At 41.3% G+C, this 72,089-nt stretch overlaps 4 pseudogenes; 3 read left to right on the top strand and 1 right to left on the bottom strand.

Annotated features, from left to right (window-relative positions):
* The first annotated feature begins 27,670 nt into the window (after positions 1-27,670).
* On the top strand, positions 27,671-44,598 carry LOC137235323 (T-complex protein 1 subunit eta-like; annotated as a pseudogene).
* On the top strand, positions 33,875-36,955 carry LOC137234744 (T-complex protein 1 subunit eta-like; annotated as a pseudogene).
* A 465-nt stretch (positions 44,599-45,063) lies between the features above and the next one.
* Positions 45,064-49,661, bottom strand: LOC137235322 (mediator of RNA polymerase II transcription subunit 29-like; annotated as a pseudogene).
* Positions 49,662-60,097: 10,436 nt separating this feature from the next.
* On the top strand, positions 60,098-61,259 carry LOC137235321 (trans-1,2-dihydrobenzene-1,2-diol dehydrogenase-like; annotated as a pseudogene).
* Positions 61,260-72,089: the final 10,830 nt, after the last annotated feature.

Below are 72,089 nucleotides of genomic sequence, written 5' to 3'. Positions count from 1 at the left end.
GTTTCTACTGCTTTGGTTACGGCTAAAATTTCCGCTTGGAAAACGCTACAGTAATCCGGCAGCCTGTAGGATCTGCTTATTTCCGGATCAGCGCAGTATACTGCAGACCCTACTCCTTCCACTACTTTGGAACCATCGGTGTACACATGTATCGCCTCGTCCGCCATTTGCGCACCCTTCCGCCAACCGTCCACCTCTATTGTGGCCTTAAGATCTCCCTCGAAGCGCAGATAAGGAATCATGTAGTCTGTTCGTCTTGTGATTGATGACGCTATACTACTATGGCCATATGATCCGCGCTCAAGCTGCCCCGATGCACCGAGCCTGGTTGCGGTCGTTAACGCCTTGTTCTTTGCTACCAGGTCTACAGGTGGGATGTGTAGAATGGCATACAGTGCAGCCGTCGGGGTTGTTTTCAGGGCTCCCGTAATGCTAAGCATCGATATTCTTCATACCCCCTCTAATTTTTTGAGGTATGTTGTTTTTTGTGTGGTTTTCCACCAAACAAGAACTCCATAGTATAGAATAGGGCTTACAATCGCTGTAAAAACCCAATGAGAAAGAGAGGGCGATAGGCCCCACGTACACCCCAGCATTCTTTTACATGCATAGAGTACCGTTGAGGCTTCTTGACCCTCTCCTCCACGTTGAGCTTCCATGACAGCTTACTGTATAGGATGATTCCTAGAAATTTTGTGCAAGGTCTCTCCTGTAAGGTCACCCCTCCTAACTTAGGCCTGGTCCATTTTGGGACCTTGTACTTCTTTGTAAATAAGACCATATCCATCTTCTCCGCATTGACTTTCAGCCCGACATTAGATGCCCAGGTATGAATATCCCGAAGCGCCCGATCCATTAAAGAACTAATCGTTGAAAGGCACTTTGCACTTATGACAATGGCAATGTCATCTGCGTAAGCCGTAAATTTTACGGGTCCCTCATCGAATTGCCTGAGCAGTTGGTTGATGACCAGCGTCCACAGCAGAGGTGATAGCACCCCTCCCTGCGGCGTGCCCCTGTACACTGATTTCGTGGCCTCGTACAATCCCCATGGTGATGTAATCTTTCTGCAATTTAACATGCAGCCGATCTATCTGATTAAGGCAGGATGTACTTTGATGTAATTAAGACCATCCATAATCGCCCATTATGCAACATTCTTGAAAGCCCCGGCAATGTCCAAGAAGACTCCTAGAGCATACTCCTTATATTCTAGGAATTTCTCTATGCTTATTACCCCCCTATGCAATGCGGTGTCTACCGACTTGCCTCTGGTTTACACGTGCTGTGTTGTGGAGAGCAGCCTTTGATCCACGTTGGAATTTATGTACACATCTATCAGCCTCTCAAAGGTTTTAAGCAGAAATGATGTTAAGCTAAAGAGGTCTATAGTCTTTGGGATACACGTGACCGCCTTTGGTAGAAAAGCTACACGAGCAGTTCTCCAAGAGAGCGGTACATGATTCAGTCTTATGCACCTATCGGATATTATTTTAAGCCATTCCACGACCGCCCTACTTGAGACTTGTAGCATGGCCGGGAATATACCATCTGGGCCGGCGATTTAAACTTAGAAAACGTCTTCACTGCCCACTCGATCTTGGTATCGGTCAACAAACCTGGCACTACTAGCTCCGTGATCGAAATGTGAGTGATGTCTGCTGGCTCTTTTAAACCGCCACCCGATGGGGAATGTGTATCGAGAAGCACCTCAAGGGATTCCTCACTATTACGTGACCATTCCCCGTTCTCTTTCTTTATTAGTCCCTGGACTTTGTTTCCCTTTGCTAGGACTTTTTTCAACCGTGTTGTTTCGCTGGAGCACTCTATGTCCGTACAGAAACTTTTCCATGAGTTTCTCTTCGGCCTGGTACATTCACGCTTGTAGCTCCTCAGTAGACACGCTTCGCTTTCCACGGTCTTTGCGAGCTTAAACATTTCTTTTACCTGTCTTCTTAGAAGACTCAGCTAATTGCTCCACCATGGCGGCTTTGCTTTTCCTCTGAATCCTCTTAGAGGGCAAGCTTTGTTATACGCAGTCATAAGCGTCCTTGTTAGGAATTTATTCGACTCCTCCAGTTCCTCTACATTAGCAACCTCTTTGGGTTGTCCCAGTTTTGTTTCTACATTTTCTTGGAATTTAGTCCAGTTCGTTGACCTAGGGTTTCTAAAGGTTCCTCCCTTCTTTACCCTCTTTAGGGGGATGCTGAAGCTGATTTACGCATAGTCGGAGAAGGATGGTCTATCAAGAACCATCCAATCATACCTTGATATATCACGCTCGGAGCTCAATGTAATATCCAGAACATTGCTGGATGTTGGACCAATGTATGTAGGGACATTTCCCCTGTTGGCTATCTGCAAATTGGTTTGCAGGATGTAACAAAACAGAGATTCACCTCTCTCGTTCGTATCTGCTCCTCCCCACGCATTGTGGTGCGCATTTGCATCTGCGCCTATGACCAACAGCCCTTTGCGCCCTTCCTCCTGTACTAGCCTTTTGCACTCCATCGGTGGAAGCTCCGCAGCATGGGCCATGTAGCAGGACGCCAGGATAAATGCCTGATTATTCTTTTGCTCAACGGCCACCGATACGAGATCCTCAGTGGTGTATTTAGGCAGCATATATGAATGCAGCTGTTTCCTTACCATTACTACATCTCGCACCCGTCCTTCCGTTTGCGCGTAGTAAACGCCAAACCCGCGCGCGCTAAGTCCAGAAACCTTTCCTCCCGATGAGAGCCACGGCTCCTGGATCAGCGCCACGTCAAACGATCCCTCCTCAAGGATTAGCAGGAGTTCGCTCGACGCCACTTTACTGTGTTGGAGGTTTATCTGTAGGACTCGCAGCACCATTGGGCTGTTTGTCTCCCTCCAGCACCTTCGTCTTGACTTCGACGTCCTCCCCTTGCCCTTTTGGTTTACAATAATAAGCCATAACTAAAAACGGTTTGGAATCAATGATGTTTCGCTTATCAAGTTTTATTGTAAGAGGAAATGGGGAGACATTTTCTAAACGGGCGGTGCCACGTGTTATGCAGAAAAGTTGTTTATCTGAGGCGTAGCTTCGTAGACGCGTACAAAATATGGCATGCAGCTAAGATCTCTCTACGATTTCTTATGCTGTGCCTAATACGTGTCTATGAAGCTACGCCTCGTGTCCATCTTCTCTTAGATTATATTTCAAAGAAAATTTTTTTAGTTTCAAGCTTCGTTCATAATATTTATATACATGTGTAGTGCACTTTTATTGTATTGTTCTTAATATTTTAACTTAACTCATGTTTCACTTTGAACTGTTCTAATGCAGCCTTTCTACTTGGCCATTCACCTCACTTCTCTGGGATGGCGTACGATAAAGGCTGATTCCCAACGGTTCTAGCAAATTTTGTATTATCGGGCTTATCAATCCTCGTTCGTTGTCGGTTACCAAAATTCTAGTGGTCGTAAAATAGTGTAGTAGTTCCACCATTTTCTCTTTAAGGTGCAGAGTGGATTTGTTTCTAATGTGGAAAAGTTTAGCAAATTTTGAGAATTTGTCTATGCAGCTTAAAAACTTTCCCCTTGAATTTCGAATATGTCTATGGGAATGATTTCAAAAGGACGTGATGAAATTGGTTCCCTCTGTAGTTCTGGCGTATTTGGGTGCCTATCATACTTGCTAAGTCTATATGTTTCGCACTATAAAACACATGTCCTAATCATATTGCTCATTCCCGGAAAGTAGTATCGTTATAGGATTTGCTTCCTATTCTCAGTGGGGTTTCGATGCGCTTTTTAATGCTCCTCCCATATGAGTTCAAGACCTCTATCTGGGTTTCGCAGGTCTTCTACAAGAATTTGAGCTACCAGTGTTTTGTAGTGTAAAAAGTTTTCTAGTTGATTATATTCAGTCTAAGCTTTTCTTTACGCATATTAACGAGCTCCTGTTCGCCTATAACGTCTATTCCTACATAGTGTCGCAAGTAACCAGGATGAGGTTCTTCGCATATTTGTAACCTACTCCCAAACACAGTTTGATTCCTGAATACCTTCAAAGGTACCTCGATGAATGGAATTAAACCCGATCTATCCCGGTCGGCGCTATGAACGGTGTCGCAGGTTGAACTGCCGTCGTTTGCCGAGTACGATGTTGAGCCCATGGATGCGTTTTGGCTGACATTTTCGGATTCGGACATCGTTGTCAGTGGGTTTACCTGAGTTTTTAGCCGAGAGAGAGCATCAGCTACGACGTTCGATTTTCCTGGCTTATAGATGAGTTCGTAATTATACTACTCTATCCTAGATTTCTACGGCTTGAGTTTAGCGTTATAATGCGGTTCCTCAGAAAACAATTCGAATTTTCCTAGCACCGTACAAATAATTTCGAAGGTTGTCTAAGGCCCAGACGATGGCTAGCATTTCTTTTTCGTTTATTGCATACCCCTCCTCTGTGGTGGTTAAACTTCGTGATTTAAACGCTATAGGTTTGTCTTTGCCATAGTGGTCTTGTGAGAGCAACCCACCGATCGCAAAATCAGACGCATCAGTCGTTAGATTGAAGACTTTCTCAAAGTTGGGGAATGTCAGGACTTCCGCGGTCGTCAATATTTCTTTAAGATTCTCGAATGCCTTTCGTGCTTCTTCATACATTACTATTGCTACTTTTTTTGATTGTGTTGCTTTTACTTGTGCGTGTTCGCCCCGTGTTAGGTTGGTTAGTGGTTTGGCGATTTTTTCGTAATCCCGGATGAATTTCCTGTAATAGGAAGTTAATCCTAAAAAACTTTTGAGTTCTTTTAAATTAGAGGGAGGGAGCATATTTCTTATTGAGACTACTTTTTTTGGATCTGGTAGTATACCTTCGGAAGTCACAATATATCCCAGAAACTCCACGCTTGTGCTTAAGGATTGCGTTTTTTCTAAATTGACTTAGAGACCAGCTGTCAAGAGTCTAGCAAGAATCGCTTCGATATCTTTTAAATGAGTGGCTTCATCTTTGCTAAAGTTGATGATATCATCAAAGTATACGAAGCAAATGCGGCCTATAAATTCTATCATGCGTTGGAAGATAGAGGGTGCATTTTTGAGACGGCAAGGGAGCCGCAAAAATTCGCTTTTTTCCATTCATGGTGGAAAATGCAGTTTTTGGGATGTCGCTGTCCTTCATAGGAATATGGTGGAACCCGGAGGTTAAGTCTAAGATAGTAAAGTATTTTGCATTTCCCAGGCTTGCAATGGTGCCATTAATGTCTGATATAGGGTATGAGTCAGGAATGGTTACGGCATTAAGACGTTTAAAATCTATAACCATTATGTATTTTTTCTCGCCATCAGGCTGCGGTTTTTTTGGCGCAATCCATATGGGTGAGTTGTAGGGGCTTTTTGAAGGACAAATGATGCCTTTTGAACGCATATTGTCTGGATAGGAGTAGATTTTAGTGTAGATGGGGTTCTCTGTTTCAGTTTTTATCTCTGCCCGGACCGGTATTTTGTGCTATGCGCTCAATATAGTATTTGTTTGCCCCATATCCACTAAAAACTTGAGCGTTCCCTGGCCTTCCTTGGTGTATTCTAAATACGGTACGCCGGACACGAAGCCCCTACCGTAAAATTTACATGATCCCCGGTGAGTTGTTCCTTATTCCTTCTATAGTGGCTTCCATGCCCTCTTCTTCATCTATTGGCATCAAATGGAACAATTTTTGTTGTTTGTTTGCTGAAAAGCCTTAAGAACTAGGTCCCCTTTTTAGACTATCGTTTCTTCGAAAATTAGAGCTATTGGATTGCCGGCTTTGGGAAGATGGATCAGCATCCATTCCTGTGACGCCTGAGAAGCTGTTATTGTTGCTCCAGCTCTGCAAAGATTAATTAATAACACGAGATTGTCCTGACCCTGGGTTATATTAATTTGATCCTACCTTGACCCTATTTATAAAACTTTTGCTTGTTGGCGCTGTAAGCCTATATCTAGATTGGTACTGAGGTGGGTAATCCCTGTTGCCTTGTGGCAAATGTCGCGGTTGATATACATCAGTGAACATTCTGTTATTTCTGTTGAATGTTTGTGGGGCTCAATAAATGGCATTTCTTCTATCCACGTTCATAAAAGCGAGGCATGATGAGTATGCCGCTGCACAGTGTTTCGTGTAGAACAAGCTAGCTGGACAAAAACAAAGTTCTTATTCCAAGAAAAGTGTAATGAGAAATGAAAGAAAACAAACAAAATAACGGGAGTTTTGCTTTTTTTGATATTTCTGCTCATATATATTGAGTAATTGAAGTAAGAAGGCAGGAGTGGCCGTAAAATGCATTGATTAATTTGCAAAATTCTTGTTGAATATTAAGCTTCATATTTCTTTTAAGTGAACACTTTTATATAATTTTTTTGATGGATTCTAAGCTCGAAGGTAAGTAAAATTTTTTAATAGTAATTCTTTCGCAATTAGAGTATTTTCAATATATTTAGCATTCCGTTATTAAGAAGAAAAGGTATTTTTTCTTTATATTTTGAATTTTAGGGACAAAAAAGTTACATACATCCGCGGACATCCGGGCTAAATTATACATATGTTATAGTCGCAAGTATTCTCTAATAGTCGAAAGAAAAAAACATTGCGAATTCTTTGCACATCTATTTTTAATTTTTTTTTTGTAGATTTAGTTATCTCTACATATAAAATAGGATGTATGTACGTATCAGCTCCGACGAGATATTTGAACCTTTAAAGCTGATCTACAAACGGAAAAACCAATTCCCAGGTACAGGGAACAAACACGTAGCCATAAAACACACAAGAAAATGCGCATGGTCAACAAGAGCACACCAAAACAAAAAGGCGAAGATCACTGACTTCAACCTGCCACAACCTAACGCACCAGTCACCAAGGCATAAAAACAGGTACATACAAAGCAATCCTAATGCAGGTAAAACCACACAGGAACACTACACAAAACAACCCCATTTGGTAGCATCTACGCCAATACCTGAATGTAATATAAATACTGCACAACTGATCACAAATGAGAACGATCAACGACACTTAAGATGGCAGCACAACAATCATCAACTATTCACCCTGTCGGAAAATCAACAACACAAAGCAGTTTAGTTATAACCGTACCAAGAACGGAGTTTTTTGACATTTGGGTTCAACATTCGAAGGAAACCAGATATAAAGAATTATTGAGTTTTGTTGTACTTAAGTACGATTTAAGCGAAGCAGCCGAGTATTCGATAAAAAGTTTAAGCTTTTGGGTCCAGATTTCACATTTACAATAACGGTGGATTCAAAGTTGCCATCAGACCAACCAACCACTCCTTCAGGTAACCCCGGCCCCGGAAGACGAAAGAAGAACTTTGTTAGCTGCAGTGAAAAAACCAGACGGCGTCGACTTGATGACCTCTTGCAATCTAGAAGTCCTGGTGAGTTACTTTATGTGGCAGAAGTATCAACGCGTATGTCCGGCAACAGAAATATTGCTAACATTATAAAAAAACCACAGGAAACCACTCAAATATCCGGCAAAAAGATGACATGTGAGCCAGATGTAAGATGCTTGAGCAATGTAGAAGCTTTAGCATACTACGTAGATAGCAAGTCGACGACTCATGGGTACAAAACGACTCGGAAGTGGAGCATCAAGGCAGGCCATAAGGTTTATCCATCATTTTATGGTCTAAGAAAAGCTAAGGCAGAATGCTACCCAAATCAGATTGATGTGGGTAAAACACGTGCGGAAATTAAAGTCCAGTCCGTATTAGATAAAACTGTTGAGCGTTTAGTTTCAGCAAATCAAGAAGTTTTTGTTAGTTTGTTACCTACAAACTTGACGTATACTTTAATCAGCAAGTGGGGTTGCGATGGAAGCTCTGGCCATAGCACATATAAGCAAAAGTTTACATGCAGCTCTGACACTGATGAATTTTTGTTTATATTTTCTTTCGTTCCTCTTCAATTACAGGATGAAAAAGGTAACATTGTTTGGAAGAATCCTCGATCTTCTTCTACCATGTATTGTCGTCCAATTAAATTTATTTTTTTTAAAGAAACAAACGATTTTATTGCTTTGAAACGAACAAAGTTTTAGAGGAGATAAATGCGTTGTTGCCAACAAAGTACATGCTCGAAGAATACGAAGTTTCCGTAAATCACAATATGCTTCTAACAATGATTGACGGAAAAGTTTGCAATGCTTTGACTGAAACTTCTTCCGCACACAAGTATTATATTTGTGGTGCCACTCCAATAGATATGAATAATGAGTTACGGGACTTTACGCCTAACCGAGATAATCTTGGTTTTGGTTTGTCTACTCTCCATGCATGGATAAGATGTTTTGAATGCTTGCTTCACATAAGTTATCGCCTCGAAGTAAAAAAATGGCAGCTTAGGAATGAGGCAGATAAAGAGAGTGTAAAGCTACGTTCCAACGAAATCCAGAATAAATTTAAAAGTGTACTTGGATTTATAGTAGATAAACCAAAACCAGGTTTCGGCAATACCAATGACGGCAACACTGCTCGTAGTGCTGAGATTACGGGATTGGATGTAACGCTCATCAAAAGGTTCGACAATCTCCTTCGCGCATTAGCATCTGGGTACAATATAAATATCCAAAGATTTGAAAAATGTGCGGTCGAGACTAAAAAACTAATCATAGATCTCTATCCATGGTTTAATATGCCTGTTGCAGTTCATAAAATCTTAGTGCATAGTACTGATATTATAAAATCAGCAATTTTACCTATTGGTCAACTTTCTGAGGAAGCACAAGAAGCCTGTAACAAAGATTTGAGACGATTCAGGGATGTTAACACACAAAAGCAGTCGCGTGAAGCCACGAATAGAGATCTTATGAATATGTTGCTTATAACATCGGATCCTTTAGTTAACAGTTTTAGGGAGATACATAAGAAAACATTTAAAAGTCTGACTTCAGAAGTCTTAAATTTACTGTCCCCCGATAATGTTGAGGAGTCAATAAATACCCCAGTTGTTTCAAGCTTTCACAGTAATGTTGCTGATGCTCATGACTATTCCACAAGTGACTCATCGAATGAAAGTGATGATACCGAATAATAACATAATTATAAAACATAACCTACCCTACAACTTTTTGTTGGATCAGGTTTTATTTAGTTTAAATCTGTTGTCTTTTCTACTTTGTATGATACTTTACTTTAAAGTTTTTGTAATAAGTAATTTTCACATAATTAATTTAATTATTTACATTGTTATTATTATTATTGTAATTCACTTTTACATTCCTGACTGGTACTATAAAATAATTTTGTAAAATTTGTATACCAGGATAAATACTCAAATAAATACAAAATATGTATGTACATATGTACAGCCACTCACATAAATAAGTAGACACCCCTTTTTGGACAATTCTTACAATTTTCGCTTTCGCAAATTTATTTTAACTAATTTCACATAAGAAGATTTGTCACGATCTATAACAAAAAATAAATTATATTTAAAAAATGTTTGAAAAATTCGACGAATTTTCATAAAACATTTTAATATTTTTTCGGAATTTTTAGAATTCTTTAGAGTATTGAGATTTGTAGTCCATTCAATTTAAGTACAATAAAGTAATATTCTTAAGTCCTTTAAATTTTTTTGGATCTATGTCACTTATTCACATGAGTTACTGTATATGAAATAAGCAAATGTATGTATGCAGTTGAAGTAAAATTTTGGAAAAAAATAAAAAAAAGAACATATGGCTGAAAAAAATGACGTAGTTGTAATAAATGACTGCATATGAAACGGAAAATCTCATAAAATAATTTTGTCCAGCTAGCTTGTTCTACACGAAACACTGTGCGCTGGTAAGGATTTTAGTTTATGTATGAGGAGCAGAGTCGGCAAGTCCCCATTTAAACCTCTTATAAAGACGTCGAGTGCCCTTCTTAGGTGCTCGTATTTTTCCGTATTGATAGTGTTTATCATTAGAGACAATTGCTTGTTGATTTGAACATAAATTCAGAGACTTCTTGCCGTCCTTGAGTCATGTGGGTTAGTTGTTGGTCGAGCGTTTCAATGTCTCTAGCGCCAGCTAAGTGCAGGGAAAGGATCTCTTTAATACTAGGATATTGTGGGATACCAGTGCAGTGTCTGCTGCCCCCTAACCTTATACAGAATATGCCTTAATATGGCCCTATAAATTGGCTTGTGCCGAACAACCTGATAATCCCCAACAATTTGCTCTGTGCTGTGGGTCCTAGAGGAATAGTGCTCTCGTGATCCGTCAAATTTTTGGAGTTCTTTGACAGAATCTGGAAGTTTGGAAATTTCATTCAGTTGCCCTCAGTCCAAGGACTTACACTCGTAATGGTCCTCCTCTACTGGTTGCGGGTCTGCGCACATCCTCCAGCTGCTCTTCTAGTCTTATCAAGTTTTGGCTGAGTCCTTGTATGGACTCTACGTTGCTCTTTATTTCGACACTTTTTAGGCGCTCCTCGAAGTGTTTTAGTTGCGTGAGGATGGCATTTACCGCGCCATTCATCTCCATAAGGGATTTTTTCATTTCTTCAGTGTTCATGTTTCTAGGAATATATAGAAAACGAAAGTAAATTAACAGTTGCGCTACCTACTCACAAATGACAAAATTTCATTCGGCCGCCGTTGGTGTTTTGGTTCTTGACATTCTGGTAGGTACTTGTTTTTTATACTTTAACTCTCACTTTGTTTTTTCTGAGTGTTCGATTTAAGTGCTAATTAATATTTTCCTTAGTTCTTATTATTTTGTTTCACTTTACTTTCACTATATTTAGTTTTTTTTTGTTTTTGTGTTCGATTTAAATACTTTTTTCACTAATTATTCTTTTCTCTAGAGCTCGTTTTTTCCTTTGTTTTCAAATTTTTATACACTCTGTACCAAGAACTGCTTGGGCGCCAGTTGAGCCTCACGGCGGTTGGTTGGTTGGTTGGAGTGGCGAGTCCCAATTGACTCCAATTAGCGCTCATGCGCTAAGTTGAATTAACAAATGAAAGGGTGTTGTAAGAAGACTAGTTCACAGTTTCAAGCGCCTCAGGGAAACCCGTCCCCCTATATCCATCCTGTGGAGTTTATAAATTTGAGAAGCTTTCCCGACCTAACATCCTTGAATTCTGGGTGGCTTTCGAAACAGGGCTTTATTCTGCTTCGACAGTGTGCTGGGTATTCGCACAGCAGATGCTCAACCGTTTCCCCAGCCTCCGTACGTTTGCTGCTGCAACAGGCGGTATTGTTTTCCAGTCCCATCCGTGCCGCATGTACCCCAATTGTCCAATGGCCCGTGAGCACCGCCTACTTTGAATATATCCCTTCTGTTCATCATGAGGACAACTATAGATCGTTTTTCGTTATATAATGGCCACATGCTCTTGGAAACTCTACAGGTCCGCAACCGATTCTACCTATTGTTGGCCTCACTCAACCAGTGCTGGTAGATGCGACCCTTGATAAGTCCCAGAGGTGCAAGGACCTCCTTCGCTTCTGAGACATCAAGAGCCGCTTCACGCCGTGCCAGCTCATGGCGGGTGAGGTGATAAAAAATTAAATTAATTAAATTAATCAAAATTACAATAAACACGAGAAATATGTTATCAGTCGTTATAAAATTTATTCAGTGTCCAAACTGAACTAAACTGAATAATGTATTTCACCTAGCAGCTAAGTTCTTAGTTAAGGTAATTATGCTATGCTAATCATTTATTATATAAAAAGTAGTTTACTTAACTTAAATTAGATTATGCGGTTTAATCACTATTTCTGCAACTCTACCAATCGTTGTCCCAATTAATTTCCGCTTATTCTGCAACATGTTGTTTATTGCATTTCCACACGTGTGTCGGGAATGAATTAGTACATATTTTACATTTTAGATTTAGATTATTTACACACTAATATAATAATATAATTTTCGGTAGCACAGCACTGTGCACTTTATCAAAGAAAAAAGGAGGGCACTAATTTAAATGGAATATAATGTGTTTATTATTGATTTTCACTTTGAAATTACAAAATTTGTAGAAAAGTAAAGAAAAGTAATTAAAATATGTGATTTGCGCGTCGGCGGGCGGGCGGTAATATAAATAAACGATTGCGGCTCGGGCGATACGTGTAGGCGGATAGTTTTGGATAAACTGATTTTTCTTATTGAGAGCGCGGTGAGTATTGCAGGCACAGCTGAGCCGCACTGCTTGCGCTTGGCCACGCTGGCCGGCGTTGCCAGATGGAGGGGGGCGGATTTAGTCCAAAAATTGGATCATGTCTTCAACATGCTCCCCCGTCCGACGCGTTGATGGGTTAAGGGCGGCATCAACCCTGTCCAAGGCCGTCCGTGCCTCGACTACTAATTGTCGTAATTTGTCGTCCTTTTGCCGAGCCGATCGGCTCTGCACCGCCCTCTGGCTGGTTTGCGCGCGGGCTCGTGGGGTTTCCCTGTCTCGGAGTAGGCTGTCGTTGTCCTGGCGTCCAGCATTGTTGTTCGGACGAGCCCGATGGAGCAAAGTATGGTGGCCGAGGGAGCATTTTCGGCAGCTGCTCGGAGAGTCGCACGCCCCGGTGGAGTGTGAAGTTGCGAGGCAGTTGAGGCAGTGCCGGTGGGTTTTCGCACACTGATATCGTTCCTCCGGTTGAATCGCTAAAAAAGCCCGGCACTGTCTTAACACATGCCGTTGACCACAGAGGCGACACTTTGGTCCCTCGGTTGTTCTGCGGGTCCTGTAAAGACAAGAAAAGAAAAAAGACGTATTTCTCAAAAAATGGGTTAGAAAAATGCGTTGGGGAGGGTAGCTTATGTGTAGATTGCTAGGGGCATGAAGCAGAGGGTAGCAGAGGTAGGGTTAGCACTGCTAGGCAGTTGGTAGCACGCACAGTTTGGCAATATTTCGGGTTATTAGTACGTTTTGAGTTTTGAGTTCCACAACTCGAACATGGTTATCCGATCCAGGGTGTAAAGTGATTACAAACTATCAGCAGTAGGAAAAAGGATGACAGTACATTGACACGAAATTCAAATAAAGGAAATTATATGCTAAGTTCTTATGATCTATAAAATATTTCAAAGTATAAGTACATTTGACAAAGTATCTCATCAACAACAGCGCTCTTTAAATTGTTTGCCCCTTTTTGGCTCCAAATCTATTTTGGCAATACGTATTGTGAAATTTGTAATGTGTTTCCTGTGTGTCGAAGTTTTATTTTATTTGTTTCGTTATGTATGATGTGGCAACTTGATACTCCACTGATAACAAAAACTTTAATCGATAAACTGTGTCATGAGGTTGTACATTTGCTTTCCAAACGCCATTCGTTCGGGGGTAGTAAATCATCCTTTACCACGACTAAATCTCCAACTTGAATACTGCGTTGAGGGCATTTCCATTTGTACCGCTTATGCAGCTCCTTGAGATACTCGCTCTTCCATCGTGTGCTGAATTGGTGGTGAAGCACTTTCAGTTTCTGCCATTTGTTGACCAAGGTGAGATGCTCTGCAGTTGGCTCCGGTAACGACAAGAGCGGCGCGCCACGTAGGAAATGCCCTGGGGTTAGGACTAGGGGATCCATTACATCTTCGGACATAGGGGAGAGCGGTCGGGAGTTGAGGACCGCCTCTATGCGTACTAAGAGGGTAGTAAGCTCTTCGAAGGAGAACTTCTGGTTTCCTGCTACTTTCGTAAAGTGTATCTTGAAACTTTTCACGGCCGCTTCCCATAGACCACCCATGTGGGCAGCGTATGGTGGGATGAATTTCCATGAGAATCCGTGAGTTGCATACTTTTCGGCGACGTCTGTAACGACTTCCTTGAGGAATGTGGTGAATTCTCTTTGTAATCCGCGTTGTGCGCCGACGAACGTCTTTCCGTTGTCAGAATATATCTGGTGGGGTAGGCCACGGCGGCCAGTAAATCGGGCAAAGGCTGCGTTGGAGGCATTCGTGGTGAGATCAGAGCACACTTCTAAATGAACAGCATTTGTGGAAAAACAGACGAACACACAAACGTAAGCTTTGACATACGAAGCTCGGCGAAGGGGAGAAGTTTTGACCATAAATGGTCCAGCCAAGTCGACTCCTGTTGTATGAAATGCAGAGAATACGTTGACCTCTCGGGTGGCAAAGCTGCCATTATCTGCGTTTTCATCTGCTGTTTGTAGATGGTGCAGCTTTTGCAGCGAAAGATGAGCTTTTTGGCCTTTTGCTTCAAACGTGGAATGTAGTACTGTTGCTGTAACATTCGGATCATCAGCTGTTTGTCGGCGTGCAGCAGGTTCGAATGGAGGAAGTCCAACAGGAGAGAACAAAATCGAAAGTTTTCGGGTATGATAATTGGATGCCGCTCATTAAAGCTATAGGTGGCATATGCTAATCTTCCAGAAACTCTCATGATTCCTGAGTCATCTAGCATGGGGTTTAATGTCAGAAGGGTGTTCTTTTTATGTAAGGGTCCTGACGTTTGAAGCAGCTCTATCGTGTCTCCGTAATGAATCCGTTGGGTATGAATGATGATTTTGATTTTGGCATCATTCACCTCGGCGTGGGTGAGGTTGAGCGTGGCTGGAACTTTCAGTTTCCTTGCTTTCTTGATAAACCGCAACATATAGGCCACGACCCTAAGCGGTCGAGAAAACGGCGAAAACCGCTCGAGTATGTCTATATTTTCTTCCTGAAGGGTGTGGAATACTTCCACATGTCGTTGTTCCGGTGGAGTTGGGTGGTGAGATGTATCCTTTGGCCACGAAGTTGGTGGATTGATTAGCCAATTAGGTCCTTCCCACCATAATGGACATTGGACTAAATCTTGAGGCTTGCAACCTCGAGTGCCCAAATCCGCTGGGTTATCCTTACTGGAAACGTGCCTCCAAGTGGCGTTGTCGACGTTCTTAAGAATTTTGAATGTCCTGTTGGCGACATACGTTTTCCAGGTATGGGGTGGTTTTTCTAACCATGCCAGTACGATTGTAGAATCGCACCAGAGAATGAGGGGAATACTGTACCCACCTAAGGATTAATATTTCTCTTATATGAGGTAAATTTTCGTATATTGAGGTCCATTTTTGGAGAGCCCGGGCTGCACGTCTTCGTCCCAATCCGTTCCTTCCATCCAGAGTTGTTGCAGCAACATTTTGGCAAGAATCATTATTGGCGATAGCCATCCTGCGGGGTCAAACAGTTTTGCAACTGCTGATAAAATCTGCCTTTTCGTATTCGTGTTTGCTGCTGATGGTGGATCGTACGTATAGGTGAAGGTGTCGGTTAGCGCGTTCCACTGAATTCCAAGGGTTTTTGTGGAACTCGTATCGTGGAATTTAAGAAAGTCGACGTCTAGTAAATCAGGGTCGGGAACGGGTTTTAAAATTTCAGGGTGATTTGCTGACATCTTTCTCAAAGGGAACCCTGCCGATTTTAAAGCTTCGATAACTTGAGTCATGGAGTTCAAAGTGGACTGTATATTATGACCGCCTGACAAAATATCGTCAACATATGTTTCGTTTAATAAAATGTTTTTAGCGAGCGGACTTATAAAGTCGCCATTTAAGTATGACGAGCATTAAGTCATTTGGTAGTATTGGGCCTGTATGGAGGACGTCGTTCAACGAGTTGCCAGAATGTGGCATTTTTGATGCGTTGAAAACGACTCGCACTTTTGTGGTTTTGCTGTCGGATTTAATGACATCATGATGGGGTAGATAAAATGACAGATATTTACCATCTCTAATTATCTCTTGTTGGGAGGCGGGTTCTATGTGATCCATGGTTAAATATTCATTAAGGACCTCAAAATATTTGTCTCTTAATTCGAGTTTTCTATCGAGGGTGCGTTCGACGCTGATGTACTGCAGTTGTGCTGCGGGTCGTGAATGAGCGAGTGCCAGATTGGCTGCAAATTCCGATTTGAATGGTAGTTTGACTCTGTAGCGTCCATCTTCCTAACGAATTGTGGTTTTCCGGTAGAGTGCTTCACAGTATTCGTCCTTAGCTGATCGTTGTTGGGTTTGGTGAACTTCTTCCTGTTCCCAAAATTGTCTCAAAAGTTGATTGGTGGGGTCATCGGTGCATTTCGTGACATGAGTGCTGAAGGTTGATAACTTTTCAGCTACAGGGCCGCTTAATATCCATCCGAATACTGTGTTTTGGGCAAGTAACGTTCCACTCACATTTTGTAGGAGCCCTTCGGTGAGGATTTGCGGTGTGATATCGCTGCCGATTCCCACATCGATTTTCGATGGTATCGAATACTGTGGATCGGCTAACGGTAAATGGGACAGTTCTTCGAAATCGATGCTTGAAACTCTGACTGTGGGCAAGAACTTCGTTAGTTTCGGCAAAATTATTGCTTGTGCGTCTATCATTTGGGTTAAGTCTGCTGAACAGAATGTTATCTGGCAGAATTTATTGGCGTTTTTCACAACAGTTCCACCCATTCCAGATATCTGGTGGAGAGACTCTTTTGTGGGTAGACCAAGAAGCTTTTGTAAACGGGATGATACAAAAGTTTTTTGTGAACCTTGGTCTATTAGGGCACGAATTTTATGAAATTCGCCAGCACAGTATATTGATACTACTGCTGTTGGTAGTAGGGTGGTTCCATGATTACTCGAGAAGAGTGTAGAAAGCGGTTTTTTGTCTTGAGACTGTTGGGAGGAGGTGGCTCTTGCGGCGGCTTTCGATGTTGAGGCTCGCTCGTCGTCCGTTCTCCTAGGGGTGCCGTCGTTCTCCTAGGGGTTTATGCACAAATATATATGAAAATAAAAAAATTTTAAGCATTTCCTTTATATAGATGGGCAAAAATCAGCGAAAAATTTGTCCTTATAAAAGACATATTCTTGATGAACTTTGATTTAAAAATTTTGACATAGAAATTGTAAAAATATTTATGAGAAATAACATAGAGAGACACATTTCAGTTGAGGCTGAGTATAATGCATACTGGAATTGAGCAGAATGTCATAAGTTATGCACTTTGCAGTCCATAAAGTCTAAGTTCATATGTATGTATATACATGCAAAAAACAAAAATACATCTATTATTACAGAAAAATTAAAAAAAATCACGATTTTAAATTACAGTAATCGTTGCCCAGGCACTTAAATAAACGATTACAGTAATCGTAACTTTAAAAAAGTCGAAACTAACATTACAGAAATCTTAGTCGTAGTTGCAATCGACTACACATGTAATCCTTATCGAACCTTATAAAAAGCTAACAGGTTGATGACTGTACAATGAAGATATTTCAGATAATAATACACGAGAGGTCCTTATTTGGCCCCCTGAACCCAAACCATCAGTTTTTTTTTCTGCATGTCTGTATTCTTCAAATGTATGTGCAAAGTATGGATATCAATTAAAAGCCAATTCGGATAGCTTAATACGTTTTTAACATTTTTGAAACATTGTAACGCGTTTCAAAGATATAAGCCAAAATGTGGTTCAGAGATATTATAATAATTAAAAGTATAACTCATACATATAATAAATTTCCAGAAGGCCGATGTCTGTTCTTTAAAGATATTTCAGAAAAATTCAAAGCAGTCGTCCTTAACAACTCCCTGAACCCAAATCATCAGTTTAAAAACGTGTGTATGTCTTTCTATATGTTTGTACTCGCATCCCTCACAAACCCTTGCACAGAATTCAGAGTAACTTTCACTGTTGCATTAGTCGAGGGCTAAGATAGATTTAAGGATAATTTTCAAACCCTTACACCTCTGGGGTCTTGAAGCCCAAAATATGGACATTGGGAATTTTTCAAATATATTTGTATAAAACGATTCGGGGTATTATCTATACGAAAAGGATTACAACTCAGAAAAGGATTCAGCTTTTTATACTCAGTTGAGAAGAGCTCACAGAGTATATTAACTTTGATTGGATAACGGTTGGTTGTACAGGTATAAAGGAATCGAGATAGATATAGACTTTTATATATCAAAATCATCAGTATCGAAAAAAATTTGATTCAGCCATGTCCGTCCGTCCGTCCGTTTGTCCGTTAACACGATAACTTGAGTAAATTTGAGATATCTTGATGAAATTTGGTATGTAGGTTCCTGGGCGCTCTTCTCAGATCGATATTTTAAAATGAACGATATCGGACTATAACCACGCCCACTTTTCCGACATCGAAAATCGAAAAAGCGCGATAATTCATTACCAAAGTCGCATAAAGCGATGAAACTTGGTAGGTGGGTTGAACTTATGACGCAGAATCGAAAATTAGTAAAAAATTTTACAATGGGCGTGGCACCGCCCACTTTTAAAAGAAGATAATTTCAAAGTTATGCAAGCTGTAATTTGGCAGTCGTTGAAGATATCATGATGAAATTTGGCAGGAACATTACTCCTATTACTATATATGTGCTTAATAATAATTAGCACAATCGGATGAAGAGTACGCCCACTCTTTAAAAAAAAAAAATTTAAAAGTCAAATTGTAAAAAAAATTCAATATCTTTACAGTATATAAGTAAATTATGTCAACATTCAACTCCAATAATAATATAGTGCAACAAAATACAAAAATAAAAGATAATTTCAAAATGGGCGCGGCTCCGCCCTTTTTCATTTAATTTGACTACATTACTTTTAATGCCACAAGTCGAACAAAAATTTACCAATTCTTATGAAATTTGGTAAGGGCAAAGCTTCGATAACTATAACAGTTGTCTGTGAAAATGGGCGAAATCGGTTGAAGCCACGCCCAGTTTTTACACACAGTCGACCGTCTGACCTTCCGCTCGGCCGTTAACAAGATAAATTGAGCAAAAATCGATATATCTTTACTAAACTTAGTTCACGTACTTATATGAACTCACTTTATCTTGGTGTTAAAAATGGGCAAAATCCGACTATGACCACGCCCACTTTTTCGATATCGAAAATTTCGAAAAATGAAAAAATGTCATAATTCTATACCAAATACCAAAAAAGGGATGAAATATGTTGATTTGACTGGTTTATTGACGCCTTCACATATACAACTAAGGGCTACTCCCTTTCAAAACCTACATTAATACCTTTAGTTTGATACCCACATCGTACAAACACATTATAGAGTCACCCCTGGTCCACCTTTATGGCGATATCTCGAAAAGGCGTCCACCTATAGAACCAAGACCCATTCCCTTTTAAATAATCATTAACACCTTTCATTTGATACCCATATCGTACAAACGCATTCTAGAGTTACCCCTGTTCCACCTTTATGGCTATATCTCGAAAAGGTGTCCACCTATAGAACTAAGGGCCACTCCCTTTTAAAATACTAATAAACACCTTTCATTTGATACCCATATCGTACAAACGCATTCTAGAGACACTTCTGGTCCACCTTTATGGCGATATCTCCAAAAGGCGTCCACCTATAGAACTATGGGCCACTCCCTTTTAAATAATTATTAACCCCTTTCTTTTGATACCCATATCGTACAAACGCATTCTAGAGTCACCCCTGGTCCACCTTTATTGCGATATCCCGACAAAGCGTCCACTTATAGAACTAAGGCCCACTTGTAATGTTTATGGGGAATTAGAATTGGAAATTATCCAAAAAGGACTTAAGGTTTTCTTACCTGCTCATGCCGTGAGGAGTAGGTCCATCGGGACCCGTCTATTGGCTAGCAAAACAGTGGTGGGGGGTTCGCGACCTTTCCTCATAGCACTAGGCCCCATTACATTTTATTTCAGAGGCCCTGTTTATTTATCACAAAAAAAATTTTTTTGGTGCACTGGTCTCTCTAACTAACAAAAAAAAACCGCTGCTAAGGGAAAAATGGGGCATAACTAAGACCAGAACTCCTCCTTCTCCAAGTTATGAGCTGCCCAGGTGACATGGCGCTCGTGCTTCTTACATCCCTCCCTGCCTTGACATCTAATTTAGCACTGATAGTTGTAGATGTCCCTAAGTAAACACCACTTACCACCTCACTTCGTTGCCACCATTAATCAATTTACTCACTCATCATTTTTTTTTGTTTCAATTCATTCACATATAAATTTTTATTTAATTAGAAATTACGCTTAAATTGTAAATAACAACTAAGCTCTAGATTTTACTTATCGTATACAAACACAAGTACGTATCTAATTATCCACAATAAAAAATAGAAATTTTAAAGCCAATTCGCCTATGTATACTTTCAATGTTTTATTATTTAAGATTGGAGAAGAGTTGCCAAAAAATAATTAATTTTTACACCCATGTTATCGCAAAAAGGTTTACCTTTGTGGTACGAAAGTTCCCTATTTTAAATTGTATGTATAAGATAAAATATATGAAAAGTTTTAACTTGCAACGTTGTCAGACGTGCACAATTTAATATATGTATGTAAGTGTTTATGTTATTCAAAATCAATACAACACGACTGTTATAAATATTCTTACAAAGTCAGTTTACATACGATATTGATGTAAACCTTCTTTAACATCAGTGTTTGATGTGGTTTAGTTGTAGTTGTCCCTAAGTAAACACCACTTACCAACTCACTTCGTTGCCACCATTAATCAATTTACTCACTCATCATTTTTTTTTGTTTCAATTCATTCACATATAAATTTTTATTTAATTAGAAATTACGCTTAAATTGTAAATAACAACTAAGCTCTAGATTTTACTTATCGTATACAAACACAAGTACGTATCTAATTATCCACAATAAAAAATAGAAATTTTAAAGCCAATTCGCCTATGCATACTTTCAATGTTTTATTATTTAAGATTGGAGAAGAGTTGTCAAAAAATAATTAATTTTTACACCCATGTTATCGCAAAAAGGTTTACCTTTGTGGTACGAAAGTTCCCTATTTTAAATTGTATGTATAAGATAAAATATATGAAAAGTTTTAACTTGCAACGTTGTCAGACGTGCACAATTTAATATATGTATGTAAGTGTTTATGTTATTCAAAATCAATACAACACGACTGTTATAAATATTCTTACAAAGTCAGTTTACATACGATATTGTTGTAAACCTTCTTTAACATCAGTGTTTGATGTGGTTTAAATGTAATATGTTTGATATGTGCAAATCCCCAGGGAGCAATTATGAATTGTTAGTTTTTGACACAACATTCGGTATTAGAACATTGAACATTTTATACTCAATGAAACATAATCAGCCCAATCCAACAAAATGTTCGCATCGAACTTTATCATACGAAAGAGTTTGCATGAAACCCTTTAATACAATTTTTTTAGCATCATACAATGTGACTGTATATGATGTGCTCTCTGAGTAGTGATACAAATTATATGAGTTGAAGCGATGGATGTTAACTTACATGAATGGAGATACAGCCCATGATGAAAGCGCTTCGTGTATATGTGTTATGACCGCGAGAAACAATTAGGGTGACCAGAATATTTTAATTATTTTTTTTTTTTTTTTGTTTATATATATTTTGTTTCGAATTTTTCAATTATGCAATTTGTTTAAGCTTTTTAAACTCAGCTCCGCACTTTTACAAATTTTGACCTAACCAAAGGCTTAATATTTCGCTTTCATGAACAACTTTGTGTATATTGTATAACTTTTCTAGCTCTTAGAATCGCTTATGCATATTTTGTGTTTTCTATATGTTACGTTTAAACGTAACTTTTCGAACAATTTTATGTAGCCACCGTGCGGACAGATTTCGATCAAATCCGAATATTAAATGGGCCGCAGTAGTCCACACCGGATATCGAAAAGGGTGGCGCGGAGATAACGCGTTGCTTTGGCAAAGACGCCATTCGTTGATTAACCATTTTTTGCTTATGGCGCCTGCAAACTGTGCATGCATGAACACATTGCTTAACCAAACTTCGCCCGCTTAGAATCCAATATTTTTGACGAAGAGTGTGTAGCATGAGTTGGATACCTCCATGCAACGTGTCCCGATGAACTTGCTGTACGATAAGTTTAGTTAAGGAGCTTTCCCTTGGAAGTATGATAGGATGTCGTTTTCCCTGCTCAACAGTTGCATTGTCTAATCGGCCAGCCACCCGAAGAATGTTGAATGTAGAAATATCAATAAATGGAGCCAAAGTGAGAAGCCCATTTGATGAAGGAATATTTCGGCACTTTAGGAGCGATGCAATTTCCGGTTGGAAGAACCTGTGTTGCTCTGCGTATATATGCCAGTAGAGCGCAGAGTCAATCTCGGATGCTGATACGTTGGAGGTGGACCGATAGCTCTAATTACCTTTCTTCATTCTCCTGATGTATGCTGTTGTGCGTAGTAGCTTTCCAAGATAACTGAATCGGTCTAGCAAGTCTATGACTATTGTGTCCTCCCCCTTGGTATATTGAGTTTGCAATGTAAAACCCATAGTAGTATGCACTATAGTTGATTTGACCGGTCTGAATTCAGCTTCCACTTGGACAATCTCCTCCGGTGCCAAATAATGTATTCTATGGATTGGGTAAGCATCTAATGCGGTACCCTGCCACCATAGTTGATGCTTAATCAAGGCCGACGCAGTAATACATCGGCTTACCACATCGGCTGGATTTAATGTAGAGGGAATGTGCTGCCAATTTTCTACCCTTCTGATTCGCTGAATCAGGCCAATTCGATTTGCCACATACTGTTGCAACTGTGACATATTTTTATGCAGCCAATGTAGGACAATATTCGAATCGGACCATAACTTATCTGGTAGATGCTGTAATCGTAAACTTGCCTTGATCTCATTAAGTAGCGTAGCCAATAGGTGTGCGGCACACAACTCCAGTCGTGGAATAGTGATGTGATGTAAGGGTGCCACTCGTGTTTTCGCTGCAATCATCCGGTTCACGGCCTTCCCGTCAGCGGTTTTCGTTCCCAAGTATAGAACGGCCACATATGCCTTTAAACTCGCATCACAAAATCCATACAGATATGACGTTTCAGGGAGCTACATGCCAAGCCATCGGGGTATTTGTAACTCTTGCAGTTGCTTCAGATGGTTACGGAAGGTTAGCCAATCATGTAGTAACTCCGATGAAAGGGGTGAATCCCACTCTAATCCCGCTTGACCTAATTTGTGTACAAACAGTTTTTCGAGAAGAAGTACGGGACACAACATTCCAGTTGGATCATATAATCTTGCCGCATCACTAAGCGCCTGTTGTTTCGTTATGAGGACGGATTCGCTCAAGGCAACATAATAAAAAAGCTCACCCGTGGAGGGATCCCACTGCGGACCAAGTATAGATATCTCCGCCAACTGCAAGTCTGGTTGAATTGTATCTAAGATGCCAATCAGTTTACCTAAGACTTCAACGCAATTTGATCTCCACTTTCGTAGGTGGAAATGGCCCTCCCTTAAAACTGTGGTGACATCATTAGCCAATTCTATCGCCTCTTCTGGTGTAGCTACACTAAAAAGGTAATCATCTATATAAAAGTTATGTAGAATGGTGTCAAGAGCCCGTGTGGCTCTTTCTGCAGTTAAAATTTTGGAGCTGTTGTCTCTTCCACATTGCTGCATAGCGCGAACTGCTAAGAAGGGACCACTCCGTGTGCCATATGTCACAGTAGCCAGTTGGTAAGTATGAATAGGTTGGGTAGGGTTCTCGCGCCAGAATATCTGTTGCCATTGTCTGTGCCGCGCGTCCATCCTTACCTGCAGGAACATCTTTTCGACATCTGCAGTCAATACGATGCGATATAACCTAAATCGATGTATCAAGTCGGTGAGAGAATCTTGTATGGTTGGGCCCGCCAGCTGCGTAACATTCAGCGACACACAATTCGATAATTTGGCAGACGCATTGAACATAACTCGACATTTCGACAAAACCGCGTGATGCGGAATGTAATAGGCCTGTGATGGGTCACCTGATAGTTCGGAAATAGGGACCATATGCCCCAGCTCTTCATATTCTCGCATAAATTCCACATACTTTGTCCTCAATTCCGGATTTAAAGCCAGTTTGCGTTCCAGTTGATGGAATTGTCGAAGAGCCATTGTGGCGGAATTTCCTAGGGTAGGTGCATCGTGACGGAAGGGTATTTGTACCACATAGTGGCCATCACGGGAGCGCGGCAAGTCTTACTGAATATTTCTTCGCAGGTGCCAAGGCCAGCCAAGTTCATGCCATTACCGTTGTTCCCCAGCTCAGTCTCGAATAGTGTACGTAGCAGCGAATCGAGACTCACATCTTCCTCAGTCGTTCGAAGTGGCATAGCTTGAAGTGGGGTACTGGGAGTAGTTGTCCCCTCAGCTAGTCCGAAGACAACCCAGCCTAGTTGGGTTTGTTGTGCAACGGGATCATTAATGCCAGCACGGCAAATGCCATCTTCTATTAATCGGCCCCAAATATCGGAACCGAGTAATGCGTCGATGCGACTAGTAGATCCGAATTCCGGATCAGCCAGAGCCAGGTCGCGTAAGTGTTGCCAGCAATGGTCAGTTATGGGAGCGACAGGGGTATGTGTTGTGATAGAATCGATAATATAGAAGTTAGCAGGGACAGTAACGCCAGGGTTGGTACAGGAGACGATGCGGATAACTGCCATGCCTCTTATCTGCGAGTATACTGTGCCACCTATACCTTCGACTCGTAATGTGCACTTCTGCCTCGGAAGAGACAAACTATTAAAGAGCCGTGACGTTATAAAACTAACCTGTGATCCAGGGTCACAGAGCAACCGACAAGAATGTGAGCCACCAAAGCTATCTGTGATATGTACGCGCGCAGTCGCCAAGAGAAAAATGCGGTTGCTGAGAAGGGTGAATGTCTTGACGTCACCATGTAGTCATTGATGAATTCGGGGAGGTGAAGGAGTAGTCCTTCCCGCTGCCATGGAAGTAGTTGGTGCCTTACTAGAAGTGACGGACCCGTTAGCTGATTGTGGATTGCGACACAGTAGTGTGTGATGGCGTCTGTTGCATATTCGACAGTTCGTGGAAGTGCAAGCCTTAGTTGCATGGCCAGGTCTCAAGCAGTTGAAGCACAGATTGGATCCTTTCAATTTGTGGAATCTCTCCTGCACCGTTAGAGCCAAGAGTTGTGGACAATGCCCGATCCGATGTGTATGTAAATTGCAATATTCACAGTTTCCTGGAGTCGTTGCGGCAAAATTCGATTTCACCAAACGTGATGAACGTGCTGCTTGTTCGCCTTGTGAATGTCGTTGAGGGCAAGATGTACCTTTATGCCAGGAATGGAATGCTTCATGGGCCATTGTCGAATATCAGCTGTTAGACTATGGGCTCGTTTCTCTATGAACTTGAGTAATTCATCCAGCCGAGGTATATCCTGTGTCGTGCGGCTCATACCCCAAGCCTGCTGTGTGCGAGTTGGAAGTTTTGAAACCACTATGGGAACCGCCAATGCATCCCATTGCTCGACTGGAACTTTCATCACCATAAGTGCCCGCAGCGATTCGCGCACAGTGTCGACCACAGATAGCAGTGCTGATGTGGACTCGGTTGAGATGGGTTCCAATCCGATAAGTTGCGCAACGTGAATATCAGCCAGTTGTCTTGGACTATCATAACGGTTCTTGACTGCCTGCCAGACGTCTTCATATTCACCACTGTACATGCCACCTACCAACAAAACAGCATCCCCTTGCACAGCTTCTCGCAATTTTCCCAGCTTGTATGCCTCTGGAAATTCCTGTGAGTGAACCAATGTCTCGAACGCGTCCTTAAAAGCTAGCGAGTTGCGTAGTGTGCCATAAAATTTCGGAACGGATAACCGCTCCAACTTAAGATTCATAGCTGTTGTGTTAGGAAAAGCGACCGGGACGTGACTACCAGCCCCCGGCGAGGTGCTGTGTATTGGCGGATTGTGGGTTGCCTGCAATCTATGAGCTTTAGCCATAGCCCGATTATATAAATCTTCCATTTGATCCCATAGTGCTAGGTGAGCGTCGAGCTCCTCTTTTTTAGCATATGTAATTAAGGTATCATGACTCGTACCAAATCGTTCGAAATGAGATTGCAATGCAGTCTCTTCTTGAGGAATTTCGAAAGCATCACCACAATAATCCTCTGCGAGTATTTTATTTGCTATGCGATTTATTGCGGTAACTGCAGCAGTTCGTTTATTTAATGAACCCATTTTGGCGCAAGTAGTAATAAAAAAACCAAGTAAACTTATGTCAGCGCAAATGTGTATTAAAGAAAAAAAAATGGGACACCTAATGGGGCTTCCGTTAACTTTCACTCTTCGTATAACGGTGGCTTGTATTGATTGTTGTTGGTTATATATGCCGCTCACGCCACGCTAACCAAGGTTGTTCCGCCAGATTCCCGGGTTTCGGCACCAGAAAAATGTTTGAGAACTTACTTGATGGTTGTCCACTCCTGTGAGGAAATAACTTACTTGAAGGTTGTCCTCGAGTTAAAGAAAAATGATGATTTCCAGCTAGTGTGGTTCACTACCACTTTCAATGAACAAACTTTATTAATAACAAAAATTTGTGATAAGCCAAAATGAGATCTCATTCGATATCTCTACAATAAAAATCGATAAAATATCAGCACCAATCAGGTGCAGACCCAGTCGGACAGTTGGTGTCACAATCTGCGGATCCTGTCGGACGATCGGTTGACTTTGGTGTGCAATCTGCAAACATAGTTAACAATCTCAAACAAGTAGTATTTAGGCTTGGCGACCATATCGGGGACGCGTAGCATGCAATCGGCTGCCCAATTGCTTTGTAAGTGGTAATGAGCGTTTCTTTATCTTTACCCCAACTACTGCCAGCAAGAGATTTGCGGATTTTATTGCGGCTCTGGATTTTCGGTACAACTGCGGCTGCATGCTCACCAAAATGTAGATCCTGATCAAACGTCACACCCAAGATTTTGGGGTGTAGGACAGTCGGTAGCGTAGTGGCATCGACGTGGATGTTCGAAATGGTCGACATTTGGGACGTCCATGTTGTAAATAAAGTCGCGGAGGATTTAGTCGGTGATAATGCCAGGTTTCGCGAGGCGAAAAAACTGGAGGGATCAGGGAAGTAGCCTTTTATTCTGTTGCAAAGCTCATCGATCTGTGGGCCTGGGCCTGTGGCAATTATTGTACAGTCATCGGCGTAGGAAACCATAGTGACTCCTTCTGGTGGCGAAGGTAGCTTTGATATGTAGAAGTTAAACAAAAGTGGGGATAGGACACCACCCTGTGGTACCCCTTGTTTAATTCTTCTTGGTTTAAATGATTCGTTTCTAAATTGCAACGATGCCTGTCGACCACCCAGATAATTTGCGGTCCACCTTTTAAGACATGGGGGAAGGGTAGACCCTTCCAGGTCTTGCAGTAACGTGCCATGGTTGACCGTATCAAAAGCTTTTGATAGGTCTAGCGCAACGAGTACTGTTCTATGGTGGGGGTTTTGATTTAAACCGCAATTTATCTGGGTGCTAATGGCATTAAGCGCGGTGGTGGTGCTATGGAGTTTTCTGAAGCCATGCTGATGACAGGCTAGCTGCAAATTTGCTTTGAAGTAGGGGAGTAAAATGGCTCCAAGCGTCTTGGCTACTGGCGATAGGAGAGATATCGGGTGATATGACTCTCATATGTTATCTGGTTTCCCAGGCTTTAGTAGCGGGACCACCTTGGCCATTTTCTATTTTTCGGGAATGACAAAGGTGGAAAGAGACAGGTTGAAGACATGTGCTAAATATTTGAAACTCTCTTTCCCTAGGCTTTTAAGCATCGACATGGCTATGCCGTCTGGACCCACTGCTTTGGATGGTTTAGCATGACCGATGGCGTCCTCAACCTCTTTGGCGGTGATGGTAATTGGAGACGCGCTGAATATATGTATATGTGCACGTCTGTTGGTCTATCTGTGTCGACCGTAGAATGCATTATATATTGTCGCCAAAAGGTGCTCATGCATTTTTTCGCATCCGACAGCACTTTATCGCCAAATGCGATGGAAATTTTGTCATTGTGCTTAGACGGATTCGATAGGGACTTTACGGTGGACCAAAGTTTACCTACACCGCTTAGGTGATCCTTCCATTTCGCCCGCTTGTGTTCCTCCACAAGCAATCTGATGCTTTGGTTTATATCCCTTATTTGGGGGTCGCCGGGATCGAGCTGTCTTATAAGGTCACGCTCTCTCGCTAAGTTTGCGGCCTCTGCCGGAAAATGAGGCCTAATTTCGGGAATTCTACCGGCGGAAATGAAGCGAGCCAAGGCGGATTCAATTAGCTTTCGGAAAGCATGCTCCCCTTGGCGAGCATCAGTCGGGATAGGGAGGGCAGCAAAGCGGTTGTCTGTAAAGCATTTGTATTCGTCCCACTTTCCTTTTTGAAGTTTATGAAAGTGCGTTTTTATGTGACGATGAATTCGGCGGTACGCTCGAGCGAAATAAGTATAGGCAGGTGGTCGGATGCCAATGTTATCATTGGCTGCCAGTTGACGCAGTTTACGAGTCTTGCGCTCACGATTGATATATCCGGCGAACTGTGACAGCTTCCTACCATACGTGTGGGGGCGTCTCCGTTTATTGTGCAGAACGTATGACAGCTGCCTACCATACGTGTGGGGGCGTCTCCGTTTATTGTGCAGAACGTATGACAGCTGCCTACCATACGTGTGGGGGTGTCTCCGTTTATTGTGCAGAACGTCGTTTCTTCTATTTGATCCGCCAACATCTCACCCCTACTGTCTGCCTGCAAATTTGAATGCCATAGATCGTGATGGGCATTGAAATCGCCCAAGATAATGCGATTATGCCAGTGATAAAGGCGCTGATATTAGGGCGGTATCCACTGGGGCAACAGGTGGCAGGAGGGATGTAGATGTTGATGATTTCTAGGTTTGCATCGCCTAACGGGTCAGATAAGCCTTGACTTTCTAAGACACTGTCCCTGCGGCCGATGTCCGGATCAAATATATGATATTGCACAGAGTGGTGTATGATAAACGCGAGGCCGCCTCTATTTCCGCTCTCGCGATCTTTTCTGTGGACATTATACCCAGAACAGGTCTGCAGAGCAGATCTTGCTGTAAGTTTAGTATCTTGAATCGCAGCAATGGGGATGTTGTGCCGCTTCATTAAATCGACAATCTCCGTGATCTTCCCAGTTAATCCATTAAAGTTTAACTGCAGAATTCTGAAGTTCAACTTGGGAGATGTCGTCACTCTGGGAGTAAGTGATGGGTGACTAGGCCTGCGTTGTGAAAGGTTAGAACGCAACTGCTGTTGTGGCCCTGGGGCTGGACGTCCTTGGGTAAGCATTGGGATACCCGGTGTATTTGGGTATGCGGCCTGGCAACATGGCGCAATGAAACCCGTCGGGGGTTGCCGTCGCGGAGACCAGAACATCAAGGAAAGTGGCACCGTCCAAGGCAGGAGCTGCATTGGCTGGATGTCGCAAACATATATATTCTGGTCTGACAAACGGTACAAAAGGAGGTAGGGACTAAAAGTCTGTTTGCCTGACCTACACGATTGCTGCCAGAAAGGAGGGGAGAGAAGACGGGGGCAGGAGCTGCTGCTCGGCATCGCTTCTGACTCTACAACGGAGATTTTAGGTGTGAGTGGGAGCAGCCGTATGAGTTGGTGGCGCCGTGGGGCGCGAGCAGCAGCGGGTACTTTTTGTGGCTTGCTGAGCATCGGTGCTGTTGGAAGGTAGTGGGGGCGCACTAAGGCTTAGACTACGGGACGCCCTTGGGCGTGAACAGCAAGGAGCCACAAAAGATGTATAGAAGTTACGTGGACGTCTGGTTTTGGGATCTAGCCCAGAACAACCTGTCCGATGCAACCATCCCTTACACGAGGCACACTGACAAGAGTATGACCGTCCTAAAAAGATTCTTTTCCGACAGACGCAGCAAAACCATTTCTCAGGACCGTGGTCAGGATATGGTTTCGGAGTGGATTCGATACCTTCCCGGAGCAAGAGAATATGGAGCAGTCCCGCTGCGAGGAGCTGCTGGGAGGATGACAACTTGTGGGCGGGACGCAACAAATTAAATGGAGTTACACTGAAACGACAGTCCTTGGTCGGGAAAAATCCCGAGTCCCTCCGGTACATAGAACCGACTGCCTTGGGACGCGTGTAGATGCTGGTCGTCGTTTCCAATGTCTTATGTGTAAAGTAACAACAGATGGTAAAAAAAAATCTTTCACTTTTATTTGTGTTCATTGATCCATATATTTTCTCAACAGTGCCAACTGAATATTTCCAACATTTGGGCCACACCGGACAGCGTGTCGGTAAATATGAACGTCCTGAACTTTTATTGGGTACATTTGAGTTTTTGTGTAAGTTTTTGGGTACCGATAGCTCTCAAGGTAAACCTCAACTCATATCCAACATCAATGCCTCGCAATCAATTGTGGACGCTATACGCACTACATTGGGTCCACGCAGTATGGACAAGCATATTGCTGATTCCATTGGTAAGGTCACAATTTCAAATGATGGTGTAACCAGTATGAAACTATTGGATATTGAGCATCCAGCCGTAAAACTCTAGACGACATCGCCAAATCTTAAGATGCTGAGGTAAGTTTTTTGTTATATTCGAATGTGTAGAATAAAAATGTTTCTCTTATCAGGTCGGCGATGGCACCACTTCAGTAGTACTTTAAGCAGGTGAAATCTTAAAACAAATTAAGCCATATGTTGAGGAAGGCGTGCATGCACGTATCATCATTAATGCTATACGTAAAGCATTACAATTATGCATGAGCAAAATGGCTGTACATGTCGAAGCGCCAATCAAAGGAACTACTGGAAAAATGCGCTGCCACAACAATGTCCTCCAAACTTATTCATCAACAAAAAGATTTCTTTTCTAAAATGGTTGTGGACGCTGTACTTTCCTTTGATGGACCCAAAGTCATACAAAAAATATAAAATCGTATCCAGGGTCACAGAGCAACCGACAAGAATGTGAGCCACCAAAGCTATCTGTGATATGTACGCGCGCAGTCGCCAAGAGAAAAATGCGGTTGCTGAGAAGGGTGAATGTCTTGACGTCACCATGTAGTCATTGATGAATTCGGGGAGGTGAAGGAGTAGTCCTTCCCGCTGCCATGGATGTAGTTGGTGCCTTACTAGAAGTGACGGACCCGTTAGCTGATTGTGGATTGCGACACAGTAGTGTGTGATGGCGTCTGTTGCATATTCGACAGTTCGTGGAAGTGCAAGCCTTCGTTGCATGGCCAGGTCTCAAGCAGTTGAAGCACAGATTGGATCCTTTCAATTTGTGGAATCTCTCCTGCACCGTTAGAGCCAAGAGTTGTGGACAATGCCGATGTGTATGTAAATTGCAATATTCACAGTTTCCTGGAGTCGTTGCGGCAAAATTCGATTTCACCAAACGTGATGAACGTGCTGCTTGTTCGCCTTGTGAATGTCGTTGAGGGCAAGATGTACCTTTATGCCAGGAATTGAATGCTTCATGGGCCATTGTCGAATATCAGCTGTTAGACTATGGGCTCGTTTCTCTATGAACTTGAGTAATTCATCCAGCCGAGGTATATCCTGTGTCGTGCGGCTCATACCCCAAGCCTGCTGTGTGCGAGTTGGAAGTTTTGAAACCACTATGGGAACCGCCAATGCATCCCATTGCTCGACTGGAACTTTCATCACCATAAGTGCCCGCAGCGATTCGCGCACAGTGTCGACCACAGATAGCAGTGCTGATGTGGACTCGGTTGAGATGGGTTCCAATCCGATAAGTTGCGCAACGTGAATATCAGCCAGTTGTCTTGGACTATCATAACGGTTCTTGACTGCCTGCCAGACGTCTTCATATTCACCACTGTACATGCCACCTACCAACAAAACAGCATCCCCTTGCACAGCTTCTCGCAATTTTCCCAGCTTGTATGCCTCTGGAAATTCCTGTGAGTGAACCAATGTCTCGAACGCGTCCTTAAAAGCTAGCGAGTTGCGTAGTGTGCCATAAAATTTCGGAACGGATAACCGCTCCAACTTAAGATTCATAGCTGTTGTGTTAGGAAAAGCGACCGGGACGTGACTACCAGCCCCCGGCGAGGTGCTGTGTATTGGCGGATTGTGGGTTGCCTGCAATCTATGAGCTTTAGCCATAGCCCGATTATATAAATCTTCCATTTGATCCCATAGTGCTAGGTGAGCGTCGAGCTCCTCTTTTTTAGCATATGTAATTAAGGTATCATGACTCGTACCAAATCGTTCGAAATGAGATTGCAATGCAGTCTCTTCTTGAGGAATTTCGAAAGCATCACCACAATAATCCTCTGCGAGTATTTTATTTGCTATGCGATTTATTGCGGTAACTGCAGCAGTTCGTTTATTTAATGAACCCATTTTGGCGCAAGTAGTAATAAAAAAACCAAGTAAACTTATGTCAGCGCAAATGTGTATTAAAAAAAAAAAAAATGGTACACCTAATGGGGCTTCCGTTAACTTTCACTCTTCGTATAACGGTGGCTTGTATTGATTGTTGTTGGTTATATATGCCGCTCACGCCACGCTAACCAAGGTTGTTCCGCCAGATTCCCGGGTTTCGGCACCAGAAAAATGTTTGAGAACTTACTTGATGGTTGTCCACTCCTGTGAGGAAATAACTTACTTGAAGGTTGTCCTCGAGTTAAAGAAAAATGATGATTTCCAGCTAGTGTGGTTCACTACCACTTTCAATGAACAAACTTTATTAATAACAAAAATTTGTGATAAGCCAAAATGAGATCTCATTCGATATCTCTACAATAAAAATCGATAAAATATCAGCACCAATCAGGTGCAGACCCAGTCGGACAGTTGGTGTCACAATCTGCGGATCCTGTCGGACGATCGGTTGACTTTGGTGTGCAATCTGCAAACATAGTTAACAATCTCAAACAAGTAGTATTTAGGCTTGGCGACCATATCGGGGACGCGTAGCATGCAATCGGCTGCCCAATTGCTTTGTAAGTGGTAATGAGCGTTTCTTTATCTTTACCCCAACTACTGCCAGCAAGAGATTTGCGGATTTTATTGCGGCTCTGGATTTTCGGTACAACTGCGGCTGCATGCTCACCAAAATGTAGATCCTGATCAAACGTCACACCCAAGATTTTGGGGTGTAGGACAGTCGGTAGCGTAGTGGCATCGACGTGGATGTTCGAAATGGTCGACATTTGGGACGTCCATGTTGTAAATAAAGTCGCGGAGGATTTAGTCGGTGATAATGCCAGGTTTCGCGAGGCGAAAAAACTGGAGGGATCAGGGAAGTAGCCTTTTATTCTGTTGCAAAGCTCATCGATCTGTGGGCCTGGGCCTGTGGCAATTATTGTACAGTCATCGGCGTAGGAAACCATAGTGACTCCTTCTGGTGGCGAAGGTAGCTTTGATATGTAGAAGTTAAACAAAAGTGGGGATAGGACACCACCCTGTGGTACCCCTTGTTTAATTCTTCTTGGTTTAAATGATTCGTTTCTAAATTGCAACGATGCCTGTCGACCACCCAGATAATTTGCGGTCCACCTTTTAAGACATGGGGGAAGGGTAGACCCTTCCAGGTCTTGCAGTAACGTGCCATGGTTGACCGTATCAAAAGCTTTTGATAGGTCTAGCGCAACGAGTACTGTTCTATGGTGGGGGTTTTGATTTAAACCGCAATTTATCTGGGTGCTAATGGCATTAAGCGCGGTGGTGGTGCTATGGAGTTTTCTGAAGCCATGCTGATGACAGGCTAGCTGCAAATTTGCTTTGAAGTAGGGGAGTAAAATGGCTCCAAGCGTCTTGGCTACTGGCGATAGGAGAGATATCGGGTGATATGACTCTCATATGTTATCTGGTTTCCCAGGCTTTAGTAGCGGGACCACCTTGGCCATTTTATATTTTTCGGGAATGACAAAGGTGGAAAGAGACAGGTTGAAGACATGTGCTAAATATTTGAAACTCTCTTTCCCTAGGCTTTTAAGCATCGACATGGCTATGCCGTCTGGACCCACTGCTTTGGATGGTTTAGCATGACCGATGGCGTCCTCAACCTCTTTGGCGGTGATGGTAATTGGAGACGCGCTGAATATATGTATATGTGCACGTCTGTTGGTCTATCTGTGTCGACCGTAGAATGCATTATATATTGTCGCCAAAAGGTGCTCATGCATTTTTTCGCATCCGACAGCACTTTATCGCCAAATGCGATGGAAATTTTGTCATTGTGCTTAGACGGATTCGATAGGGACTTTACGGTGGACCAAAGTTTACCTACACCGCTTAGGTGATCCTTCCATTTCGCCCGCTTGTGTTCCTCCACAAGCAATCTGATGCTTTGGTTTATATCCCTTATTTGGGGGTCGCCGGGATCGAGCTGTCTTATAAGGTCACGCTCTCTCGCTAAGTTTGCGGCCTCTGCCGGAAAATGAGGCCTAATTTCGGGAATTCTACCGGCGGAAATGAAGCGAGCCAAGGCGGATTCAATTAGCTTTCGGAAAGCATGCTCCCCTTGGCGAGCATCAGTCGGGATAGGGAGGGCAGCAAAGCGGCTGTCTGTAAAGCATTTGTATTCGTCCCACTTTCCTTTTTGAAGTTTATGAAAGTGCGTTTTTCTGTGACGATGAATTCGGCGGTACGCTCGAGCGAAATAAGTATAGGCAGGTGGTCGGATGCCAATGTTATCATTGGCTGCCAGTTGACGCAGTTTACGAGTCTTGCGCTCACGATTGATATATCCGGCGAACTGTGACAGCTTCCTACCATACGTGTGGGGGCGTCTCCGTTTATTGTGCAGAACGTATGACAGCTGCCTACCATACGTGTGGGGGCGTCTCCGTTTATTGTGCAGAACGTATGACAGCTGCCTACCATACGTGTGGGGGTGTCTCCGTTTATTGTGCAGAACGTCGTTTCTTCTATTTGATCCGCCAACATCTCACCCCTAATGTCTGCCTGCAAATTTGAATGCCATAGATCGTGATGGGCATTGAAAGCGCCCAAGATAATGCGATTATGCCAGTGATAAAGGCGCTGATATTAGGGCGGTATCCACTGGGGCAACAGGTGGCAGGAGGGATGTAGATGTTGATGATTTCTAGGTTTGCATCGCCTAACGGGTCAGATAAGCCTTGACTTTCTAAGACACTGTCCCTGCGGCCGATGTCCGGATCAAATATATGATATTGCACAGAGTGGTGTATGATAAACGCGAGGCCGCCTCTATTTCCGCTCTCGCGATCTTTTCTGTGGACATTATACCCAGAACAGGTCTGCAGAGCAGATCTTGCTGTAAGTTTAGTATCTTGAATCGCAGCAATGGGGATGTTGTGCCGCTTCATTAAATCGACAATCTCCGTGATCTTCCCAGTTAATCCATTAAAGTTTAACTGCAGAATTCTGAAGTTCAACTTGGGAGATGTCGTCACTCTGGGAGTAAGTGATGGGTGACTAGGCCTGCGTTGTGAAAGGTTAGAACGCAACTGCTGTTGTGGCCCTGGGACTGGACGTCCTTGGGTAAGCATTGGGATACCCGGTGTATTTGGGTATGCGGCCTGGCAACATGGCGCAATGAAACCCGTCGGGGGTTGCCGTCGCGGAGACCAGAACATCAAGGAAAGTGGCACCGTCCAAGGCAGGAGCTGCATTGGCTGGATGTCGCAAACATATATATTCTGGTCTGTCAAACGGTACAAAAGGAGGTAGGGACTAAAAGTCTGTTTGCCTGACCTACACGATTGCTGCCAGACAGGAGGGGAGAGAAGACGGGGGCAGGAGCTGCTGCTCGGCATCGCTTCCGACTCTACAACGGAGATTTTAGGTGTGAGTGGGAGCAGCCGTATGAGTTGGTGGCGCCGTGGGGCGCGAGCAGCAGCGGGTACTTTTTGTGGCTTGCTGAGCATCGGTGCTGTTGGAAGGTAGTGGGGCGCACTAAGGCTTAGACTACGGGACGCCCTTGGGCGTGAACAGCAAGGAGCCACAAAAGATGTATAGAAGTTACGTGGACGTCTGGTTTTGGGATCTAGCCCAGAACAACCTGTCCGATGCAACCATCCCTTACACGAGGCACACTGACAAGAGTATTACCGTCCTAAAAAGATTCTTTTCCGACAGACGCAGCAAAACCATTTCTCAGGACCGTGGTCAGGATATGGTTTCGGAGTGGATTCGATACCTTCTCGGAGCAAGGGAATATGGAGCAGTCCCGCTGCGAGGAGCTGCTGGGAGGATGACAACTTGTGGGCGGAACGCAACAAATTAAATGGGGTTACACTGAAACGACAGTCCTTGGTCGGGAAAAATCCCGAGTCCCTCCGGTACATAGAACCGACTGCCTTGGGACGCGTGTAGATGCTGGTCGTCGTTTCCAATGTCTTATGTGTAAAGTAACAACAGATGGTAAAAAAAAATCTTTCACTTTTATTTGTGTTCATTGATCCATATATTTTCTCAACAGTGCCAACTGAATATTTCCAACATTTGGGCCACACCGGACAGCGTGTCGGTAAATATGAACGTCCTGAACTTTTATTGGGTACATTTGAGTTTTTGTGTAAGTTTTTGGGTACCGATAGCTCTCAAGGTAAACCTCAACTCATATCCAACATCAATGCCTCGCAATCAATTGTGGACGCTATACGCACTACATTGGGTCCACGCAGTATGGACAAGCATATTGCTGATTCCATTGGTAAGGTCACAATTTCAAATGATGGTGTAACCAGTATGAAACTATTGGATATTGTGCATCCAGCCGTAAAACTCTAGACGACATCGCCAAATCTTAAGATGCTGAGGTAAGTTTTTTGTTATATTCGAATGTGTAGAATAAAAATGTTTCTCTTATCAGGTCGGCGATGGCACCACTTCAGTAGTACTTTAAGCAGGTGAAATCTTAAAACAAATTAAGCCATATGTTGAGGAAGGCGTGCATGCACGTATCATCATTAATGCTATACGTAAAGCATTACAATTATGCATGAGCAAAATGGCTGTACATGTCGAAGCGCCAATCAAAGGAACTACTGGAAAAATGCGCTGCCACAACAATGTCCTCCAAACTTATTCATCAACAAAAAGATTTCTTTTCTAAAATGGTTGTGGACGCTGTACTTTCCTTTGATGGACCCAAAGTCATACAAAAAATATAAAATCGCATTATTAAATATAGAATTGGAATTGAAGGCTGAGCGTGATAACGCTGAAGTACGTGTTGATAATGTTCAAGAGTATCAGAAAATTGTTGATGCTGAATGGCGTATTCTGTGCAATAAACTAGCTAAGTAAGGCGCCAATGTTGTGTTATCTAAACTACCAATTGTTGATGTTCAGGCCCCTCTTTGCCACTGGGCACAGTGGGCACATGCCCAGGGCCCCGCGATGACAGGGGCCCCCTCAGATCAAATACAAAGTCCCTAGTTCGTGTCAGATCACCAAACGATAACCAATATTTAGGGCCTTATTCTCTATTGCGAACGAAAGCTCAGACAAACGATTCGTCTCTTATCAATTTCGTCTAGTAGTCATATTCTGTATCATTTTCGTTCTTCTCTTATTTTTATTACATTATGATAAAGAGATAACGTAAGAAAGGTAGCAGGCGAACGAAAATGTTCAAGAATATGGTTGCTAGACGAAATTGATAAGAGACGAATCGTTCGTCTGAGCTTTCGTGCGCAATAGAGAATAAGGCCCTTATTACCAAAAAACGTATACAATTCGAAGAAATCGAACATAAATTACTGAATACAAGACACATTTACAAGCTTTTATATGCACGAAGCTATTCTACTCTCGCCCAAAAATTTGGATTTCTGACTTCAGCATGCTTTGATAAATTTAAATATATAATGGTATGCTAGGTTTGGTTAGGTTAAAGTGGCTACCAAAAGGGCACACTTAGGCCAGTATAAAAGGCGCGTTGTGATACCCTGTAAAGACACTGTTACACCTCATCTTCGAACCAATTTGAAGACTTAAGGAAGGCCATCAAGTCCTTGATGTGATACTCCACAATTTTGCAAATGTTTCCCAGGAAGGGAACTCCAAGTCGACGCCGTCTAGAATGTCCTTTGGTGCGTGTGTTCCAGCTCGACGATTCCCGTAGGCGCAGGGCTGATGTCGCCGCTGCTCGCTACATTTCTATATCTAGGGGAAGAAGTTCTAGAATGACCTGGAAAGCTGGTATACTAAATACATACACATTTTAAAGAAAAATCATCAGTAGTACTCACCAGCTAAGATGACTTCGTTTTACTCTCTTATATTTTCGCTCTCACCGGGAATTTATTTGCCAGCATAGAGTCAAAATAAAACCCTCTTGACAGAAGGCCAGAGTGTAACAACGAAAAAGTTCCCAAAATACTCGGTAGTTCTGTAATTTACGGGGAAACAGGTAGAAGTGATCAAAAACGTTGAGCGAGGTATCAAAACGCGCGGTTCGGTGTTCCTAATAATAATCCGGATGCGAAAGATAAATACTACATATAAGCAATTCAAAAGTTCTCAACAAAAAACGTTAGCTACATTTTTTTATTTGACCATTTTCATCGCTTTTAATGACAGAACTTCGGAAACGGGAGATCAGTCCTCTTTTTATTACATTTCTCAATAAATTCAAAATTTCACTATCAGTCCATGGTCGTATTATACATATGCTACTGTAACCTTCATTTACATACTGTCACTCACAAAATTAAGTATACACTTGGTTCATGCTGAAAAAATCCAAATGCAGTGGCTCACAGCTTAATTGAAATTTTTCATTTAAAATATCGGAAATTCCCTAACAGAAATCACATTAAAAAAATGTCAAAGGTCAGGAGAGTTAATCAAAATTTGAAAAATGGCCATCAAAATTTTCAAATCTTGTTTCAGAATTTCTAGAAAATTTTTGAGTATGCAGATTTATAGCCCAATCAATTTTAGTAGGTATAATAATGTGCAAGTTAGAAGCTCAAAATTTTTCCAGAATTTTTTTTGGCGAGGATGTTGAGCAATGTCCCCCATACAAAATGTATTTTTGTTTATGCGATGTATGGAAGAAATTGCTCAACACCCTCGCCAAAAAAAATTCTGAAAATTGCGGAAACATTTTGAGCTATTTCTAACTTGCACATTATTATACTAAAATTGAATGGACTACAAAACTGCATACTCAAAAATTTTCTAGAAATTCTGAAACAAGATTTGAAAATTTGGATTTTTTGACATTTTCTTAATGTGATTTCTGTTAGGGAATTTCCGATATTTTAAATGAAAATTATCAATTAAGCTGTGAGCCACTGCATTTGAGTTTTTTTCAACAAAAATCAAGTACATACTTATTTTTGTGAGTGGCCGTATCTATTTTTATTTATTTATGTATCGATTTACTTTTATTATCATATTTTTGAAAAATAAGGTGAAAAAAATGTAAGTCGAAAAAATTTATAAGTCGAATTAAATAGAAATCTGCAAAATCCCCAAAAACTTATGTTAAAACCCCCCTTCCTTAGTTTTATTCATTTTTCACAGAGTGGCAGCAGTAAAAGATGTGCATTTTAACAGCACTCTCTCGAAACAAAGAGTTAAAATCTATCTATAGCTGGAGACATTGGTGCTTTATCGGTAACCGTATCGGTAACCTTTTAACAGCTGATTCGACCAACCTTATGAAAATCAATGCAATCGATTATTGGTGCCGCTAAAGTCGTAACCGTATCGTAGCCAACCAATTGGGTTTTGGTTTACCGTCGTAACGATAAACAGCTGATTACGTTAGGGATACGGATACAGCGATACGACATACGGCACCAATGACTCCAGCTTATACTCATCAGTGTGACTCGCTCACTTTAAGCTGAGGCTACATCTAGCAGCACTACACTACACGAGAAAGTATTATTTGCATGTATTCTTATGGAGCATACCACACCTAGCGACAGCAGCGTCACACGACACGATATAGTTGATCAAATAGGCAACAATTTTGTCGTGTCGTGTAGTGCCGCTAGATGTAGATTCACCAACGCGTTCAAATAATGCGACAATTCCATTTAACTGCATTGTCGATAATAAATTTCATTCAGCCAACACAAGCGAACGAAGCAAAGCATCAAGCTCCAAGTTTGAATTAACGACATGAAACTGAAAGTCACCGAACGATTTAAATAAACCGATTTGGTTGTCGAGAATTCCCCTGTATTTGTATGTGGTGTTGTGACGTTTGTTTTGTTTGCAGTTGTTATTGATTGCTCTGAGGTATTCTTTTATTAAATTATCATTGGCTTGTTTCTTTTTGTGTTAGCGACTATTTTCGATGTAAAAATAAATACCTGCTGAAATATATTATAATGTCGAAGCGGTCATATCATAGTGGATCTGAAAAAAGGAAAAAAGCTGTACATCAGAAGGAAGTAATTGAAAAGTTTCCATCATATTTTACTACTACTACTACTGGAGAAACTTCTGTAAGTAGCAACCAAAACGAAAATCTTCTACATGATGAGTCGTGTCGTTCACAAATTGCGGAAATTTTTGAGTCCCCATGTTCCTCAACAATTTCCACCAACTTTGGAAAAGACATGGAATCAGAAAGCGACCGTCCCTATGACGAAAGAGTAACAAATTCGGTGATTTCACAAATATCGACAACTGTGTCAGTAGAACAACAACAGTTTTCCATCGCAGAAGAAATATCACACGATATCGCCGATTATTTTCATGAAAATTTTGCAGAAAAAAGTCGCGAAATATTGATTCGTAAGGGACCTGCATATTTTCAAAACAAAGATTCTGACTTTTCTGATACATCCAAAACCTACAAAGATGGTGATAGATCAGTAACTAGGTATTTCAACAAATCATTGTTTATTCGCAAATTGAAAAACAATGAAAGCGTCGAAAGAAAATGGTTGTTGTTCTCGCCATCCAAAAAGTCTGTATTTTGTTTTTCATGCTCTTTGTTTAACTCTTCTGATTTAAATCTATGCTCTTCGAGTGGATGTAATGATTGGAAGCACATTAATCACATAATTTTAGCACATGAAAATAACCTAGCACATAGGCAATCTATGATAACTTATCTAGCACGAAGTAAAGCGGTTGGTAAAGTAGATATTGACTTAATATCTCAACATCAAAAAGAAGTGGATTATTGGAAAAATGTACTTAAACGGATTGTAGCTGTTGTAACATTTTTGACATCGAGAGGGCTTCCGTTTCGGGGTGACATTGAAATCCTAGGACCTCCTAATAATGGAAATTATTTGGGATGTGTGGAATTATTGAGTGAATTCGATCCATTTATAGCAGATCACTTAAAAAACTTTGGGAATCCTGGAAAAGATAACATTTCTTATTTATCCGCGAATATCTGTAACGAGTTTATTGACGTAATGGGAAAACAGGTTCCAAAAAAAATTGTAAATGAGGTTAAATTAGCAAAATATTTTTCCATTAGCGTTGATAGTACGCCCGATCTGTCTCACGTTGACCAGCTAACTTTTATAATTCGATACGTGCATGGCAGTGTTCCTGTTGAAAGGTTTCTGACGTTTATTCCTATTAAAGAGCATAAATCTGGGTATTTAGCGGAAATCATCTTGAATTTTTTAGATAACCATGATATTCCCATAAAAAACTGCAGAGGACAAAGCTACGACAATGCTTCAAATATGTCGAGGAAGTATACTGGTCTACAAGCAAGGATCAAGGAGAAATGTGAATTTGCCACCTTTGTACCATGCGCGGGACATTCATTGAACTTAGTAGGTGTACATGCTGCTGAGTGTGTATCGGAGGCAACAAAGTTTTTTGAAATGGTTCAGAAAGTGTATAACTTTTTTTCGGGCTCTACTCATCGATGGAATATATTGACAGAACATTTAGGATCAAAAAAAGTTGTTAAAAGTCTTTCACAAGCCAGATGGTCAGCCCGAGCAGATGCAGTAAGCGCCTTGCATGAAGGTCATGAACAAGTTATAGAAGCTTTGATATCCATCGAAAACGATACAGAACAGGCACGATAAACTAGAGACGAAGCGCTTAGTCTGTCCAGAAAAATGGAAAAATTAGAATATATTATACTAACGGAAATTTGGAACAGTGTATTGAAAAGAATAGACAAAATAAGTAATTATCTTCAAAAAGAAACAAAAACACTGAACGTTGCAACTAATATTTAACTTCACTTGATGATTTTTTTATTATCCTCAGGGATAAATTTGATTATTCCGGATCGTCTGCCAAAGAAAGAAACCCGGAATCTGACTACAAGGACCTATCTCAAAGAAAAAAACGCAGAAGTTCTCGCAAGAGTTTTTTGATGGCTCTGCACCGTCAGTCAAACTGAATGGAAGAGAGAAATTTAGAATAGAAACCTTTCTTCCCCTAATTGATACCCTCAGCGTTCATCTAAAACAGCGATTAAGTTCGTATCAGAATATTAGTAAACGTTTTGATTTATTTTTTCGCCTGAAAACTCTGAATCCTGAAGAGTTGAGACAATGTTGCAAAGAATTTGCTGAATTTTATTATGAAGACGTTAATGAGAAGGAGTTAGAAATAGAATGTTTGCATTTAAAAGAATACTTGAAAATTGATGACAGTGATAATAAGGATTGCATATTAAAAATATATCAGCTTTTGAAAGAAAACCAAATTGAAGACACATTTCCAAATGTAGAAATCGCTTTGAGAATCTTTTTAAGCATGATGGTAACCAACTGCAGTGGAGAACGCTCCTTTTCCAAATTAAAAAGAATTAAAAATGAATTGAGAAGTACAATGCTTCAAGAGAGATTAACCAGTTTATCGCTGATGTCCATAGAATCTGATATACTAAAAAGCATAGATTTTAAAGAAGTTATTAACGTTTGCCCATCTGAAATCTAGAAAGATTCTTCTTCAAATAACATAGATTTTTAAACACCAACTTGTAAATACTCAAACAGTAACTTTAGTGGACTATATTACATTTATTTATTAGTTTCATGTGATTGTTAATCAAAATAAATATTTAACCTGGTTTACCTACTTTCTTTGTCTATCCTAACAAAATAGGGTTCCGTCAAAGTCATAGGGGCCCCATTATCCTAATGTGCCCAGGGCCCCAATAGGTTAAAGACGGCCCTGGTGATGTTGGTACACAGTATTTTTCAGATTGTGATATGTTCTGTGCTGTTCGTGTACCAGAAGAAGATCATAGTGTACAAGTACAAGTGTGTTGACTTCTTTCTGACAGGCACTCGCTTAAGAGAGCATAACGGGAAAATCTGGGTTGCAATTGTTGTTTCGTTTGAAAACGGTCAATTAGGGTTCTGTGCAGAGACGTAAAAGATTGAAACAGGGTTTATGTAGTCACAAAAGTGTTGCTCCTGTTCCACAGCATTTTAATTTTATACCATGGCGAAAAGTGTTCAGTTCAGAGTTATTGATTTTCATTCAAAGTTTAATTTATTAAGGAGGGTTACTCCTTTAAGTGTAAAAAGCAGAGAAAACGTAGAGTTTTTCAAATAATTGTGAAAAACTTTTTAATTTGAATTTCTGTACCCAAGTACACTATATTTGTTTAACACAAGAATCTGGAGGTCAATTCCTTATCTATGAAAAACTGAAAAATGTACACTTATTGAAAGCTCATTTGCACACGCAATTTACACTTTGAATTTAGTTGTGTTTTTATGCACAAAATTTTGAAACTAAAAACAAAATTTTCATTTGTCAGAAAAAATAAAAAAAACGGCCTAATGTCAAAAAACCCTATCGAAATACAAACTGGCTTGTTTGTTTTTAATGAACTACGTTGTATTTTTCTTGTATTTCGTTAGTTTTTTTAAATATAGTTCACACACTTACACCAGTACTGAAATCTTATTGGCTCCCTCGACAAAAATATAGGAGAAAATACATGAAAAATACATAGAAAATAAATTAGTGTCATATAAGAGTTTGATTTGTTTGCACTTATAGCACCATTTTATTTGCAGGAGACTTTCACAGCTACAAAAATTAAGGCGGATTTACACAGACGCTTTGATTTTGTTGCATTCATTAATTCATCTGTCGGGCGAAGTATCGAAAAATTTACATAAATGCTTTGGTTGCGTGCCTACGCTATGACAACGCCAGGCGAAAAGCAATGAAACGCCGTACGTTATCTTTGCTTTGAAGCTACCAAAGCGTTTATATAATTTTGCCCGTATGCATTTTTGTAAACAGCCTCAGAAGTGAAATTTTTCTATGTTACATGTGTGGCGCTTAATATTTTGGCTCTAATTTAAATAAATTTTGCTTTCCGTATGTTTCATCTGTAAATACTACAAAGTTTTATTAAACTATGAAATGCAACTCAGCTTGAAGTACTTTTACGTACCAAAAATGCAACTCTAGACATGAGATTTGCATCAGGTGAGCGAGGCTGATAGTAGTTTTGACGTTTATCGCTTAGCTGACACACTTGTATAGGTACACTATGAAGAAGATTTGAAACGTACAATGAAAGCTTGTGGTGGTTCTGTTATGACTACAGCTATTATTTGAAGTGTTTTGGGTCAATTTGATTACTTTTAAGAACGTCAAGTTGGTGGTGAACGTTTCAACATTTTCCAAGGTTTGATATTGGGTTTGACATTGATTTTATTTTCATAGTTTATAATTATTTAAAGGTCGCGTTAATACTAAAACATGTACATTGATTTTACGTGGCGGTGCCGAACAATTTTTGGAAGAAACTGAGCTTCGTTACAAGGGGTTGATAACAGGCAAAGCTTTATAGCTTCAGAGCTTCCGCAACCCAATTGTCAACGTCATCTACGCGAGAGGAATCCTGTTACATGTAGGTATCACACACATATTTAGCAGGCGAGGCTCTGGCGACCCCAAGTTCCTCGTGTAACTAGGTGGTGGGGCGGGATGGCTTAGAAGGTTTAATGTGATCATATTAATCGTTACCGAGATGTTCGGGCTAGTACCTTGTTGTTTTTGTTGTAGCAGTGAGGTCTAGTACCTTAATGGTGCATTTTTACCAAAACGTACCGGATCTATATCCGGCAAAGGACCTTCGGGGAGGGTGTTGTTGTTGTTGTTCAAGTGAAGTAAAAGGTGGTGAGATATTCTTTCCACGGACTGTAATCAAATTATCTTTGCGCAGGAGAGCCACATGTAAAAAGAAAGAAATAAAAATACAGCGATTGTTTCTTATAATTTAATGTTAGCAGTGAAATCTGTTATTTCAAGCGCTCTACGAATATATTTTTCGATAATACAGCTTATGGTATGTAGAATATGTCATAGGTCAACCAGGGGAGTCTTGAATATTGGGTTCCATACGTGCTGCTACAGCGCTAGGTAAATAATGTTGTGACGATAATAATGTTTGCATGCATATTATGGCTGTTTTTAAATGTAATTCAATTTGACCCCAATAGGCATAAAAATCTTCCTAATGTTTTTCAAATATTCTGCATGCCCCGCTGCATCACGTTTAAGATTATCTGCTAAATTATGTTCTTGTAATGCCAATGCACCAGTACTTAGTGTAAGGAATAGTGATTTCCGAAGTGGCGAAAGAAGACTTTTGACCTTTAGAATGTTGTCCAATTTTTCAGCTTGCTGTTGCTGTTGTTGTAAAGCAGCATTTGAAACTTGAGATTGCAGTTGTTGTTGTGGTGATGCTCGCATCATTGACACAAACGGAACTCCAAGTTGTATCATTGGATTTGGCCAACCAACTCCGACGATGTTCATTTATTCGCTTCCCAAGGCAGTCGGTTCTATGTACCGGAGCGACTCGGGATTTTTCCCGACCAAGGACTGTCATTTCAGTGTGACCCCATTTACTTTGTTTCGTCCCTCCCACAAATTGTCATCCTCCCAGCAGCTCCTTGCAGCAGGACTGCTACATATTCTCTTACTCCGGGAAGGTATCGAACCCACCCCGGTCCTGAGAAATGGTTTTGCTGCATTTGCCAGAAAAGAATCTTTTTAGGACGGTCATACTCTGTTCAGTGTGTCTCGTGCAAGGGATGGTTGCATCGGACAGGTTTTTCTGGGCTTGATCCCAAAACCCGACGTCCACGTAACTTTTATAAATCTTTTGTGGCTCCTTGCTGCTCACGCCCAAGGGCGTCCCGTAGTCTACGCCTAAGCGTATCCCCACTACCTTCCAGCAGCTTCACTGCTCAGCAAGCCACAACAAGTACCCGCTGCTGCTCGCGCCCCACGGCGCCAACAACTCAAACAGCTGATACCACTCATAACTACTACCTTCGTAGTAGAGCTGGTAGCAATGCTGAGCATCAGCCCCTGCCCCCGTCTTTTTCTCCTCCCCTCTTTTCTGGCAGCAATCGTGCAGGTCAGGGAAACAGACTCTTAGTCCCTGCCTCCGTTTGCACCGTCTGCCAGCACAGAATATATAGGTTTGCGACATCCGCTCAATGCAGCTCCTGCCTTGGGTGGTGCCACTTTCCTAGATGTTCTGGTCTCCGCGACGGCAACCCCTCGACGGGTTTCATCGCGCCATGTTGCCAGGTCGCAAACCCAAATCATCCGGGTACCCCAATGCTTGCCCAAGGGCGCCCAGTCCCAAGGCCACAACAGCAATTGCGTCCTGGCCTTCCACAACCTAGGCGTAGTCACCCCTCACTTACCCCTAGAGTGGCGGCGTCACCCCTCATGCACTTCAGAATTCTGCAGTTCAACTGTAATGGACTAACTGCGAAGATTACGGAGATAGTCGATTTCATGAAGCGGCACAACATCCGCATTGCTACGATTCAAGAGACTAAACTCACAGCAAGATCTGCATTGCAGACCTGCTCTGGTTATAATGTCCACAGGAAAGACCGCGAGAGCGGAAATGGAGGCGGCCTCGCGTTTATTATACACCACTCTGTGCAATATCATATATTTGATCCTGGCATCGACCGCAGTGACAATGTCTTAGAACGTCAAGGCCTATCTGTCCGGTCAGGCGATGCAAATCTAGAAATCATCAACATCTAAATCCCTCCTGTCACCTGTTGCCCCAGTGGATACCGCCCTAATATCGAGGCCTTACTCACTGGCAACAATCGCATTATCTTAGGCGATTTCAATGCCCATCACGACCTATGGCATTCAAACTTGCGGGCGGACAGTAGGGGTGAGATGTTGGCGGATCAAATAGACGAAACGACGTTCTGCACAATTAACGGAGACGCCCCCACACGTATGGTAGGAAGCTGTCATAGCTCGCCAGATATCTCAATCGTGAGCGCAGAACTCGTAAACTGCGTCAACTGGCAGCCGATGGTAACATTGGCATCCGACCACCTGCCCATACTTATTTCGTTCGAGCGTACCGCCGACTTCATCGTCACCGAAAAACGCACTTTCATAAACTTCAAAAAAGGAAAGTGGGAAGAATATAAATCTGCAACAGACAGCAGCTTTGCTGCCCTCCCTATCCCGACTGATGCCCGCCAAGGGGAGCGTGCCTTCCGTAAGGTCATTGAATCCGCCTCGGCACATTTCATTCCCGCCGGGAGAATTCCCGAAATCCGGCCCCACTTCCCGGCGGAGGCCGCGAGCTTAGCGAGGGAACGCGACCTTATAAGACAGCTTGATCCAGGCGACCCCCAAATAAGGGATATAAACCAACGCATCAGATTGCTTGTGGACGAACACAAGCGGGCGAAATGGGAAGAGCACCTAAGAGGTTGTAACCTCTCTACCGGTGTGGGTAAACTTTGGTCCACCGTAAAGTCCCTATCGAATCCGACTAAGCACAAAGACAAAGTTTCCATCGCCTTTGGCGATAAGGTGCTGTCGGATGCGAAAAAATGCGCGAGCGCTTTCTGCCGACAATATATAATGCATCCTACGGTCGACAAAGATAGACGGAGAGCCAATAGACGTGCACATAAACACAAACTCAGCGCGTCACCAATTACCATCACCGCTAGAGAGGTTGAGGACGCCATTGGTCGCGCTAAACCATCCAAAGCAGTGGGCCCAGACGGCATAGCCATGCCGATGCTTAAACACCTAGGGAAAGAGGGTTTCAAATATTTAGCGCATGTCTTCAACCTGTCTCTTTCCACCTTTGTCATACCCGAGAAATGGAAAATGGCCAAGGTGGTCCCGCTACTAAAGCCTGGGAAACCAGCTAACGTAGGTGAGTCATATCGTCCGATATCTCTCCTATCGCCAGTGGCAAAGACGCTTGAAGCCATTTTGCTCCCTCATTTCCAAGCACATTTGCAGCTAGCCCCTCATCAGCATGGCTTCAGAAAACTCCATAGCACTACCTCCGCGCTAAATGTCATTAGCAGCCAGATAAATTGCGGTTTGAATCAATATCCCCACCATAGAACAGTACTCGTAGCGTTAGACCTATCAAAAGCTTTTGATACGGTCAACCATGGCTCGTTACTGGAAGACCTGGAAGGGTCTACCCTTCCCCCATGTCTTAAAAGGTGGACCGCAAATTATCTGGGTGGTCGGCAGGCATCGGTGCAATTCAGAAACGAAACATCAAAACAAAGGAGAATTAAACAAGGGGTGCCACAGGGTGGTGTCCTATCACCGCTTTTGTTTAATTTCTACATATCTAAGCTACCTTCACCACCGGAAGGAGTCACAATCGTTTCCTACGCCGATGACTGCACAATAATGGCCACAGGCCCAGGCCCAAAGATCGATGAGCTATGCAATAAAATAAACGGCTATCTCCCTGATCTCTCGAGTTTTTTCGCCTCGCGAAACCTGTCATTGTCACCGACTAAATCTTCCGCGACCTTATTTACAACATGGACGCCCCAAATGTCGACCATATTGAACATCCACGTCGATGGCACTACGCTACCGACTGTCCTACACCCCAAAATCTTGGGTGTGACGTTTGATCAGGATCTACATTTTGGTGTGCACGCAACCGCAATTGTTCCAAGAATTCAGAGCCGTAATAAAATCCTCAAATCCCTTGCTGGCAGTACCTGGGGAAAAGATAAAGAAACGCTCTTGACCACATACAAAGCAATTAGCCAGCCGATTACGTGCTACGCGTCACCCATATGGTCGCCAAGCCTAAAAACCACCCACTGGAAGAAACTACAGGCCTGCCAAAATACTGCTCTCAGAATCGCCACGGGCTGTCTTCTTATGTCCCCAGAACACCATCTGCATAATGAGGCGAGAATACTCCCCATCAGGGAGAGAAATGAGATGCTGACCAAACAGTTTCTGTTGAATACCCAGAAACCTGGGCATCCCAACAGACATCTGATTGGCGAACCAGCACCGCCTAGGGGCCTAAGGAGTCATCTCCGTAAGCATTTTGAGGAAATACGGCACCTGAGAACCCAGCCGTATGGAGCGGAAAAACACAAGCAGGTCCTTGGTGAACTCCATAGACAGGCGTCGGACCTTTATGTCGGGAATTTGCCCGGTGAATCCAGTACTTGAAGAAAAATATCCAGAACTCGCAGAAGAGGAACGCATACTCCCCAGGGAAACGCGTGTCACTCTTGCTCAACTTCGTTCTGGATACTGTAACAGGTTAAACTCTTACCTATCCAGAATCAACCCCGACATACAAAATGTATGCCCTGCTTGCAATGTGTCCCCACATGACACCACCCATCTCTTTAATTGTAATGTGGAACCAACGCCTCTAACACCCCTTTCCTTATGATCCACCCCTGTTGAAACGGCAAGTTTCCTTGGACTCCCGTTAGAGGATATTGATGACAATTTGTGATCGGTCGCGGCTATTAGGTGGGGCGAGCATTGCTACAACAACAACAACAACAACATGTTCATTTGTTGCATGCCATGCATGTTCATATTGGTATTCATTGTTCAATGCGAATTTTCTTCTTTATTGGGCTAAATCCCACGATTGTTAGTTACTAGCAATAAAAGTTATTTTAATTAAACAGTATATTTGTTGCTTTTGTCTGTTTAGGGATGGTGTTTAAGCGACTTAAACTATGAACATTTATCGTTCGTTTGTTTCAGTAGCCATTGAGTGTGCTTGTAATTCTCAACTGGTTAGTGAAATATTCTAAAAACATAGTTTGAGTTTTTTAATTAAAATCGAGGTTCTTCGGATGGTGTGCTAATACATCAGAGCCCAGTGCTCGCCTCCATATCACACTTTGAAGGGGTTCTTCAAATAGAAGATGAGGTGGCTCATTAGAGCGAAACCTCAGAGTGCCCAACGCTCGCCCCAAATTAAATAAATAGAGGTATTTCTTGTAGAAAATGGGGCGCCAATACCTCAGAGCCGTCCCGTGCTCGCCTCCATATCACATTTTAAAGGGTTCTTTAAATAGAGGATGAGGTGGCTCAGTAGAGCGAAGCCTCAGAGCCCCCAGTGCTCGCCCCAAATTAAATAAATAAAAGGTGTACTGATGCTATGCATCCTCCCATGACTTAAACACACCAATAACACTAAAACTACCCAACTTAATAAACTGAATCCCTTAAAATAAACACAAATAAATAAATAAAGGTGTACTGATGCTATGCATCCTCCCATGACTCAAATACACCAATAACACTAAAACTACCCAACTCAATAAATGGGATACAGTAAATCAAAACCCCATAAACTCAATACAGTTCATTAATAATAATAATTTATAAATTTAAAAAAGGAATGCTTGGTGGGAGTTGAACCCGCAACCCCGGGCGTTTGGTCGGGTACGTCAGCCACTGTGCCACGACTCATACGCTTACAAGCACATAAAATTACTCATTTATAACTCTTATTAAACTGCTCGCCCTCAATTGCCCAAAGCTTAGACAGATGGAACGATAGCTTTTTGTGTTGTACGATTTCTTGATCATCTGCTTTGGCTTAGACCATGTTTACATCTTGGCGGAAACATATAAGTGTAGGACAGACTATGAGCAGCTTAATTTACTTTGAGCAGAGGTATTAAGTCTAAGGGCATTAATAGGAGTATGAAAATTCAGGAAAAGTTTGCAGATTCTGACTCTGGATATTCAACAGGAACTGTTTAGTTAGCATCTCATTTCTCTCCCTGATGGGGGTATTCTCGCCTCATTATGCAGATGGTGTTCTGGGGACATAAGAAGACAACCCGTGGCGGTTCTGGGAGCAGTATTTTGGTAGGCCTGTAGCTTCTTCCAGTGAGTAGTTTTTTGCTTGTTGACCATATCGGGGACGCGTAGCATGCAATCGGCTGGTGGTAATGAGCGGTTCTTTGTCCTTTCCCCAAGTACTGCCAGCAAGAGATTTGAGGATTTTATTCCGGCGCTGGATTTTCGGTACAATTGCGGCTGCATACTCACCAAAATGTAGATCCTGATCGGACGTCACACCCTAGATTTTAGGGTGCGAGACAGTCGGTAGCGTAATGCCATATGGTCGACATTTGGCGCGTCCATGTTGTAAATAAGGTCGCCGATGATTTGGTCGGTGGCGAGGTGACAAAACCGGAGAGATCAGGGAGATAGCTGTTTATTTTATTACAAAGCTCATCGATGTAGGAAACAATAGTATAGGCGTAGGAAACAACAGTGACTCTTTCTGGTGGTGAAGATAGCTATTGATATGTAGAAGTTAAACAGAAGTAGGGATAGGACACCGGTTTGAACTTATTGCAAAAAAAGCGTTAAGGATTTTTAATATATATCGAGGTACCTTCATACATGTTTCTGAGAATGAAGAATGAGACTTATTCAAACTCAATTTTCACCAGGACAAAGCCGCTGAGACTTTGCTATACTTTAACATACAATACTTTACCCCTTTTTTGCACAACTATCATTTTTGGTTTTATTAAATTTTATAAAATGTTTCTTCCTCTACAGTTCAGCATATCTTTTACCAACACAGGCTGGCGATGTGTTTGCGCAAGACCATGCCTTCGCTACTTTATAATGAATGCCAATTCCCACCAATGGCTATTGCGGCGCTCGATTGACCAAGGCGATGGCGCAGTATAGAGAAAGAACGTTTGACTGCCGCAGCGAAAGCTTAAACAATTTTTGTTTCAGCATGAAAAAGGACTACGCATTTTTTTACTGGTTTAGTATAGGCTATTGCGGCGGCTTTTGAAGTGTGAAATTTATTAAAATTTTAATTTGACAGTAAATTTCAAACAAAAAACGCTTAAGCTTTGTAAGCATTTAATTATTATGAATATAATATAAAGTAATATAACAATATTTTGCTATGTACAGTGCTGGCCACTTAGACGACGCTGCAACAATATAGCTCGAAGCAATTAATATATTTTTTATGTTATTATTAAAGTACGTATTTCTTTTTTATATCATCCGATTAAACGAGTTTATGTTATTACTGAAGTACCTCCTTTTCTTTATATTAACTGTATTAATTTGAGCTGCAATTTCGTATACATATATAATAAGGGATGTCGTGACACGACTGTTGTCGGAATTAGATTTGAAAATAATCAATATTCCTGCTAAGGGTTGCAGAATTATTGCTTGAATAATTAGATTTATAACAGTAATAAGTCTGACTCAATATGTATACATTTGGAACAATAAATGACTAGTCCTACATTTTTAAGTTCATGGAGGAATATTCCTTTCAAATTCAATTACGACAGCAATCGGGTTCCACGACACCTTTGAATATTCTTCATCTGAAAAAGGGTAAATCTTACTAACATGTATTCTAAACCAATCTACTGTAACTGAATGATGCCATCACTGATAAAGAAAGATATTTATAACTATATCCCAGATGTATTAATCTCTTTTTCTACTTACCTTTAAGTTGTGTAGCCTTAAATTGATTCAAATAATCAAATTTTACATGAATATAACACACTTCTGAATTGTCCAAATATAAAGTTAGCTGCTGCAGCAATATAGCTCAAAGCAATTAATATATGTATTTTTTATGTAATTATTAAAGTACTTACTTCTTTTTTATATTAAATGTATTTTTAAGTTGCAGTTTCATGTACATATAAGTCTCCAAGATGCAAAACCAGATTTATCCATCATAAGTGAATCTTAGAAAATCACAAAAAGCTGAAATTTTTAAAATTATCTGTGAATTTTCAATAACGGTTTTTAAAATCTGATATTTGTTAGTATTTTATTTGAATGTTGGCTATGCGATGCAATATTGTCGCAATTTAAAAATTAATTTAAAATTTTTAAATATCTGGTTTTGCATCTAGGCGCCTCCTATATAATATTCTATATTTGGAAAAAAATTAATAAATCTAATGATATGTTTTAAATAAATGTTTATATTATATGTTATGTTTGGTTACTATAATTAAAAATAAATATTGAAAATTCAATTTTTTTGGTTGATATTTTATTCATGTTGCTGCTCCAGGTAAAGTAAATCGGCAGGTAAAATTCAAGTTATATGGCGGTTATATAAATGGGAAAACCGCAGTAAAATTAATTGTAAAAAGACTCGAAAATGTAGAGTGAAATGACCGAAAAAATGACCGCCATTTGACGAGCATTGTGACGTGTGTGAGCAGAACAGTGCTATGCTCACATCCTAAAACTGGGAGCGGAATGCACGATCACATTAAAAGGAACGAAACGGAAAATTTGGTCACAAAAGTTCATCGCCCCATGCAAAAATGAGAATTAATAAAACCGCTGCAAAAATTCAAAATGACCGTAAAATGACTAGTAAAATGACGTGGAGCGTTTTTGCAGGAAACTTTAAACGAGGAATTCTTGTATATTTGTATAGCCAAACGATCTCGCGAACGGCTTAGCCGATTTAAATAAAATTTGGCACAGAGAAAATGTATCACCTTCTAAGACTTTCTACCTAGGTGTTGCTACTCAGAATGTTTCTCAAGGTTGCCACCTATTCGAAATTAAAAATAAAATTGCATGAAATATGCCAATATAGGTATCAAACGAAAGGTATTTCACTCCGCATTACAATATGGACATTTTTGGGTAGGGTTGCCATTTAGGGTTGCCACCTATTCGAAATTAAAAAAAAATTTCATGAGATATGCCGATATGGGTATCAAACGGAAGGTATTTCATTCCGCATTACAATAGGAACATTTTTGAGAAGGATTGCCATTTTGGGTTGTCACCTATTCGAAATTAAAAACAAATCGCATGAGATATGCCGATATGGGTATCAAACGAAAGGTAATTCACTCCGCATTACAATAGGGACATTTTTGAGTAGGGTTGCCATTTAGGGCATATGTTCAATTTGAAAACGACATCTAACCATTTAACTACGTACCAACAGATGGCGCTAAGGGAAGTAAGTTTACATTTAATTAAATTAATTACAGTTGTCATAACTGATAGTTGTCATTCGAGAAATTTACAAGTTTTTGGAATGTAATAAAATTGTGAGACTTTCATAGTGTATAACTAAATAATGTTTGAAATTAATAATTCGGCGCATGAAGATACTCGACCTAAATAACTTAGTTCTCGATTTCACTAATTGTCATAGCAATCCCTCATACTATAGGCTGGAATTACCCATTTAAAATTTTTCATTCCAGTTCATTTTGCGGTTAGTGTTTGATATGTTTTGAAATCTATTTTTAAGGAAATCAAATATTGGTAAGTAAAAATATATAATATATGTACATAAATAATATATGCAAATAAAAGTAGAGTTTGATTAATGATGACATGTAGAACAAAGTATGTTATGCGGCATACTCGAAGATTGCCGAGCAAAGCTCAGTCGCCCAGGTACTGTCCATTTATCTAAGCAGCTTGTGGCTCTACTCTTCCTCAGAGACTAGTAAATACATATCTTGTATAATTACGAATTACCCTAATGCACATATGTATACGTGAAATTTATACATATTGTAATACGAAAAGTATAAAAATATTTTCTGCATGAAAGTAAGACAAATACAGGTATCTGAGCTTTCCTAAAAAATTAGGAAGGAAAGTTTCTACTTCACTCAAATACTTAGGACATACCTTTAACAAGGTATTAATGTCTATGCAGTCTTTCCCCCCTCAGTGGCAGTGAAAAGTAAAACAAGAAACGTTAACATAAAAACTGTATCCATGCGATTTAATATTATCACAAAAAATGTGTGATTCAAAAAACTTCCATTTAAAAGTCCAGTAATCGTAATCTCCGGCACTTAAGTTAACAATTACAGGATGCAAGTTTCGATTCGAACTCAAGGTCGGAACAATAGTTTTATGTTAATTATTGCTTATATTGATAAATTATATTTTGTTTTTAAATAGTAGGTAGACAATTGTTTCAGACAACCTGCAATAGCTGAGCCGATAGATCCATTTCAAAGGGTGATAAGCATTCATCATCAGAATGCTTTAGGCACGCTGCGCTAATCATTTAGCTATACAGCTGTGGTTTGTTTGACTGATAAATTGCTACTGCTATTCCTCTTTACCAAGTATATTATATCAGCGTTGTGCCATTTGTTTGCAAATCACTGAACATGTTGGCTTTTTGTTAACTGTCAATTAGTTTCTTTGAGATTCCCATGTCCTCTTGGTTATTTACGATTGTTTTTGTTTTTTATCGGCCTATTAATAAAGGTAGAACATTTTTCAGACAACCTGCTATAGTTGCGCAGATATATCCATTTCGAAGAGTGCTAAACCTTCATCATAAGTACGCTTTAGGCACGCTACGCTAACCATTTAGCTATACAGCTGTGGTTTGTTTGACTGATGAATTGCTACTTCTATTCCTCTTTACCAACTATATCTAATCAGCGTTGCAGTAAGTAATTGACTGTCAACTGGTTCAGACGTACTTGCTGTCTCTTCTTTGTTACTGTTTTTCTTTATTTTCAGTGACATTACTGTATTGTTATATCTTAACACGGAACACCTGCCGAGATGCTTGTTTTTTGTGATAAATAAATCATCTTTACAAAGAAAATAGAATCCGCGAGCAGTGTAGTGTTTAATAAATTCAACCATGGTACAAACTATTACGCAATTCTTACGCCTAATAAGCGTAAGAGTTTAACCTCAATAATACACGTGATTATCTTCCAAAAAAAAACCAGGCCAACATTAAAACCCAACGACAGTGTCGTGCCAAAAACTCTTAATAATAAAAGACAAAAACAACAAACATATAAAAGACATCAATATTTTTCTTATCAATGAAGCACTAGAATCCATAACCACCGACCAACCCTTGTCAATATCCTTTACTAGAGAGGGAGACCTCTTGATCCTTACTAAAAATATCTACCAAACTGCCAAATCCCAAAAGGCCATTAAGTTGTCAAACTTATGTGATATCTATGTTACCCCGAACCCAACTTTGAATACTGTGAAAGGTATAATTTACGCCGGTTCCCTTACATACTTAAGTGAAAAAGAAATTGTCGAAGGTCTCCGTGATCAAGGCGCTACTGAGTGCAAAAAAATCACAAAAATTAAAGACAGAAAACCTGCTAACACACCTCTGCATATCATCTCCTTTGACAGCTACGAACTTCCTACAGAAGTAAACGTCGGATGGGTAAAATTCAAAGTAGAGCTATACATCCCATCTCCCATGCAATGTAAAAATTGCTTCACCATGCGATATACAGCAAAACACTGCAAGTCTGATGTCAAATGCAATGTCTGCTCTTCTGGTATGCATGAACTGCGCTTTTAACATTTATATAACCGCCATTTAACTTAAATTTTACCTCTCAATTTACGTTACCTCCCAGCAAAAATCTAGTGACCAAAGATGGCGACCAACAACAAAATATCCCACATTGTTCCACAATTGTTAGTATGGCAGAATGAGATGGCCTAATTGAAATGCCCGATACATAATTGCTTGCCTTTTCTTATATGCTATGTACCCTCAAATACGTCACAAAAATTTTCTGCGAATCCGCCATTTGTTATTTTCAGCTTGAAACGCAAGAGCAGAGTAATAAAAATTTATTTACAAATAATTTCGGATATAATAAAAACTAAATTTAAATTAAGTGGTATGTGCGCTACGGTATTTGCATTTATATTTTCCACAAAGGAACCAAAATCAAGTGAGTTTTAATGGATGTAGGTTATTGTATTTTTGGCAGCATCTGCGTGCAGTGAATAATTCAATTCGTGCATGCAATTTCTTTTGTGATTCTGGAAAAGATGTTGTGGAGAAAATGTTTCAATTTATGTTGTCTTTAATGCAGGTTTATTGGAAAGCCAAGAAAAAATAGTTGCTCAGCATCAGGTGGGGTAATTGTTTTTGTATATAAATGAACATTGCGATAAATGTGACTATCGCTGCTTTGATGAAGGTGGTCGTTGCGAATATTTTTCCCTATGGTAATAGTCTAGTTGAGGGGTCGACTTCTAATACGCTACCAAAAATAACGAGAGAGGTGTCAGAAGACGCGTATTAATTTCGAGAACAATAATCCGAAGGCGGAAAGTAAAAATTTTATCTCTGTCCGGATATATTTGCAGTTGAAGTTGGTGATTTTCATGTGGTTGTTGTTGTGTTCGTGCCCACAAAAAAATTGTGCATCACCGTGGCGGTAGCCACGGTTATACAACACATCCGGACTTGGCATGGCGTAGCCCAGGGTTATTTTTTATAAGCGCGACCGAAGGCCGCCAACGCAGAAAGGTGTTTTGCGCAAAAGTACTATGGATTCCACCCCCCGTTACGGAGGTACCCGTGGGTCAATCAAGGTGGTGATTGCAATATTTCTAAGAATTCCAAAATAGGAATTAAGTTTAAACGAACTTTACCACCAAAAAGTCCCATCGTGATTTCGTCGACCACATTTCACATGTTGATCCTATCGACGGGGTAGTTTTCATCGATCCCGAAAAAAGATCGCAAGTTGTTTGGACAAGTACTTGCCGCTTTCAGATATGGACGTGAGGATTTGGACGTGCTTGGTTTGACATTTCGTAAAGACTTGTATTTAGCGCATGAGCAAATATATCCGCCACAACAAACTGAACGTTTGAAGTTCCTCCTTATTGTCCAGTTTCTGTGTCACTACAACCTGCGCCTGGCGATACGGGTAAATCTTGTGGCGTTGACTATGAGTTAAAAGCCTTTGTTGGTAAGTATTATTAACAGTAACCAATAGCTACATTGTAAAAAAAATAATGCACAAGTATATTAAAAAAAAAATACTATTTGGAGCCTGCGAATCAGATTCACTTGGGCAAATCATAAGAGTGGTATTCGTGTAAAATTTTCAGTTGTTTCCATTGTTTCAAATATATAATTTGATTAAATCATAGGGTAATTCTTTACTTTAGCTCACAACTGCTAAAACTCCTGCAAAATTATTGGGAGGGGTGTCAAAAGACGTGCTTTGGGCCCAGGATCACAAATTAGAAAATTTTCATGTGATTGTTGTAATTTTGATGATTTTGTTGACCCACAAGAAAAGCTGGGTAAAAGTGTTTTGCTCAGATATAGTTTTGGTCTCCAAACCAGTGTCGGACCCACCCAGGAAAGATGTTCTGCGCAAAATTACTTTGGATCCCACCCCCGGTTTCGGAACTCCCCAGGGCCATTTTTGACAGAAACTAATTATTTAATTTCCGCTTTCGGATTCGTGGTCCTGGGTTCATAACGCGTCTTTGACACCTCGCAATATTTTTGGACGAGTTTTAGCAGTAGTGAGCTAAAGTAAAGAATTACCATAGCTTCTCCAAACCCAATTGTCAACCTCACCTATCCGTGGCGAGTCCTGTTTCATTAACAGCCGAGGCTCTGCGACCCCGAGCTTCTCATGGATCTAGGGGGTGGGATGGCCTAGAAGGTCGCATGTGGTCATAACAAATCGTTCCCGGGATGGTCGGGCCTGGTACCGGAAAGTACCGGATCTGCATCCGGCAAAGGATCATCAACATCGATAACACTCTCCAAGGCCTTCGGGGAGTGTCCTTATCGCTACAACAACAACAATACATCTATTTGAGATCGTTCATTTCTTTTGTCAAATATCTTTATTACTCTGCTTTTGTTGTTGCTGTTGTTGTTGTTGCCTGCTAAATATTCATATTTATAACAGGATTGGCCTCGCGTAGGTGCGTTGCGGAAGCTTTGAAAGGGTTGCCAGCGCAATATGTAGCTTCTCCAACCCAACTGTCAACCTCACCTACCCGTGGCGAACCACGTTTCTTTAGCATCCGAGGCATTGGCGACCCCAAGTTCCTCATAGACAGTAGAGCGTGACCGAACAAAATTTATTAGACATAATACTAATATAGAGGTGTATAGGGTGTCAATGTAGGTCTACAAGTCTATAAAATATAGAAAATAAGGTAATGGGACCAAAAACTCCATATTTACACGAAGCCTAAAATAAAGGGTCTCTATTATACCTACTTTTGGGCCGATAGTCAAATGTATGTACAATAATTATAAATGTGATTAATAAACAGGTTAAACTCTTACCTATCCAGAATCAACCCCGACATACAAAATGTATGCCCTGCTTGCAATGTGTCCCCACATGACACCAACCATATCTTCAATTGTAATGTGGAGCCACAACGCCTCTAACACCCCTCTCATTATGGTGCACCCCTGTTGAAACAGCAAGTTTCCTTGGACTCCCGTTAGAGGATATTGATGACAATTTGTGATCGGACGCACCTATTTGGTGGGGCGAAGCACTGCTACAACAACAACATGTCTGTTGGGATGCCCAGGTTTCTGGGAATTCAACAGGAATTGTTTGGTTAGCATCTCATTTCTCTCCCTAATGGGGAGTATTCTCGCCTCATTATGTAGATGGTGTTCTGGAGACATAAGAAGACAGCCCGTGACGGTTTTTAGAGCAGTATTTTGGCATTGGCCGCTCGGTTGTGCTACCTCAGCTTTCGAAGAAATTCATGTCATAAACGTCTGGAGAACTGCCTTTGAACTGCCTTCTAACCTCACGACTTTCTTATGTGTCAATGTCGTGTGGTGCTGGATGTTTCAATTTACTACGAATGTGCATTTTAACATAAAGAACATCTCGATAGATGGGCCTGAAGTTTTATTTATGCTTGATCGATCTCCCAATTTGTGAGGACTCATTGTCCTGAAATTTCAATAAAAATTTGGAACCAATCTCTCAGAGACCTATACCTTTCCACCCCCACTTAATTTAACTACAATCTTGCCCGTGCAATTCAGGCGCTTCTCATTCAACACTTGAACTAATTATTTCTGTCAGATAAATTGCCGGTTAACGTAAACCAAGCATTGAACAAAAGTGGTATGGTCACAAAAAGATGCATGTCAGAAACCTCTTCCCGTTATTAACCTTCATGTATTAACTGTAGTCTCTTTCATTCTAGATGTTGTCTACATTTCATCACTAAACCCCTTTCACTTGGAGATAAGTCGCATGATGCTGGACCATGGCAAGCACGTACTCTGTAAGAAACCACTTTGTATGAATGAGTATGAAACGTTGCAATTGATAGGATATTCGCATTGCAAAGGCTGTTTCCTTATGGAGGGAATTTGGTCACGTTGTGTACCCTCATATCAATACATACGCAAACAGATCGATAGAAACGCCCTGGGTGAGGTGCTGAATGTTAATTGCACATTCGGTTTGCCAATGGAAAAAGTCGGCCGTGTAATGTAAGTGATGTATGAGTGGATGAGTAAATCATTTACTTATTACTTAACTCTGAATTTGTATTTCCTCTTAGGCGGCGCAGTCTTGGTGGTGGTGTTACACTTGAATTGGGTGTCTATGATTTACAGTTCGCATTGTGGATATTCCGCTATTTCCCACAAAATATCACGGCTAATGGTACATTGAATAAGGATGGTGTTGATGAAGAAGCTAATATTGTGCTACATTATGGACCTGATCGGAAAGCTGAACTAATGCTTAGCAGTCTGAAACGATTCGATAATAAAGCAATTATAAAAGGAACCGATGGCACTATGACTGTTAGTATAATTTATAGTCGTAAACATATCGTCGGTGAAAGTTCCAAACAACTGTTCTTGGTCATGTGATCTTTGAAGATTTGAGGTGGTTATATCAATTCGCCTCCAAGACTGTCGGCTTACTACCGGGCGCATGGCATTTCTTCCACTTTTTGGTATTAAGATCCCTCTATAGTGAAAGCCGTTTTATATGTGGTTTGAACTTTCAAAGACGATATAAGAAACGTTTATACATAAATTAATATGAGCTATGGAATTTTCAATGAAACTAGGTGCCTGACTATTGGTGTCCTGTGAAATCTATAGATGTAAATAGTGAAGAAAAAGAATTTTCATTGCCAAAAAGTGATTAATCAACATATTTTCCCAATCGCTTAGCGCTGAGTTTTGAAGCAGAAGAGGTACGTCATTGCATTTTAGAGCACAAAACACAAAGTGATTTACTTGATCATAAAGAAAGTTTGGCATTGTCATATATTGAGGATCAAATTCGTAGACAATTGGGCGTTACTTACGCAGAGGATAAAACAAATTTGTGCAAATCGTTCGAATAAGAAATTCACATCGGAATTTTAAAACAATTGTTTTTTTTAATTTTTTTTTTTAATTATATTAATATATGTGACATGTAACTAACAAAAATATCTACGAGCTTTTCATTGCTTTTTATACCCGCTTCCTAGCTACATATCCTCATCTTCGTATTGAGCATCCTGTTTTCGTTTCAATTCCCGTGCGTACAACTCTTTAAATGTTTCAAATTCAGCAAGTGTGACATGGCACACCTTAGTTGCAAATGCATTGTCCGATGTATTGGTTATTTGATATAAAAGTGGATTCTTAGTTGGCTCATCTGGATCTACTTTAAGTGGTCTTGGTTTGAATAGACACAGGCAACGTATCTCCTCTAATGGCTTAGATAACGCTTCTGATTTTATTATTTCAGGTATTTCCACTCGCATTACCTCTTTCAAGTACGTCACCTTTTCTTCGACACGTCGCTCCGACTGTTTAAGTAAATCCGGACAATTCATTAACAATTTCCAAACATTTTTGCTAGTGCCAGCAAATCATTTCAAATAACCAATATGTTTACGTAAACGCATGTTTTCGTTCACATCTAAAAGTTCTGGATATTTTGCTAGCAGTAAAAACATTAGCTTCTCGGTGAATTGAAAGCTGCGCCAAAATTCCATTGCATCAACTAGACGTTGTGTCGGACGTGCAAACACCTCCGGATTACCGGTTGCAATGCGCAGGAAATTGCTCGTATTGAGACCGTGATTCATGAGTGTTTCATGTACATTACGCCATTGTGCCGGGGACACTCTAGCCAACAAGGGATTCACTCTCACAGCTTCGTCTATGTGCGCTTGATCCAATAGTGTTTCATCATCGAGCACTGTGCTCACCGTACTTGGTGTTGATAGCTCTTGGTCATGTATGAACTAAATTAAAAATATTCAGTAACTCTTTAATTTTAATCTTACTTGCTGTCTTCTGTGAAGCAACGGCACATATTTATTGGAATTTGTTAAAAATTTCCGCTACATTACGAAAGCTATAGGAACCTCGGTTCAAAACAAATAGAACAGCTGATTGCGGTGATGTGATGTCGTACTGTAAATGGCCTCGTCAAAATGGCTGCGTCACAATCGGCGCTTTAGGAAACTTGTGTTGAGCAACAATGCAAAGAGGATAAATAAAATGAGAGCCACCAGTCTGCTACGAGTGGCGAGAACTCCCAGAAATCAAAAAATATATGCCGAATTTTTTCTAAGAGGGACATTTTTGAATTGTCTCACATTTATTTCTACAGTGTAGGCACTTTATGCAACTGTAATTTTTGGAAAGAGAATTAATTAGTTAATTAAATACAGGCGGAAAAATAAACGCAAGTACCCCACGAAAATGGTTAGAAGACATTTTATGCACATCTCGCCCAAAAAAACCAGCGACTACCTCTTAGAAAACATTGAGCATATGGCTGCGAGGAACGAGTGACGTCTCTTCATAATTTATCCTCTTTGCTTTGGATTTTTACGTTTATCGCGTCAACTAAAGCTGCAGACATTGGTGCTTTATCGGTAACCGTATCAGTAACCTTATAACAGCTAATTCGACCAACCTTATGAGAATCAATGCAATCAATTATTGGTGCCGCTAAGGTCGTAACCGTATCGTAGCCAACCAATTGGTTTTTGGTTTACCGTCGTAACGATAAACAGCTGATTACGTTAGGGATACGACTACATCATCGATGTAGCACAACACAGCGCGTCCTTTCACTCCTCCTTAAATACAACGAGTACCGTTTTGAATAATGCGGCTACTTCCTTAACCAACGAAGGAACATTCCCTACAACAAACGAAATTATAATGCGATACTACAAACAATATTACAGAAGCATATCGACCTGGAATTTAGATTGACTAAGATTGAAGAAAAGGTGCATAGTGAAATATTGAACTGTTATTTGTGAAACCCTAGTAATTGTAGCCGCAATACCTTGATTCTCTTTAATTATTATTTATGTCATCATTTCAGCTTCCAGAATTGGCAGAAGTCATGGCTCAACATAAAGTTATGCGTGACTCAAAAGTTCTGATTAAGAAAACGCACAAAATAGTATGCCGTATCAGCGGAGAAACGGAAAATGATACTCACACCGAGCTCTCTATCGTTATGCCACTAACATCGTTGTATTCAGTTTATGACATTGAGAAAAAGTTGGACTCAAATGATTATCAAGAATCAATGGTATTTTTGAATATTTTTAATTGTATTTCATAACTTAAATTGGTGGTTTTCATTTAGAAATCATATATCTTTATGCTGAAAGGTGCATCATCAGACATTATTGGAGTAATGAGAAAACTTTTCTCTGACAACGTTCTTTTCAATTTTAACTGGGACGGAGTACATGGCAAACGATCTTTATCTAAACTGAAACTTGTTAAAATGTCATTATTTTCATTGTCCATTCCTATTAATTTAGACGTTTTCAAACTGCAAGGCAGGATCGACTTCTAAGACAGCATGGGACGGTGTTTAACGCTGAGCCACAACCGGCATAAACAAAGGCGGTATCTGACCAATAAATCCAGCTCTGCAACAGCACAAACCTACATACAACAAACGAACAAGACACACTGAAATAATCTTGATTAAAAACTATATAAGAACCTAATAATTCTAAGTTTTTTCCTACGTTCCTATTCTAAGGTTTTTATGCCTAATTAAAATAATATTCAAAAATCGCACAAAGTTTGCAAAGAATTTTAAAGCAATTTAATTGCAACGAGTTGTCAATAATTTTTAACCAAAAATTTATAAACTAGATGTATAAGAAATAAGTATTTTGAATATAAATATTTGTGATGAACTTAGCTGAAATAATTCTAAGTTTTTTCCTACGTTACTAATCTAAGCTTTTTATGCTCTAATTAAAATAATATTCAACAATCGCACAAAGTTTGCAAAGATTTTTAAAGCAATCTAATTGCAACGAATTTGTCAATAATTTTTAACCAAAATTTATAAAATAGATGTATAACAAAAAAATATTTTGAATATAAATTATTGCTGACGAATTTAACTGACAGTACCAATACCATCAACTAAATAGTCCTTATAAATATTGTAATCACATAATTCAAAACAAAAAATTACTATGAGTACCTACGTTTATTATTGCAAAATCACGAAGAAAGAAAATTGCATGAAGTACATTCAATCTAAAATTATTCCACTGAATGCATATATCGCATTTTAAACTAAAAAATGTGAAAACTTAAAAAATTTTCAGATCGGTATTTAAGTGTAAATCGATCCATGAAAGCATCGTGAAATAACTTTTTTTTGGTAGTTAACGTTGTCGTTTAGCCTGGTTTTGTTACCAATTTTGTTATTTTCGTGGTATATATCAACATTCAACGCAAAGTTACTCTGATTATGAGTTGAAATACTTTAAGGGTTAGGTTGCGATATGCAAAATTACATATTTTTGTACACAGTTCTAAAATGTAAAGGAAACAAATGTATATTTGTGTATTAATTAAATTATTCAAAAGATATTGTTATATTAATGATATAGAGAAGCGCCAACACGAATGCAAGTGGTTTCAAACCAGTGGTAGGCAATTCACCACTTTAACTGTCAGAAAAAATTTTAAATTGTTTATTTTATGTAAAAAAAATTTGAAAGTTGCAATTGAAGTTCTGAAAGCTCGGGAATTTCAATTGAAGTTCAAAAAATTACAATTGAAGTTCACAATTTTCAATAGAAGTTCAGTAAATTATAATTGAAGCTCAGGAACTTCAACTGCAGTTCAGCAAATTACAACTGAAGTTCAGAATATTACAATTTAAGTTCAAATATAATTTTCTGAACTACAAACAGAAATTCTGAACTTCAATTTTGATTTTCTGAACTACAAATAGAAATTCTGAGCTTGAATTTAAATTTTCTGAACTTGAGTTGAAATTTTTAAACTTAAATTGTAACTTTCGAACCTCAATTGCAGCTTTCTGAACTAAAATAAAAAGGTATAGCATTAAAATTGGCGAATTACAAGTCAACTTACTCAAATTGTGAATTGCCTACTCGCGATTTGATGGTTTACTGCAAACAATAGTTCTGTTAGTTCTTCTCTTTTGTTTTCTATATCATTAATTAATTTATTTAAATTTCCCTTAACTTTGTTTGCATACAATCGCATACAATAAAATTTGTATTTATGGGTCACCAACAAGACTGAAAAACTATTCCTTCCTTATAGTTAATAATTTACAACTATTATAAATAATGTAATATATTATAAAAATGTTGAATAAAAGAAATGTTAATGGATTTGAATTAAAGAAATGTTTTATTTATATAGCAGTATAATCCAAGTAAAAAACGGTCATAATACTAGTCAAAGGCAGTCATATTAACGTAAAAATACTCGTCAAGTTACAGGTATATAACTTAAAATATGACTGCCATAACGTGAATGTAAGAACAGTACAGCACTATAGTTTGTTTACATTTCGATAACCTAAAACCGTATATGTGTGAGCAGTATGGACAATCACATAAATAGGTACGACGGAATGGACTGGTCACGAAAGTCACCGCTGGAGCAGCCACATGAATAAAATATCAACCAAAAAAATTAAATTTTCAATATTTATTTTTAATTACAATAACCAAACATAACATAAAATATAAATATTTATTTAAAACATATCATTAGATTTAGTAATTTTTTTCCAAATAAAGAATATTATATATGAGGCGCCTAGATGCAAAACCAAATATTTTAAAATAATATTTAAATTGCGACAATATTGCATCGCCTAGCAACATTCTAAAGATCCGTATTGAGAATTCATAACAATTTTCATTCATAACAAATTTAAAATTTTGTTGTGCTTTTCTAAGTTTTACATATCATGGATTCATCTGGTTTTGCATCTTGGAGCCTCATATATACATGAAATTGCAACTTAAATTAATACATTTAATATAAAAAAGAAGTAAATACTTTAATAATAACATAAAAAATATATTAATTGCTTTGAGCTATATTGCTGCAGCAGCTAACTTTATATTTGGACAATTCAGAAGTGTGTTATATTCATGTAAAATTTGAGTTGTTTCCATGGTTTTGAATAAAAAATTTGATTAATTAAATCACTTTAAGTCTACAACTTAAAGCTAAGTAGACATTTTGATTAGATTTACTCTTTTTTCAGATCAAGAATATTAAAAGGTGTCGTGGAATCCGATTGCTTTCGTAATTGAATTTGAAAGTAATAAAGTAAAGTAAAATATAAACTAATCATTTAAGCAATAATTCTGCAACTTGTAACGAAGCTTTTCCTTGCCCCGGTGCTTCTTCAGTAACTGTTGGGGTATAGTCGTCGTGTCCAAGGTTCGTTTACAATGAATTTGTATTTCGGGGCGCCTTGCAAATCGTTTTCATATAAATTCACTTTATTGGTAAATTCCCTAAACTATAATATAAAATGTATAAAATGTGTATCTATAATTCACTTAATTTCATTGCTTGCTTTATAATTCGTGATGGGCTAGCGGTCCCTCGTGTCCCGTTAGGAACGTCCTGTTAGGGCGCCGTACTGGTCGCCGTCTAGGTATGTGTGAATGTGCCTCGGTGACGCCTTGCGCCGGCGTGTTCCTATTATGGTTAGTGGCAGTGCTAAGCCTGCTGCGGCCAGCGTCGTATGCCTGCGTATCTCTGCTGCGGCCAACGTCGTATGTACGCGTATTTCTGCTGCTGCCAACGTCTTGCGTATTCGTGGCTCTGCCAGCGTCGTATTTATGGGTGGCTCTGCTGCCAACGTCGTGTGTATGCGTGACTCTGCTGTGGCCAACGTCGTGTGTATGCGTAACTCTGCTGGCGTCGTGTGTATGCGTGACTCTGCCGCCGAGGCTTATGGCGATGGCGCGCGGGATCGTGACGTTGTGGGCCTTCGCTTAGCGGGGAGCGAGCGTAGTTTAAGGCGTTGTAGAGCGGTCAAAACCAGCTTACCCACAATCCTCAACCCACGGCTCTCTCCTATGACGGGAACTGTCTTGCGATGGTCAAAACCGATACGCCTTTCAGATGCCCTTCAATTGCTGCTCAGGTGACAGTCGCAACTTTGCGCCCCGTTAGGTGAGATCCGTTAGCCTCGGTACAGTCACGTTGTTGCGTTTCACCCCGACTCACTCCTACTGCGGTTGCCAACGTACTTCTGCCGCGGACGACGTTTGGCTGAGCGCGGGGTCACGATGCTGTGGAGGGTGTTTGCTTGCGAGGGAGCAAGCGTGATCTAAAGCGTTGTAGAGCGGTCAAAACCTGCTTACCCACAATCTTCAGTCCACGACTTTCTCCTATGAAACTCACTGGCTTGCAATGGTCAAAACCGATATGCCTTCCAGAGCGCTCCAATAGTAGCTCCGGTCGCAACCACAACCGCGTGCTGACTGACTCCTGTCTTCTCGTGTTGCCCTCTTTATAGCCAATGCTATTGATGTTGCTAGCATAGTTCGTTGCGTTACGTGTTGTGCTAGTGATGTTTCTGACATTTGTTTGTGTCCCGTGTTGTGTTGGCAATGTTGCTAATCGTGTTTTTATGATGTTTCAGAGACTTGTTTTTGTCTCGTGTTGTCTGTAGCACTGCTCCTGTGTTATGGGGTAGTGGTTTTGTGTGGGCCAAATTAATGGATTATATTTGGTCCTCACACTCCCCCCCCCCCCCCCCGCAACTTCGGCGATTTAAACCCCCGTGTCTGCTACTTGGATCGTTACCTTCCTTCTGTTCATCGTGATTTTGTACCTATCGGTTCGGAATTTCACCCGGGGGTTGCACCTCCCTTCGGCGATGTCGGTGAACAACTCTCGTACTTTGTTTGCCACCTCCGGGAATTGTTCTAGCGCTGGGCCCTCTGCATCCTCGGCGAGTATTATTGTTCGGCCGTATTCCGGTCCCTCCGCTGGGTTTGAACCAGGTTCTGCCTGCGGCGGCTTATGGCTGGGCTGGGCGCGCACTGTTTTGGCATGTGTTTGTGCTACAGGATATGGCTGGTGGACGGTGGTGGTGGTATGTGGTCGTTTTCTGTTCGGTGCATGGCTGCGGCGGATCGTGGCTAAGATTTCTGCGCGTTTCCGGGCTGCCATCTCCTCCGTAAACGGCTGCTGTATGAGCCCAGGTCCCCCTTCTCGCCGTCCTGTATAGCGTAGGACACTGTCGATGCTTTCCAGCACGTATATGCCACAGTCGTTGTCATTGCTCTGCTGCGGCACTGTAACTCCTGGGCCATGAAGTCCGAACTCCCGTATCTCTGCTGGTACTCACACCGCAGGAACTTCAGCCACGCCTCAGTCGCGTATGTGACCTTGCCCCTGACCCTGGAATCGGCTATCCATATGTAGCGCTCTTGCCAGCACTCCACATCAGCCACGTGGTGGGTCATTTCCCGATTCGCTAGCGCCAGTAAGTACCAATGGTTTGATACATTGTGGGGTGCCAGTATGATGCGCTTACCAAACAGGTCCGTATTCCTCATCCATCGGTGTATGCGCCGATGGTTTTCATCCTCGTTATCCTTCTGGGTGAGTTGCCAAATAACGAATGGGCTTAATGTTGTACCCTGTTGCCCGTACATGATCTCCAGCTCCTTCGCCCACGCGTCGATGACCGTGTCAGTGAGCCAGCGGCTTCCCTCGAGGGAACTGAGATCGGTCGCGTAGAGTGCGATACCTCGTGGTCCCGGTAGGAAACTTATCTCCGGCCCTTCCTTCTCCTGCGCTAATTGCTCATCGTCCGATGATAGCTCGATCGTGTCGGCCTGTTTTATTGGGCTATGTGGCCGGTTGGCATTGCCCTTGCCAATTGTGGCGGCCTGGTCTACTCGTACCCTTCCCAGGATGTTGGTTGTTGTCGGTGGTCCGGTTGTTGGCATGTCGGCCTCGACCGAGGCAACCTCCCGTACTGCTGCGCAAACAAAGCAATTGCGCGTCTGGCTATGGATCCGGCGATAGCTGTGTTCGCCGTGACTATGCGTGCTGTCTGCGCGTACGAGACGGAAGCGCGTCGGGCGTTCGCTGCGATGGTGGCTGCGTTTGCCGCAGCTATACGAACGGCGTATGCGGCTGCCTTGGGATCACTGTCGGCGTCCTGAGCGGTTGCGCGTGCTGCGGGGCGCATATCGTCGGCGGTGGCGTTCGGGGCGTCTGCGTGTGCCTGCATACCGGCGGCGCTGGCGTAGGCAGCGATCGCTGCTCGGTCTTGTTCCGTAGTACTCGTGCCGTTGGCGTCGGTGTTCGCAGCATTTGGTGGTGTAATGGTGCGTGCGACGTCAACGTACGTATTTGCGCGAGTAGTTGCACGCATGTTGTTGACGTCGCCGCCCGTAGTTTTCAGTGGTGTGATGTCGCGTGCGACGTCAGCGTACGAGTTTGCGTGCGTAGGTCCACGCGCGTTGCTGACGTCGGCGCCAGTAGCTCCTTCCAGCAGAACGACCCTAGGGCGTTTTGCTTCCTCCTCCTCGTAGCGCTGGCGCATACGCTTGGCGCTGTTGGATAATTTGGCGTTATAACCCTCCATTGTAGATTGTTGGTTTGTCAAGAAATTCGTAGCAAAAGAACGTGTTGTCACCTTGGTGGTTTGCGATGGAATGACCGGTGCTTGCTTATCCTCCCATCCTTGACATTAATTAATATATGTTTGTTTTCCCCTGAATTTATTTTAATTTCGATTGTGTTTATTATTTCCTGGTTTCGTGGTCTCTCCGGTCTCCGATGAATGGTATGCCTTTAGTTCGGCAATGCTTGCCGTCTTCTCCTTCCCGCTATCGATTTTCCTTAGTTTCACAATTAGTGGGGAGACATACCCCAGGATTTGGTAAGGGCCATCATACTTGGGTGCCAATTTCGCTGCAAATCCCTCCGCAGCCTTTGACAAGTGGTGCTTCTTGGCAAGGACCAACTCACCGACTACGGGGGTCCATTTTCTCCGCCGTAGGTTGTAATGACGTGCTTGGTCTACTGCTGCCCGCTCCATATTCTGCCTCACTATTCTGAAGGCCTCCTGCATTCTGTTGGACTTCTCCTCGGCCGTAGCGAGAGCTGCACCCGTCCCAACGTTGACTTCATCGAATAGGGCTCCTGGCAGTCGTGGCTCTCGTCCTTGCACAAGGAAAGTTGGGCCGTAGCCTGTAGAAGCGTTGACACTACTTTTTATCGCTAGCCCAATTTCCGGGAGGAGGTCGTCCCATCGCTTATGTTTTGAGTTGGTAAGCTGCGTTTGATGGTCCTGTTTGCTCGTTCTGTTGGGTTTTCTTGGGGAGTATAGGGTGCGGTGTATTGTTGTAGTACGCCAACTTCCTTAAGGTAGCGCTGCCAGAGCGTGGTACAGAACTGTGCGCCGTTGTCGGATATGAGTACTTTGGGGACGCCAAACCTTGCGAGTATCCGTTGCCTGAAAGCTCGGCGAAGGCCGTCTGCGGTAGCACGCCTCATGGGGATCAATTCCACCCACTTGCTGAATCGGTCGAAAAATACCAGTAACATGGTGTTTCCGTGTGTAGACCGTGGTAGGGGTCCAACGAAGTCGACGCAGACCGTGGCAAATGGTTCCTGGGCTACCTGTGAGAGCATCTTTCCGGCTGGCTTTTGTTGTGTTTCCTTGTATTTCTGGCAGGACTCGCATTGACGTACATACCGGCTGATGTCACGGAACATACCGGGCCAATAATATCGGTTGGCGACTCGTGCTACTGTCCGGCGGATACCCATGTGTCCCGCGCTTGGTATGTCATGATTTTCCCGTAACACTCGCTGTCTGAGTGGTGTGGGCACACACACTTTCCATGGTACCGCCTCTTCGTCGTGTGACCGGCAGGGAATATGGCGGTATAAGTGTTCATCCTGTATCGTATAGTCGGCGTATTTCTCCGGGTTGGTGCGTACCTCGCTGACCCGCTTGTGCCACCACTTGCATTGTGGTTCGGTCGTCGTGGTAAATCGTAATGCTTCCAGCGGCTGTCGAGATAGAGCGTCCGCCACCAGGTTGAGCTTTCCCTTACGATACTCAATGTCGAAGGTGTGCTGCTGTAGTTCTAAGGCCCATCGCGCTATGCGGCCGGAAGGGCTCTCAATGGAATTTAGCCACCTTAGTGACATGTGGTCGGTTATTACTTTAAATTTGTAGCCTTCCAAGTATGGCCTCATCTTACGGATTCCCCAAACGATGGCCAGACACTCCTTTTCGGTGGGTGAATAGTTGGCCTCTGCCTGGTTGAGCTTCCGGCTGGCGTAAGCGATCACTCGCTCGCTCTCTTCTAACTCCTGTGTCAGCACTGCCCCCAGGCCGTAGTTACTCGCGTCCGTCTGCAGGGTGAACGTTTTCGTGAAATCCGGGCATGCAAGTATGGGTGCTTCAGTGAGTTTCCGTTTGATGATGTCGAAGGCTTCTTGCTGCTCGGTTCCCCATCTCCAATGCTTGCCTTTCTTTAACAGGGCGGTGAGCGGCTGGCTTATAGTGGCGAAATCGGGCACGAAACGGCGGTACCACGAGGCTATTCCTTGGTATTGGCGTACTTCTTTCGCGCTGGTCGGTGGCTTCAGTTCCTGAATAGCGGCAACCTTTTATGGGTCCGTGTGGATCCCTTTATCGCTGACCACGTGGCCCAGGTACTTGAGTTCTTTCCTAAAGAAATCATACTTCTCTGGATTGATCCTGAGGTTGGCGCGCTGTAGTCGTAACATCACCTCTCTTAAATTTCGGATGTGTTCCTCTAAAGTTGTGCCTATGACGATAATATCATCCAGGTACGCAAAAGCATGGGGCTCCATTTCTGGCCCAATGACCTGGTCGAGCGCCCTCTGGA

Source organism: Eurosta solidaginis, chromosome X (assembly GCF_040869045.1).
Source record: "Eurosta solidaginis isolate ZX-2024a chromosome X, ASM4086904v1, whole genome shotgun sequence".
NCBI lineage: Eukaryota > Metazoa > Arthropoda > Insecta > Diptera > Tephritidae > Eurosta > Eurosta solidaginis.
This window is presented reverse-complemented; position numbering and strand designations above follow the sequence as displayed.